The sequence below is a fragment of the Arachis ipaensis genome, chromosome B10 (assembly GCF_059453495.1).
Source record: "Arachis ipaensis isolate K30076 ecotype BB chromosome B10, ASM5945349v1, whole genome shotgun sequence".
Classification (NCBI taxonomy): domain Eukaryota; kingdom Viridiplantae; phylum Streptophyta; class Magnoliopsida; order Fabales; family Fabaceae; genus Arachis; species Arachis ipaensis.
Window position 1 is genome coordinate 127,044,587 of NC_142435.1, and position 60,948 is coordinate 127,105,534.

Genomic DNA, 60,948 nt, shown 5'->3' on the forward strand with positions numbered 1-60,948 from the left:
CCAGGATGCCGCTGCCACCATCTGAGCTCGCTACTGCTTATGATGGTAAGCCCAAACCCCTGCCGGCAAAGGGGTTTAGGCCGTCACAAGTGTCGCTGCCGGAGAAGGGAGCTGCATCTCTGTGATTCTGGCCACCAGGAGTGGTTCTGTGACTTCCGGAACCATTGCCGGAGCTTCTGGCTACTTCTGCCATCGCCGGAAAAGTTTGCCGATAAAGGTTTCATTTGAGGTTTCTGCCTTTTTGGATTTCGAGAAGGTTTTAATGTTGCGCGGTTTTTATAGTTGATCCACCGGGGCTTCTGACCGCCGCCGGAGCTGTTGCCGGGGCCAGTTCAAAATTGCAGCTGCTTCGTGTTGATATTCCGGTAAGAAATTATGTTTCGAAAGCCCTACGTTAGTGTCCCGTACGTGTATTAAAGCCTTTATGGTATTAATGTTCTTAGAGTGTAGTAACTGAGGTTGCTTGTTGTAATTTAGAGTTGTTTATGCTGCTGCGAAAATGTGTGGGGCTGTGCTTTAAAGCTGCCTTTGATTCGAGTTAAGGCGAAAAGAACTTATGAGGCGTTTGGACTATGGAATTTGCGTTTTGAGGTATGGGCGCTTTCTAAAAACTATATTTTATATATTGGAATTATTACATATGGATACTGATGTGAGAGAATGTGTATTTGGTGATTGTATTGGCCTTATGTATGGCTTGATTTGCCTTGGTTGGTTATGAATGTCTGTTGGTTGAATTGTTGTGTGGTTTTGTGAAACGAAATGCTTTTCAAGTTGATTCTTTTAAAGCCTTGAGATCGAGTTTAACCCATTGAGAATTGATTTGAGTTAATTTTATTGAGAATGTGAAAAATAGAATCCACTCTTGAATTCAGCCTGGCTTGCTTTAAATGATCTAGTTTTCGATACATGGTTGTTACTGAACCATTTCCTTGAAACTTTAGAAATGAGTATATTCGGCTGATAATGATTTGATTTTGAAACGATTTTCTTGAAATATGGTATTGAGATTAACTGTTGGATTTGGCTTGCCTTGAACTGATTTTGGATTTTAGGCTGTTGAAAAGGATTTTGGAACGGTTTAGTTGGGACCCGAACCGGGTGGCAAAGTCCAAGTTTTAGGGGAGGTACTGCCGAAATTTCTATAAAATCCGAGTCTTTATTGAAATGTTGTCTGGAAAGTGATGAGTTAAAGACTTCTACTATTTTATTTGAATTATCGAGAAAAGGATGGTTCATGCTTTTGAAATGAATTAGTAAAGAGGAAATTGTGATTTAGTCTTGCTTCTTAAGAAAGGCATTGTATCTCTTTCAGGAGAAAGTTATTTAGATGAAACTTGTGTTTTAAAGCTGTTTGAATGTGAAAAGGGTTTATGCCTTTGAATTTGACTTGGGGGTTTCAATTAAAGAAGTTTCAATGACTTTGAAAGAACCTGAATGTCTATTGACAAGTTTCATTTTGAAATGTTTTGAGAAAGGTTTTAAGTACTCTTTGAATTCTGAATTTTTGCAAGACTAAAACAATTTTGAACAGTTGAAACGCTTTAGAATTTATCATGGGGGTTGAAGCTGGTTTTGCCTAAGTAAAGGAAACGGCTTTGAAAGAAGTAAATGATTACGTGACTCGGTTTGGATTAGATCCTATTTTATTACTCAAATCGGAAAGCCAATGGTTTAACGATTTTAAATGAATTTGGCGAAATGAGTTATGCTATTCTCTCCTAAGGACTTGGGACCTTGCCGAGAAACTTTGTTATAAAATCTCATTGTTGGATGGATGATTTTGAATGTTTCAAAATGAATCTTTAACTTTCCATGGTTATGGAAGTTTTGAAAAGAGGATGCCGAGAGTGGCATGGTTTTAAAAGGGGAATTTACCTTGAGTAAAAGTGGCTTATGAGCCTGAAATGATTTGAGAAATGAGATCTTTAAAGCCAAGGCTGAAAAGAGTTGGAACTTGATTTCAAAGTGAAATGATTTGGAAAAAAGTGATTTATGGCTTAAATGCCGATTTTATGAATTGATGATGTTGAATGTGGAAGTGCTGTTTTTGTTGTGAGCCGGAATGGCTGTGTATGATTATAAATATTGGTTGGTTCTGGGTTGAACCGTGAGCCGGAATGGCTGTGTATGATATGAATATTGGCTGGTTCTGGACTGAACCGTGAGCCGGATGGCTGAGATGGATGTTGATCCATGGAAGAGATTGAATGCATGTATATGCTGAATCATTGATAAATGTGAATATTGCACTTCCACTATTGGAGATAAGAGTTTCCCTGGGAGAAAGCAGTGGCTAGCCACCACGTGCTCTAGGTTGAGACTCAAAGCTCTTTTGACCCTATGTCGTCAGGGTGGCCGGGCACTGTGAAAGCCCCGGATGAGCTCACCCCCATAAATATTTACCAGTGAGGGTGATGGATATGGATCATGATTATGATCAAGTTTATATTGAGTATAACTCGAGTTGGGGAGACACGACAGAGGGACAGTCCAATGGTTAGCTACCAGGACTTGTCGGGTTGGCTCTATAACCGACAGATGATATCATCAGCCACTAGGGAGAGGCATGCATCATATGCATCTATGTGACATTGTTTGCGTGTGCATATTGTACTTGGTTTGCCTATGTGATTACGTGAGATTAACTGCTACTTGTTCTATTTGCTGTAACTGTTTGTTTGTGCTTGAACTTCCTATCTGTGTTTACAACTGGGACTCTGTTGGATCGTGGTGATTGGTTGATGGTTGGATTGTTTGGGCCTAGGGCCGTGATTGAAATGAGATGAGCCGATGGTTGATTTCGGTTTTGTGTTTCTGGTTTGGAAAAATATGAAAGGCTATTTTGGTTCAGCATAGATAAACATTTTTGAAAGGCTTTTGAGTTTTTGAGAGTTGAACAGTTCCTCTTTCAGAAAAGATTTCTGACTTTACTTTTATTGAAAACCGTTGTTTTTGAAAAGAGGCATAAGACGGTTATTAATCACTAGTACTTCCCAAAAACCCTCTACTGAGAACCCTTTCGAGGATGATGTTCTCACCCCCCTACATTTTTTCCCCTTTCAGGATATGGGCGCTGAAGTCACGAAGAGTTTATTTAGTTGTTGTTGAGATGCTCCGGATTGTTTTAGTTATGGTTTATTGAACCCTCGCCTTTATCTTGATATATTCTGTAAGAGGGATAGGAATTGTATTGGTTAATGCTTGTAAAGTTATTTATATATATTTATGTATATATATGGATGTACTCTTTATGAGTTTTTGTAAGCTGTATGGTATTTATGGATGTACGTTATCGAACGAAAGTATTTTTGGGAGCGGTATTACGGTTTAAAGTTTTAAACAGGCTCATATTTTAGTATTAAATAGTATAAGTGTCGTCGTAATGTCCGAGCTATCAGAGTCGCGCAGCCGGAAGCGTGAGCTTTGGTAGTTAGGGTGTTACATTATGGTATCAGAGCGGTTCTTCCTGTAGAGCCTGAGGAATGGACCGACTATGCTTCAGTTGCATACTCTGAGCGTTTGTCATGTATTAGGTCTTGTCGAATGATGAGAATTAGAGCTTTATGCACATGACGGTCTATTGATTAACACTGTTAGTCTTGCATTACATAATTCTTGGTATTAAGTTTGGCCGGCTTAATACTAGTGAATTATGTATATGAAGGCACTGATGGGTTATCATAGATGTTATACGAGTTTTGAGTAAAGCGAATCGCGGGTTTTGGGAACGTTGAAAACTATTTCTTGAGGCTATTCAGTTGTGTGTCTTGAATTCTGTTCGAGTCGACCTGTTCCTTCATGTCCTAACTTGAAGTTCTTGTTTGCTAATCCTCTTGAAAAGTAGTTTGATTTTTTTCAACTCTATTCCTCTATTCATATGCCTTCTTGATTGATCTTAAGTGCATATGCTTGTTTGAAATCCTTGTTGCATCTATCTTCCTCTGTTTGAATTCTTTTTTATTCAAGTATTCTTTGATATAGCCTTGAACTTGTCTTAATGTGCTGTAACTTTTAACTCCGGGTTTCGAGTTCATTCTTAGAGAACTTGTTGATTCAGTTTTCCTCTTATTTGACAGTGATTACAGCCAATTTTGAGATTTTTATAAAAATTGCTGTTGACTAGATATACACTTATCTATATGTGGAACTTTGAAAATTTCTTATACAGTTTAACAACTATTTATTTCTAATACCTCACCTATACTTTTACTGGTTTGCGGAACTGCATTTACTTTAAATACAATTTGACTTTCTAGTAGTTTTACTATAGTTCCAATGCACATATTCATTTGATTATGCATTTGGGTATTTTTCAAATTTTGAAAAGAAAGGATTTTTCACTTTTATCCCGGTTGAGTTTCATTTGGTAAGCTTTACTCAACTTATTTTAAATTGAGTTTGATTTAGCATGCTATATGATTCATGCCATTGTTGTTCTTTTGAAATTGTTGGACTCGCAGCTTTCTTCTTATGAACGGACTCATTCTCTCTTAAGCTTTCCATCTCCATGAATGTCATGTTTGACTTTGTTTTTAACTAATCTTTTACATCTTGTGAACATTACCATTGATCTTGATTTTTCCTCTCTTGTGAATCTCACCCTTATGTGAGTCAACTTGATTTGTTTCAATTTCGTGCATCGTCTATCCTCTCATTATCTCTACAAGAGTTTTTAGTCAAAGATTTATCCTTGAGAAATTACTAATGGTTGAGTTGTCTTTTTCTATGACTTTTGTATTCTTTTGAATTAATTGAAAGCTTGTTTGATGTCTCATGCCTAGTGGATCTTGTTTGAGTTATCTTGGTTTAAGATCCTTTCTTGCATGGCTTGACGTCTTTTTAGTACATCTTAAACTTCTTGAATGTTCTTCTGAGATGGTGATTTCAAGAACACTTTTGGAGCCTTGTTCTGAACTTTTTAAAGAAGTTTTAAATTCTCTTTGAAGAAATATTAAACGGAATTTATTTTCTATTGCTCGATTGAGATTGAAACTATTGTTCAATTTTGACGAAGTTAATTTAAAGTTGGCATGCGCTATTTTAAATGAGGTTTTGAAAAGTTTCCTTATTTGGTAGAAACCTGTCCGTTGGTAACGCACTACTTAATTCTCTTACCAACTTCTAAGCAACTTTTTACCTTGGATTCCCTTTTCTAAATAGAGTTTGACTTGCTCTTTCGTCCTTGCTGTAATTTTTATACACGCTTATTTGAATATGGACTTTGAGAATTTTGAACAAGCATTTGATTTTCATTCCGAGTTCCTATGATTGCTTTTGGTGAAGTTGTGCACCTAACTATCTTTCTAAAATATTTGAGATAAAATTTTAGCTCTTAGCCAAACTGGTGTGCATCTTATTTTTAAAACTCTACATAATCTACTTCCACGTGAAATTGATTTAGAGCAAAGCCATGTTTATGCTTTTGCTACTCTCTTGAAGGATGTTTGTTGTTCAACTTCTCTTTCAGACTGTGAAGTGATTTTTTTTTGCAAGTTTTCGATTCTTTTAAGAACAATGTATTCGGAAGTATTTTTAATCGTGCTCTCGAGTTCTGTGAGCTTTGTCTTGGATTTGGAATATTCTCTTCTGTAAACCTCATGCTTCCTCGACTCAGCTTGAGTTTGTTGTAATCTGATGCGCTGGTTTTCTTCTTATTGATCCTATTGAATTTCCTTGATCCAAGGGTTATTTTTGAAGTTGTCAATTGAATTGTGTCTAGCAAACTTCATTGTTTGAACATCCTTGTTTATCTGGAATTGGATATATTCTTTCAAATCTATGAGTATTGTCCTTGAAATTTGTCTCTCCTTTCTAAGATCTTGTATTCTTCTGAGTAGACTCGAGAATTGTTTTGATATCACGTGCGATCTGTAGACATAGTAACGCGATGCGTTAGTTCTTTAAGACGTGATATGTGCATACAGAAGTTGAACGGTAGGTGTGCAACGTTACGAGTTGTGGGTGTTTTGTTCCTTGTGAATGGGTTTGCGGTTGTCAGGCTTATGATCGAATATGGGGATTATAAAGTGCTTGATGGAGTTGGAAAGTTGAAACTTTGAGGTTGATATGAGATTAATGTGTGGATATTGAACACATCGTTTTAACTCCATCCTGTCTTATAGCCTTTGATGTCTTGCTTTACTACCACATGCTTGAACCATGTCATCTTTTGCATTTGAGCCTATCTTGTAATGTTTGCTTTGCAACCATACTCCTACCTTTGTATCCTTATGCACACGATAATCCAAGTATTTGAAAACCGTAAATATGTTTATATGTTGAGGTATTTTAGCTTCTTCCTTAAATGTGTTCAAGGGTGAACTATTATGAGATTTCTTTCGTTTTGTATCAATTTTCGAGGACGAAAATTTTTGTAAGGTGGGTAGAATGTAAGACCCAGAACTTTTGAAAAAGGGCTATCATGAGCTAATTTCAAATTCAGTATTTCTATAGCTTTAATTTCAGAAATTTTTTTATTAAAGAAAATTAGAGCAAGTTTTGATTAATTGAATTTGAAATAAATTAGGATTTATTATCCGATTTTACAATTATTGGATTATTTTCTATATTTAAATTATAAAGTTGGCAGTTATGAAATAATAGAGATTTTATGTGATTTGGACTAAATAATTTATATTTTAAGATATTAATACTGCTATTTTAGAAAATAAAGGATTTAATTATATTATTTCCAATTATTAGATTTGAACATTTTATTGAAAATAATTTGTAAAATTGATGAGCAAGTAGCATTTTTCTATATACAATTAGTGTTGGATTTAATTTGGGTTTCAATTACTATATTATCCCTACCTTTATTTGAAATTACCTAAACTACCCCTAGCTCAACACTAACCCTAGGTTTCAAAAATGAAACCCTAATTCCCTTCATCCTAGTAGCCGCAGCCTCACCTCCCTCAACATGACAAACCCATTAGAAAAACAAAAGAAAGAACAGAGGGCCGCGGAGGAGAAGAGAAAGAGGATTACGCCGGCGTGCTGGGCTCACTGCCGTCACAGTCACCGTCGACCTTGCCGCGGTCAGCTTCACCGTCGCGTCCTGCCATCCCTGCCACCATGGAGCTGCTCCGATCTGGACTGAGGGAGAGAGATTGAAAGGAGCCGTGAGGAAGAGGGTTCCGCGAGAAGGAAGGGGGAGAGGCGCCGTCGCGAGCCGGCCATCGAGGGAGCCTTTGCTGCGAACTCATCGCTGTAGAGGAGAAGTCGTCGCCGCGCCTTTCCACCGCCGTCGAGCTTCTATTGTCAACGCGTGTCACTGCGGTTTAGGGTGTCACCACCACCAAACCTTGGCCGATGATGCTTCCACTGCACGCGAGAGGAAGATGAGCGATGAGGCAGAACGCGACTGAAGGAGAGGAAGGGGGGTCGTCCTCGCTGGAGTTCTTGAGCGCCGCCGTCGTTCGTGCCTCCTCCCGCCGCCAAATCTGCTCCTACTTCGGGATTATGGAATCTGACCAGGATGCTGCTGCCACCATCTGAGCTCACTGCTGCTGATGATAGTAAGCCCAAACCCCCGCCGGCAAAGGGGTTCAGGCCGTCACAAGTGTCGCTGCCGGAGAAGGGAGCTGCATCTCTGTGATTCTGGCCGCTAGGAGTGGTTCTGTGACTTCCGGAACCACCGCCGGAGCTTTTGGCTACTTCTACCATCGTTGGAAAAGTTTGCCGGTAAGGGTTTCATTTGAGGTTTCTGCCTTTTTGGATTTCGAGAAGGTTTTAATGTTGTGCGGTTTTTATAGTTGATCCATCGGGGCTTTTGGCCGCCGCCGGAGCTGTTGCCGGGGCCGGTTCGAAATCACAGCTGCTTCGTGTTGATATTCTGGTAAGAAATTATGTTTCGAAAGCCCTACGTTAGTGTCCCGTACGTGTATTAAAGCCTTTACGGTATTAATGTTCTTAGAGTGTAGTAACTGAGGTTGCTTGTTATAATTTAGAGTTGTTTATGCTGCTGCGAAAATGTGTGGGGCTGTGCTTTGATGCTGCCTTTGATTCGAGTTTAGGCGAAAAGAACTTATGAGGCGTTTGGACTATGGAATTTGCGTTTTGAGGTATGGGCGCTTTCCAAAAACTATATTTTATATATTGGAGTTATTACATATGGATACTGATGTGAGAGAATGTGTATTTGTTGATTGTATCGGCCTTATGTATGGCTTGATTTTCCTTGGTTGGTTATGAACGTCTGTTGGTTGAATTGTTGTGTGGTTTTGTGAAACGAAATGCTTTTCAAGTTGATTCTTTTAAAGCCTTGAGATCGAGTTTAACCCATTGAGAATTGATTTGAGTTAATTTTATTGAGAATGTGAAAAATAGAATCCACTCTTGAATTCAGCCTGGCTTGCTTTAAATGATCTGGTTTTTGATACATGGTTGTTACTGAACCGTTTCCTTGAAACTTTAGAAATGAGTTTATTCGGCTGATAATGATTTGATTTTGAAACGATTTTCTTGAAATATGGTATTGAGATTAACTGTTGGATTTGGCTTGCCTTGAACTGATTTTAGATTTTGGGCTGTTGAAAAGGATTTTGGAACGGTTTAATTGGGACCCGAACCGGGTGGCAAAGTCCAAGTTTTAGGGGAGGTGTTGCCGAAATTTCTATAAAATCCGAGTCTTTATTGAAATGTTGTTTGGAAAGTGATGAGTTAAAGACTTTTACTATTTTATTTGAATTATCGAGAAAAGGATGGTTCATGCTTTCGAAATGAATTAGTAAAGAGAAAATTGTGATTTAGTCTTGCTTCTTAAGAAAGGAATTGTATCTCTTTCAGGAGAAAGTTATTTAGATGAAACTTGTGTTTTAAAGCTGTTTGAATGTGAAAAGGGTTTATGACTTTGAATTTGACTTGGGGGTTTCAATTAAAGAAGTTTCAATGACTTTGAAAGAACCTGAATGTCTATTGACAAGTTTCATTTTGAAATGTTTTGAGAAAGGTTTTAAGTACTCTTTGAATTCTGAATTTTTGCAAGACTAAAACAATTTTGAACAGTTGAAACGCTTTAGAATTTATCATGGGGGTTAAAGCTGGTTTTGCCTAAGTAAAGGAAACGGCTTTGAAAGAAGTAGATGATTACGTGACTCGGTTTGGCTTAGATCCTATTTTATTACTCAAATCAGAAAGCCAATGTTTTAATGATTTTAAATGAATTTGGCGAAATGAGTTATGCTATTCTCTCCTAAGGACTTGGGACCTTGCCGAGAAACTTTGTGATAAAATCCCTTTGTTGGATGGATGATTTTGAATGTTTCAAAATGAATCTTTAACTTTCCATGGTTATGGAAGTTTTGAAAAGAGGATGCCGAGAGTGGCATGGTTTTAAAAGGGGAATTTACCTTGAGTAAAAGTGGCTTATGAGCCTGAGATGATTTGAGAAATGAGATCTTTAAAGCCAAGGCTAAAAAGAGTTGGAACTTGATTTCAAAGTGAAATGATTTGGGAAAAAATGATTTATGGCTTAAATGCCGATTTTATGAATTGATGATGTTGAATGTGGAAGTGCTGTTTTGTTGTGAGCCGGAATGGCTGTGTATGATTATAAATATTGGTTGGTTCTGGATTGAACCGTGAGCCGGATGGCTGAGATGGATGTTGATCCATGGAAGATATTGAACGCATGTATATGCTGAATCATTGATAAATGTTAATGTTGCACTTCCACTATCGGAGATAAGAGTTTCCCTGGGAGAAAGCAGTGGCTAGCCACCACGTGCTCCAGGTTGAGACTCGAAGCTCTTTTGACCCTATGTCGTCAGGGTGGCTGGGCACTGTGAAAGCCCCGGATGAGCTCACCCCCATAAATATTCACCAGTGAGGGTGATGGATATGGATCATGATTATGATCAAGTTTATATTGAGTATAACTCGAGTTGGGGAGACACGACAGAGGGACAGTCCAATGGTTAGCTACTAGGACTTATCGGGTTGGCTCTATAACCGACAGATGATATCATCATCCACTAGGGACAGGCATGCATCATATGCATCTATGTGACATTGTTTGCGTGTGCATATTGTACTTGGTTTGCCTATGTGATTACGTGAGATTAACTGCTACTTGTTCTATTTGCTGTAACTGTTTGTTTGTACTTGAACTTCCTATATGTGTTTGCAACTGGGACTCTGTTAGATCGTGGTAATTGGTTGATGGTTGGATTGTTTGGGCCTAGGGCCGTGGTTGAAATGAGATGAGCCGATGGTTGATTTTGGTTTTGTGTTTCTGGTTTGGAAAAATATGAAAGGCTATTTTGGTTCAGCATAGATAAACATTTTTGAAAGGCTTTTGAGTTTTTGAGAATTGAACAGTTCCTCTTTCAGAAAAGATTTCCGACTTTAATTTTATTGAAAACCGTTGTTTTTGAAAAGAGGCATAAGACAATTATTAATCACTAGTACGGTTTATCTTCACGTATCCTATTACAGTAATTCCCAAAAACCCTCTACTGAGAACCCTTTCGAGGATGATGTTCTCACCCCCTTACATTTTTTCCCCTTTCAAGATATGGGCGCTGAAGTCACGAAGAGTTTATTTAGTTGTTGTTAAGATGCTCCGGATTGTTTTAGTTATGGTTTATTGAACCCTCGCCTTTATCTTGATATATTCTGTAAGAGGGATAGGAATTGTATTGGTTAATGCTTGTAAAGTTATTTATATATATTTATGTATATATATGGATGTACTCTTTATGAGTTTTTGTAAGTTGTATGGTATTTATGGATGTACGTTATCGAACGAAAGTATTTTTGGGGTCGGTATTACGGTTTAATGTTTTAAACAGGCTCATATTTTAGTATTAAAAAGTATAAGTGTCGTCGTAATGTCCGAGCTATCAGAGTCGCACAGCCAGAAGCATGAGCTTTGGTAGTTAGGGTGTTACACCAAACGCCCAAAGAGGACCCCTTAGCCAGCATTCAACGCCCTAGAGACCTCCTAGCACGTGGGTCTCATCAAAGGTCAGCCCAAACACTCACCAAGTGGGCCCCATAAGTAGATTTTAGCACTAAAAAGATTGTTTTACCTTTACTAGTTATTAGTTTAGTATTTAAAGTAGAAGATCACTCTTTGTTAAGGATCTTTGCCCATCATTTACCATAATTTCATTTTTCACATTGTATTTTCTATCAGTATGAGTTTCTAAACCTCCTAGGTTGAGGGGAGGAGCCATGCTGAGTTTTATGGATTAATAAAAGATTACTGTTCCTCTTTAATCCATGTTTGATTCTCTATTCTAAAATGTATATCCGTTCTTCATCAATATGAATGCTTTAAACTGGCATAAGGTTATCACATTCTACATGGGTTCAGAGTACATCTTTCATCGGACAATGATGAACCACCGGCTTGATTATGTATCTCTTAGATGGCTAATCTATGACTTTGTTAGGGACTTCTCGAGACACTAGTTTAGCCGATTTACGGGGTGATTAGGGTCTTTGTGGTAAAGGCTAGAACCCAAAGGCGCAGCATCCTCCGGTCTGTAAGATTCGACCTTGTCTATGGCGTTTTAAGTAGGATCACCAAGGAGAATGAACTGCAGAAGCTTCACCCTCAATCAGAATGGATCTACACTAATCCTGGGGTTCAGATCTGGAGGAGTATTGGCGGCTGCTCAAACCAGCGTCAATCACATACAGTCTGCTATAGAAGAAATCATTCACAATTGAAGAAGACAGTAATACCAGAGTTAATCCAGAAGGACAAAGCAACTCCAAATCTTAACCAATTTCTTATCCCTGAGTATAATTCCATTCACAAAGTATTTTATACCCTTTTCTTTAGACTTTTTTCACTCTATCAAACAATCAAATCCAATAACTTTTCTATCCGCCTGACTAAAACTTGCAAGATAACCATAGCTTACTTCAAACCACAATCCTCGTGGGATCGACCCTGACTCACCCAGGTATTATTTGGACGACCCAGTGCACTTGCTGGTACAATTTTACGAAGTGTGGGAATTCGTGCATCAAACCTCTGTAATGAATCTTTGGCCAAAGCTGCAAGAAATCCTTGCAAAAGGTGAAACACGCCCCTCGCGTGTTGTCTGGGTGGTGACACCTGTTCCATACTTCGATGAATCTCTGACAACGCTATAGTAACACGCTCCTGCATGTTGCGTCAGGCTTCTCCTGCACCCACAATTCTGCAAAATACCCCAATTATCAATATTGGACAAATACACCACTCTTCTTTCTATATGAAAAATAATTTCCAAAAATATGTGTGTGATGATTTTTTTAATTTACCGTGTGTTAGATGTGGCTCCCATATTTGGATTTTGGAGCAAAGTTATGGCCAATTATTGATATTTTTAGGTTCATGTTGCTTCATTTTCAGTTATAAGTCAAATCCCATAACATCAATAATCTATATACGTAGTTCACTCATCTGCTTAAGTAAGTATTGGGTTCAAATTTTGCCTTATGTATGCAGTAACTCATTGGCCAATAGTAAATCCTTAAATAGAACTCAGATTTACGATGGATTAGTCATTGGCCTGTCGAGCAGAGAAATACCATGGGCAACCAAAAAGAAAAAAAAGATGCAGTAGCAAGCATGCCATTGTGGTTGAGGTTTTTGTGCAATGATATTCGAAAATCTGTTGAGACCAAATAACGAATAAGACTTCTTAAAGTATTATGTGTGAGTGTGTAAAGTAAATGACTTTGTGATGTTGTAATGTTTAGAATTAAGAACTATCTAACTCGCCTAAAAAAACAATATGCGACCAAAAAATGGTTATTCTTTTGGTTGTTTAAATGTTATGTCTTTTAATTTGATCTTTAGAAATAGTATGCATACAATAGAAAACAACTAAATAAGTGATCGCACTAAAAACAAGTAAATTTGAGGATAAAACACTAAAATAGAGTTTCAATTCACCACCATTACTAACATAAAATATTAAAGGGAAATGCTATAGTGTGGTTATATAAAACATCCATACATGTGGATATGACGTGTTTTTCTGAAGTACCTTACATGTGGAAGGAAATCGGATGTGACTATTGCTCTAAAAAGCTGACAGGTACTGTTCCTTGCAGTGTTCGTTGGTTTAGTGAATGGTAATTATTCCACTTACGTAGATTAATTAATGGAGAGAAGAGATCTAATTTTTTTGGTGAAATGGAGTAATGGGCCACGTGAATTGAATGTTAATGGGATGAGATGTAATCTTTCTTAGAGTATTGGACTAACAGCCTAGGACTATTGTTAGTGAATGGATTAAAAGTGAATTTTTTTGGCAAGTGAAAAAGAATTTGTGGATAAACATGGATTGTGTATACAAAAATTGCCTATGTATGAAGTCTGGATGTAGTCTCTAAGAACAGCATAGAGTAATGAAAAACAGGATTCGTTTATTATATTAAGGAATGAGCAGTGCCTACATTAACAATGAACCAATTGAGCAGAATTTTTTAATTATTGACCTTTGTTATAATAACGAAACGGGTTTTTTTATTATGATATTCATATTAGAAAATAATTTCAACTATACTTTTTGTGAAAATTGAAGTTAACTTTAAAAGAAGGAAAACCGACTAATAAATATATCTATATTTTCAGTTACATAAAGAAAAGAATACGAGTTTTATTAAGGTGGCATAATTGGTATTGAAGTTGCATGTAGATGCAAAAAAATTATAAAGTTAATTACTACTGACTATATGTCAAACCTAAAAAAAGAAATTATAAAATTAAAATTAAAGTAGTTAAATCCTCTCGTTGTGAAGTACCAAAAAGAAGTCTCTTAAATTAATGCAAGATATGTAGAAATAAATTTAATAATAAGTTTTATGAAATAATTGTGGAGACTTGAGACCTTTAAGTGTGTGCTTGCATTACGGTATATAAATTGGAGTTTGCATAAAATTGATTTTGCAAGTGTGATTTTGACGACAAGTTTATGTTAAGGTGATTTATGTTTGGCAATCTTTATATGAAAATAGATTATAGTAAAAAAAATATTGTTTGGATTATATGAAATCACTTTTAAATAAAAAAAATTAATAAAACAGACATCAACTTAAATAAATTTTGTATATTATCTTATCATTTTAAATTAAGATATTTGAATAGATCTTATTAATTAAATTTATAATGGAATTAATATTTATATTCCAAAATAAAAATAACACATAAAAATTGACAAAATATATTTTTAATTAAAACTAACAAAATATAAATTTCAGAGAGTACTAACAATTATAAAAAAATTAAATATCTACCTTGGTAGTGATTGGAATAAATCAAATAATTTTTGATGATGTCTTTTATATATTATATTTCTAGTACTCTTAAGTACTCTTTTTTAGTATGCTATAATTTTTTGCTATTATTATTATTTAGGATTGATTTTTTGTTCAATTTACTTTACTTAATAGAATCATTAAATTATATTATAAAAAGATAATAAAAAAATTATATGTTCGTCTTAGAGGGAGAACAAATTTAATAATTTAATGAAAGCAAATAAATAATTTTTAACCCTAAACCCTAAACCCCAAAGCCTAAAGACTAAACCCTAACCCTAAAACATAAACCGCCGAGCCTAAATCATAAATTCTAAACCCTAAACCTGGATCACAAACTATAAACTCTCAAACATGATACCTAAACCAAAAAACGTGAATACTTAAACTCTAAACCATAAAATTACTAAATCCTTCACAGTAAAACCTAAACCATATACCCTAATGAGCGAAGACATCATAGATTTTGAACCGAATTCATAATTGTTAACCACAAGTATAAAACACTAATGCGTAATTTTCACTAATGAGCGGTGGGATTGTATCTTGTATGTGGTTCTACCATTTCCACTTTATGTTTGACTTACAAATTTGTAATTACTAATTTCACTAGTCAAAATGTTTTATGAGATATTCTTTTGTTAGTATTTAAATGAATATGTTTCCACCAAAATTAGCAAACTCCGTCTATGCTCTTTATTTATCTTTGGCTATCTCATTTCTCTATCATTTTGTAGTGTTGCCACCATTTGATTTTCGTAAAAAAAAAAAAACAATTCTAATGAAATAGTAGAATTCAAGTAAATGCGTAACTATGATGCTGGGGTTGGGATTTACTGTTGTAATGAATTTATATATTGTTGTTAACTTATCCTTGGTGGGGGCATATGACAACGTTCGTAGTTTTATTTTGAATTGGTAGTAAAGATATGTGACGTGCTGTGTGTCTAGTGAATTGTTTAAAAATTATGATCCAGTGAACAAGATAATTACCTAATCTTCTAGAACTACGTTTATGAACATTTAATGTAAATGATTATTTTTTAAGATTTTGTTACTAAAAAATTTTTTTACACAAAATTTAATCAACAGTAGCAATACTGTAATTATATTTAAAAGTGAAACATAAATGAAAAGATAATTAAAGATATATTTGGCATTTTGTAAAAAGATTCGGTATTTTTTGTTAATTATTAAAAATATCAACGAAAAGATTTTACGTTATCTTTTTGTCTAAAAAATAAATATTATTGATGAACATTTTGACTAATTTTTCATATTTTTTATCTTGTTAGATGTCGTAGAAGAAAAAATTGAAAATCGTAATTGCATTGATCAAGTAAATAATATGTCTATTCAGTAACTATCAAGCATTTAAATTTACATGATTCCTTTGGTATTCTTTTTTGAATAACGTTACAGTATAACAACGGATTACAGTGATAGTTGAAAATATTTTAGGCCAGTAGATGAGGATCATTTTTCAGAACATCTGTACTATATTTGAATATAAGAGAAATACCCTTTTTTCGTGCATGAAAATGACCATAATTTGTCTCTTTATCCCCAAGAAAAATATAGCAGAAAAATATTATTTTTTGATACACTTTTAACATTATTGTTAGTTGTATAATCATTAATAAATATGAATATAATTTAAGTTTACATAGTTTGAGTACCACCACTCCCCTCCTACAATACTATAGCTTCGGGAAAAAGAGCTACATATGTCAATGAATAAATTAAATCGTTAAAAGTATAATATTTTATAACAGTTTTAAATGATACTGAAAACTAAAACTAAATAGAAAAAGAATTTCCTAACATTTTTTTCACCCTTTTTTTTTTCAAAAAGCACGTAAATGCCTTTATTTTGCAGTATATGAGTTAATGATGGATGAGAGTGAGGGCATAAGTTGTGCCAGTGTTGTTTCCTCCCCCATTTCCCCTTTCCTCTTTAGATAGATATTTTGGGTTGTACGCGTCGTTGCAGATGAGCAGTGACTGTGGTCGGTTTCCATTCTATGCGGTGTGCCGGGGTCATGTTCCCGGTGTGTATAGATCATGGCAGGAGTGTGACCAACATGTGAACGGTTACCGAAACAGTGAACATCGTGACTTTCGTGATTTGTCGGAGGCTGTTGCTTGGTTGTGCAACGCCGCAGATCCTCCAGCCCGTCAGCCAACACGCCTTATTCAACCGGTCAGAAAAAAATCATCAAGATTGTTAGAAGGGGCCTTCTATTCTATCCCTTCCTCTCAACAAGTATCTTTCGGAGTAGTGGTAGCCAACAGCCAGCACAATGGTGTGGGCAGTAATCCCGATTGACAGGGAGGTGAGCTGTTATATATAATTTTTTTATAATGCATGTACTGGGTTTTCATTGAGATATTTTTTACTTCCGGAAGGAATGTCATGTTATTGATGTGGGCCGTATAGTGATGGAGCCAGAGAGTTCATTCATACATGTTGAAGACATGGAGCTGATGTTGATGCAAGCGTGCGCATTCTTCCAGATTGGTGTTCCGATTTTTGTTCCTCAAGAAGTCAACTCAACTGATAATAATCTGCTTTTCGGCTTCACGGTGTTTCTTCCCCACAATAGCAAAGGTCTAGATCTTGTGGCTCATGGTCTGTTGTGCTACGAAGAACGTTCTACTCGTCAAGAAGTTTATTCACAATGGTAGAGAAGATTCTTTCTACTACAGGTTATGCTGTGCGTGATTACAATTATCGCGTTCTTGGACGTCTCACAGAGCAGTTTAATCAAGTCAACAAGGAGGAAGTTGACAGATTGAATGAACGAATTCGTTCGTTGGAGCTTGAAAATGAAAATCTTAGGGGACAAGTTGAAATATTTGGGAAAATGCTAGACGAATAGACTGCTATTTTTAATATTTCCTTTTGTGTTTACTAGATCTTGCAAGCGTTGGGCTGTTAGTGGTTATGTTGTTGGTGTTTTGGTTGGGGTTTAATGAAGTGCTTATCTTGGCAAACAATATTATGACTTATTTCCAGACAAATGTTTGATGCACATAAAATTTGAATGGAAAAAATACTTAACGCCTGATTAGTAATTACAATCAAGTTTTAGTTGCTATAAAAACTATAATATTTTGAGTGATGTTTGTAATTATCGATTAAAGAAATAACTTTGTTAGCAGAATAAAATTTTTAATCTGCAATCAGTTATGGCATTCCCATAATGAAAATTAGAAGGATACACCATAACATATAAATTCTGACAAGAAGTTTGACTGGTTATTTTAAAATATTATTAAAATTATAATTTAATTACTAATTATTAATTATTTTATTCGCAGATTATTTGTTAAAAAATGCTTGCCTAGTAATATTTGATATTATTTGATTGATTCCTTCGGTGTAACACTAATGGTAGTTGCGATTTTAATATAACCTTTATGTTATCCTATTTTTATATTTTTTAACATGTAGAAAGTGCGAAGAAAAAATAGTTAAGTATTAATTTTCTAGAAATTTAATACATTATATATCATAAACATATAATTTTCATTAATTTAAACGACCTGAATATACTATGTACATTGAAGAATGTTCAACAAGTGACTATGGTGAAATTTACAATTGTTTAACATTTGCATCAGTGATGCATAGTGAAAAATTCAGAACCATGACTGGAAGCATACCAGATTCAAAGAATTATAATGGCTTAACTTGACAACATTAAGTTAGCAAGGGTCGGCGTGATTAGTATGAACCAATGGTTAATTGGCCATGATTATTTATTTAATAATAGGGTGCTATTAGTGATTTGGTGATGGTCTCTTTAGATAATGTTCTTGTGAAGAATGTATTTGATTTTTTGATTGATGGGCCGCATTTGCAGTTCCTGATTGATTTTGCTTGATGGGACAATACATTTAAAAGAACGGCACTTCACACGCAACCTTGCTCTGATGGTGAGTAGGTATTTCAAAAGTGAAAGAGTGATGCCGTATGGATTATAAAAATAATAGACATATTAAATAAATAAATAATTTCTATACCATCAAACGATTAGGCATGATGATTCAGAGGAAGTATCCCTAATTGTAGGCAAGACTTCTTCATGGGCCTCATCTAATTTCATTGGGCTAAGAAGAACAAGGTCCAAGCCCATTCATTATGCTTGAGTTACTGTGATAGTACAAGAATGCATGCAGGGTTGCGGGACTAAATCACTGTTCAGACAACCTTACTCTCTTCCCACACATCAACTACACGTCATGGTCATATTCAATGATGGAGAAAACTAGTGTCCCACCTAGTGGCAAGGGGAAAGAGGTGATGAACTCTAGCGAGGATACTCCAGCATCCCAATCTAAACTTGACCGGTATAGATTATTAGCTTGTACAAGCATAGATAGATTGAGTTGTGATAGAAACTGATCCTCCGTATGACGTTTTTTTTTTTAAAATTTGCTACAGGGAAGGACACATGGATCTCAATGAGCATGGGACAACACAAGACCAGAAAGTGTTGCATCTTCTTTGGAGCATTAGGGAGGTATGAGTTCTTATGTTGTCAAGTTTTTATTCGTGAAATGCACATGTCATGGGGGTGGCACCATAGGTGATATTTTTTGTGCTGCATCATGTGCTGATTAGATACTGACCCATTGCACTTGTAGCATCTAGATAGGGATGAGGAAACAACGAAGACTATGCTGCAGTCTCATGGAGACCAGATCAAGAAGCTGGCAGAAGTGGTCGAGGGTCACAACCACATACTCGGAGCTTTGGTAAAGAACATGTCCACAAAGGAGGATTCAGTGCCAGCTAATACGAATGATGGAAAGACTGTTTCGGAAAAAGAGAGACGTCAAGTTCGGAAGACCAGCAACGCTAGCAAGAAAACAGAGACCGGATCTATATCAAGGACGACGCCGGAGTTGAAATCGAAGAAGCCGAAGATGGCAGATAGTTACCTTAAGGTTAGTGATGGTTGGTCTGATATCATGTATGAGAAATAATATGTTCTGTTTAGATACTATTATATGAATATGCCCTTGTGTATTTATATGATGTCTTTTTCATTTATGGTGCTGTTGTTTAGCGAATGTTGTACTTTGAGGAGGAGTCTGCAACTGATGAGATGACGGAGGTACACCAAGATGGCCAGGGATCTCCATTCACCTACTACACTCATTTTAATGCTTATATGGATGGTGCCAAGACGACTGCGGTATGACCAGTGTCATCGTATTGATGATTATGTAAATTTAGACATCATTTTTTTTTGTGTTGGGGGTCTTTGCTGCATAACTTGTATTCATTCTTAGTGTATGGAATTACTATTCCAACTGCCTTAGGGTATGGAGTTCATAGGGATGGAACTTGCAGTTGCGGCATATATTTTTGCGAAAGATCTGCCAAAGAGGTTAGGTTATTCACATGCACCGATTTGGTTGTTATTAATTTTTTTTTGCATTTTCGGTTGATTTTCCTGCTGTCGAAACCGTATGAAAAAAGGCTAACCTTTTCCGTGACATTTTCTGCTATTTCAATTCTAACAATCGGAATAACAGCGAGGTCTTCGTCTCAACTGAACACTGTCTTGGAGACAGGCGTGCCCTGCACACACTCTGTCCTGGAGAAAGGGTCATGGACGACGTAAGAACGACATATTTTCTTCATGCTATCTATTTTTTAAATAAAACTACTAAATCCCACTGTATGTACCTTGTCTTAATAGTTAATATGACTTTTTTGGCATCCCATTTGATAGGTGATAAGCCTGGTTGCAGTCATGTACACAGGAGGCGCTATGTCTGAGTCGGTACTCAAGAGGTGGTGGCTTCCCACCTTTTTCCAGGTGAGGAATGCACGACACTTCTTGTATGTGTTATATGGTTTTTCTAAATGAGTTTTTATAATTGCAGCAAATCGCGGTGAACCCAACAAATTACTGCCCAAATACGCTGTAGTACATCAAGCAAAAATTCGTGGGAAAGGCGGACAAACTTTTTAAGGTAATAACCTGCATTTATTATGATTTCTTGAATGTCTCCATAAATGGGAACAACTGTTCTAGATTTCATATTCTGTTCGTATGTTTACGTTCCCCTCCATACGGAGGATCGTTGGTACTTGATGATTATTGATTTCTTCAACTGGAAGTTGGTGTATCTAGATTCTTTGAAAGATTCAAGGCTTACAAAGGCCCTACGTAAAGATCAGATGCTATACGTGGTACTCGTTAGTAATATCCGTTTGTTTTCAAGGTGCTAATGATGCACTCTGTTGGCATAAGTTGATGTAGCTTGTCTTTTGGATGAAATAGGCCTTTTTCTTGGAGAACTTGTTAGCTGACAATGTTTTCTATGATGGAAGCCCCGATGAAATGCACAAGCCGTCAACGTATGAAATAGTGGAGCCGGAGATCGGACAACAAGCTGATGGATCGTAAGTATTTGTGTTTATCATTTATTTGGTTTTCTACCCACGTATTTAACATAACTAGACATCTTGTACGAGATGAGGTAAAAATTTTTCAAGTGGAAAAACTCCTTTATATTGATATAGAATGTGTTCATATGCTTCCTTTGCATGGATGAAGACCCATTAGTTACACTAAATGCATCAACAGCCCATCGAAACATTTTTTTTGAAACCATTACGAAATAAATTTCATCGGAATACAGTTTTGTTAATTTCTAAATTTACTTATATCAACATATATTTTATTTTTATTTTAAGAGTTAAAAAGTCTTGTGGTAGCGGGAACAACATTACAGTATATACATCCATTAATATCGTTGACAATGTAAATGCTGTTCAAAAGAGTACATTTTTTCCTTTAAAATTTCACACACTAGCAATCATGTTTTATTATTAGACTTATCAATCTCGGGCCTATGATGCCTAATGCTATTAATGTCAGTAACGACTGCAGGGTGTGGGTCACCCAATGGATGATCCAGTCCCACTTATGGAGTGACTATGATCTTTCGATAACAGTTTAACACGATTGATGTCCCCTGATTAAGGGTGCAAGCCACGGTTGATAATACATTTTTTGCATGGAATGTTTTCCTTTTTCTTAGGTGGTTAATGCACATACAAGAATGAGGCTAGCGGTTGATCTTGTTGTGGGGAGACACAACCCCATTTGAGCTGAAATTAGCCGAAAGGCAGTGGAAGATTGGGACAAAAGATGTAGAAGCTCATATAGAAAAACCAAGAAAAAGACTGGCCGAGTGGAAGTTATTGCAAGTCCTACCATATAGAATGTAGGCAAAAACATTGTTTTGTTTTTTGGTGCCCAGTGATGGGCTGTTTAGACAATGCAGCAAGGCTTTAGGTTGTAGAATACCCCTTTAAATCTAACCAACATGCACTCACCAATGGGCTGATTGGTTGATATAAAGAGGCTATGTCTGGTCTGTCTCTTTTGGTTTACTTCATCGCTCTTGATGGGCTTTATTATTGTATCCGGGTCCTCCTTTTGGAGGAAGTAACTTTTGTTATTTTGGGCCGCTATGATATTTTGGAAAGATGTATGCGTAACTAATATTACCGGTACAATTCCTCTCTTCAATTATATCTCCTCTCTTGCACTTTGGTTATGTTACTGGTAAAAGTCATTAAAGGTGGTTGGGCTTAGAGGGCCTTTTATAGCAAAAATTCTTATAAAGTGGAATGGAACCGATGAAAAAGTTTGAAAAATTTTGCGAGCTAAATCGTTCATACACACGTACTTACCACCACTTACTACAATGCTTTCCCGCACCTAAAAAAGCTATTAATATCCTCTCATATAGGTGTAATTTTATTTCTTTTTCACACAAGTATTCCTTCGAACACATTTCCTAGCAGCATATAAATGAGTTTGGATAAGGTTCTTCAATTAAACTTACAAAGTGATTAAGATATGTGTATGATTAAACCTGAAACAAACTTTAACCACCTGTAATGAACAATTTTTGCCACAAACTAATCCAAACTTCTGATTCTATTTGATGCAATGACAAAAGAGTCACTAAGAAAAACCGGCATAAAACTCAAACAGCTTACTCCCCATGAAAGTATGCATGGTCCTGGTAACAGTAACGTCACATAAAAGGTATATGCAACGTGACAACATCATACCCATATCTGTAGTCCATATCAACCAACATTAAAAGTAAATATTCCAAACGTACTGATCACAATATCTAACTAACTAAACAGGCTTCAGCTGACCACTGCTTATCTTTTTTTTTTTACCGAGACGAGATTCCACGATACAACCGAAATATCGAATCAAATCCTCATTCAGTAAACTATTTTGGACTTCTTGTGTAAAATTTCCAGCACCTAAAATTATGTGATTCGTCACAGAACACTCGTTAGCACAGAACACTCTTCATGCCAAACCATATTAGTCTAACATAGTAATTGGTTAGGCATACAGCTACGCACCCGTTGACATGGACCAACAACTTCCTCGGTTGTGAACGAATTCTGCCCATAATGTCTGCCAAACGCAACAGTCTTCATGGAATCTACCCGGGTCAGGTAGCGGTGACAATGGGGCGGGTAGGGGCGGATTTTTGCTCTATCCGACCCCGCCCCACTGTACAACAACCTGCATAGAACCCGCCCCACTTCTACCCGCGGGTAGTAAAATGTTGAACCCTAACTCGCCCTTGCAGGTATCCACCCCGCCCCTACCTGCTCCTATAATTATTAAAATCCAATAAATAAAATTAAATTTCAACATTTGTATAACCATCATCACATACATAACATAAATTAAAGTAAAAATTTGAATATGATACAATATTATTAATTATTTATTAATTATTTTACATATATTATACATATTATATATTAAAATTATATATATTATATATATAACAGGGCGGGTAGGGGCGGGTATTACCTAAACCCGACCCCGCCCCGCTGAAGAACTGAAGATTGACGGTTTAGAATTCAGAATAAATTTCCGTTGCAAGTATAGTTTCTAAACCAAGCAACCATCATTTCTTACAAATGTTTTGGTTGTCACAAGTAACAAACTCCTAAATAAATTGATAACCGAAGTATTTAAACCTCGGGTCGTCTTCTCAAGGAACTGCAAGGAAGTATGTTCTTATTATTGGTTATGAAGATTGTAAATTGGGATTTTGAAAGTAAGGATCAAGTAATTTAAATTGTAATTAAAATAAGTAAATGACTGTAAAATAAATTTTTGGTAAGGTATGAGAAATTAGAAGTCCTGTCCTAATTATCCTTATCAATGGTGATGAGAATTGAGTCTTAATCCCACTTAGTTAGCCTTTACTAAAGCAAGGGAAGGTCAAATGGATTGATTAGTCTGATCTTTAGGTTCTAGTTAATTCCTAAGAAAGGACTGGAATTATTGAAGTTCAATTCAATTAGCAAAGATAACAATTATCGATCACGTTGAGTTTGATAACTCCTGAGTTACTGATTTCTTAACCAAGACCAAAAGGGAAAAAATAAATCTACTCGAATAAAAATATCTTCAGATTGGAAGTAACAGTAACATAAATAAAAGAGAGCAATCATAAACTGAAATACCTCAAATAACATTAATTAAAAGAATAATCTGTAACATAGAAAAGTTCATAAATTAAATTGAGAAAATAATTAATTAAAAGGAATGTTGAACCTGATAGAAATGGGCAATCATGAAAGCGAGAAAAATCCTAAATCCTAATCCTAAGAGAGAGAGGAGAGAACCTCTCTCTAAACACTACATCTAAATCATGAAAAGTGAATAATTGGAGACTCTCCTCTGAATGGATGCATTTCCTCACTTCATAACCTCCGATCTGTGCCTTCTGGACTTGGATTTGGGCCAAAAAAGGGCTTCAGAAATCGCTGGGAGTATTTTCTGTAATTTCTGGTGCGTGGCCTCTATCACGCGTCCGCGTGGGTCACGCAGTCGCGTCATCTGCGTTTTGCTCATGGCGCGCAATCGCGTCAGTCACGCGTTCGCGTCGCTGCCAGTTTCTTCAAAAACTCCATTTTGTGCTTTCCTTCCATTTTTGTATGTTTTCTTTCCATCCTTTAAGTCATTCCTGCCTTAGAAGATCTGAAAGTACTCAACACACAAATCACGGCATCGAATAGTAATAAAAGATAATTAAAATAATTATTCTTAAAGCATAGGAAACATGTTTTTCACATATCTCACATAATAAGGAAGGAAAAGTAAAACCATGCAATTAACATGAATAAGTGAGTGAAGGATTGAATAAATCACTTAAATTAGGCATAAAATATATCATAAAATATGGGTTTATCATCCTCCCCACACTTAAACAATAGCATGTCCTCATGCTAAATCCAAGATAAAGAGTAAGGTTAAAGTTAAAGTGGTGAAATCTCATGCAATGCAATCTACTCTAAATGCAACTACCTAAATGAATCATGCAATTCTAATTGTCATTCACTTGTATATAAAACTTACATGTAGTTGAATTAATTCACATTCTCAAGGAATCATATATGCATAGCCAAACCTTAGATAATGTTAAAGCACTTTTACAATTGAGATGGGAAAGAAAAATATTGTACAAACTTGCAAGACAATTAACAATTTAAGCAGAGATATATGTTGATGAGCTATTGAACCCTCACTGGATTTTGTGTTTACTCTCTAGTCACTCAGTGTTTATTGGGTTAATCACTGATAAACCCATATTTCATGAGTTCTTTTGTGCTTAATTAGAGTGATTTATTCAACTCTTCACCTACTTATTCACATTAATTGCATAGTTTTACTTTCCCTTCCTTATTATGTCATATAATGAAAAACATGTTTTCTAGGCTTTAAAAATTAATTATTTTAATTACCTTTATTTCCATTCGATGCCATGATTAGTGTGTTGAGTAGTTTCAGATTTTCTAAAGGCAGAATGACTTAAAGGATGAAAAAGGAAACATACTAGAATGGAAGGAGGAAGCAAAACGGAGCTTTAAAGAAACTGGTGTCCACGAGATCGCATGGATGACGCGATCGCGTGCCAAGCACGAATCAGCAGCGACGCGGTCGCATGCCTGACGCGACCGCGCGCCTCAAGCAGAATACACATGACGCGGTCGCATGATTGACGCGATCGCGTGGCAAGGAAAAGCTCTGAATGACGCGACCACGTGACCCACGCGGACGCGTGACAGAGGCCACGCACCAGAAATTACAGAATACGGCCCCAGCAAATTCTGAAGCCCTTTTTGGCCCAAATCCAAGTACAGACAGCATAGACCAGAGGTTATAAAGTGTGGGAATGCTTCCATTCAGGGGAGCTCGCATATTTTCACCTTTCAATGATTTAGATTTAGTTGAGAGGGAGATCTTCTCTCTCTCTCTTTTAGGATTTAGGATTTCTTCTTGTTTTAAGAGTAACTCTGGATCCAGGTTTAATGTTCTTTTAGTTTTACTTTTATTTATTCCAACATTTGAATTGATTATTATTATAAATTGATCTAAGAATTATTCCATGTTACAGATTTCTAATTGAATTAATGATAATTTGAGGTATTTTCAGTTTATGATTGTTCTCTTTGATTTAAGTTGCCATTGCTTCCCATCTAAGGACACTTTTATTATTTCAGCAATTTATTTTTTCCCTTTTGGTTTTGGTTTAGAATTCAGTAACTCAACAGTTATTAAACTCAACATAATTGATAATCGTTACCTTGCTAATTGAGTTGAACTTAATTAATCTCAACCTTTTCTTAGGAAATAATTAGGATTCAAAGGTCAATTTAATTAGTCCCTTAACTTTCCTTTGATCTGGTAAAGGTTGACCAAGTAGAATTGAGATACAACTTTCATTATAGTTGAGAAGGATAACTAAGTTGGACTTCTAATTTCCCTTATCTTGCCAATAGTTGTTATACAGTTATTATTTATTTTTACTTGCCAATCAATTCATTCGTCATTTAAATTACTTGTTTCTCACCTTCTAAACCCCAATTACAACCTTTATAGCCAATAATAAGAACATACTTCCTCGCAGTTCCTTGAGAAGACGACCCGAGGTTTGAATACTCGGTTAACAATTTTTAAGGGGTTTTTTACTTGTGACACCCAACACGTTTGTACGAAGGGATTTTTGCCGGTTTAGAAACTATATCTACAACGCAACCGTTTCTATGACATTCTTTAGTGGCAGAAAACTCGACGTCAAAATGGCGCCGTTGCCGGGAAACTGCTAACGTGTGGCTTATTATTGGTTATTGTAAATATTTTTCTTTTGCTTGTTTATTTATTGTTGTTTTTCCTTTTTATCTTTATTTGCTACTATGAACTCTCACCCCTCTCGCTTTGAGTTTGGTTCTAATATTGTTAAAGGAAATAGACGTTACAGTAGGAATGTGCATCAAGGTCAGACCAATCAAGGATGGATGGAGCCAAGAGGATCTAATCAACGCTTTTGGCGGCAACACCCTCCGAGATATCCTGGACAGAGACCATTCTACCGTGCATACCCAGCTGAAAGACATGGTTGACAACCTTGTAACTACCAACAAGCCCAACCCCGTGCATATGAACCATCATTTCAACATAACCTCGAACCACCACACTCACAAGCTTCTCTTCACCATTCGCCATCATATGATCCTTCCTTACCCCAATACCAATCCAATCATTCCCAATCATCACCACTTTCCTTTGTATCATGTCCAAGTCTGGCAAACCGCGAAGCAAAGGATCGCCTGAAAGAAACAATGATTAAATTTCAAACAACCATTCAACAATTGGAGCAAGCACTAATTCAATGGGCCACTAGGCGCTCAAATATACAAGGATCAACCACAGCTCCATGTGGACAGCCCAATGAAGAGCGTAGCTTGAAAGAAATACTAGAGACTCCAGTGGACAAGACAGAAAATGAATTCGTACTAGAACAAGTGGAAGAAGCTGTCGTTGTTCAAAAAGAAGAATTGGTTGAAGATCTAGGCGATGCTGAACTTCCTTGGGAATACAGAATTGAGGAAAACTCCGTCTAAGACACTACAGTTGATGCTAAGGAGGATACCATACAATCTCCAAGGCAAGTCGTTTACGAAGAATCAGATGGAATAATCCAAGAAGCAAATTTCCTTGATGATGATAGTCACAAGTCTAGTGCTCCTAATGATGAACTTGCGTCCGCAAGTGAATTCTCTGAGATCGAAGAATCTTCCCCAAGTGAATATGAAAGTGATGCGGAGGTAGATTTTTCTCAACCTCCAATCTATGACTCGAGTGATGAGGAAGACATAGAAGACTTTGACCAGGATATAGATACAATCGAAGATCTTTGCAAGGAAGTGGAAGAATTCACAGAAGAGCACAAGGAAACGGAACTTGCAGAACCACCAAAAACACCTATCCCAAGGCCATTGCCACCCAATACAAGCTTCAAGTGGGTACAATCCTTAACTTATAATTTTACTTATTCACTTGAATATGGTTTGCTTGAAACAGATGGCCAGCTTAGAGCTCTCTGCGGCTTTAAGAGTAAGAGAGAAATGGCTCGTATTCAGAGCTGGTGCACCAGGTTCAATAAGGTTCCACGCTTCACCTCGAAGTACACGGATTGGTATCGTGCTCAATTGCATGGATCACGGAGAACGTTTGGTCGCCACGGTGAGATTCTACTCTTTAACCCGCCCGAATGGAAACTTACAAATCAAAACGAAGGCGGATCTAAAAACACAGCTTGGGATCATGGATTATGTTCTGACATTCGTCATCCCGGGAGGCTGGATATCTGTTTGAAGCTGCGCAGAAGCTTTACATGCCTAGTTTGGGACCCCGGAGGCTATTGGCATTCCAAGCACTGGTGGAGATTTTTGGACGAATTTAAACACAAGCCACCATAACAGGATATTCTTCCAATGTCCAACTTAAGGACTTTAACTAAAAGTGCTAGGTGGGAGACAACCCACCACGGTATGGTCGCTTCTTTTTCAATTTATTTCTTGTTAATTGCTTTCATTTTCCTTTTTCATTTTAATTTATTAAACCTGGAATCATGCATAAGCATCCATGATAGTCATTGCATTCTGCACTTTTCATGCATATAAAAAAAAAAGGTTGCACGACGCGACCGCATGCCCCATGCGATCGCGTCATATCGCGAAAAACACCACCCATGTGATCGCGTGACCCACGCGGCCGCGTGACCCACGCGGCCGCGTGATATATATATCGGCGTAAGGATCCAACGAACAGAAAGTTGGGCTGGAATCGTGCGGCCCTTGTGCGTTTCGCACAAATTGGCCCACGCGATCGCATGCCCCATGCGATCGCGTCACTTACCCAATACCAATCCCACGCGACCGCGTGAGCGACGTGATCGCGTCGCATGGATTGCACATCGCCCCAAAAGGAGACAGAGAGTTGCGCTAAAACGGCGCTGGAGTCGTGCGTTTAGCACAACTTCCAGCGACGCGATCGCGCGACCCAGGCGATCGCGTCACCATTCTTTCCTCCTCGCATGCGATCGCGCACCCCACGCGATCGCGTCACTCCCATTCTCGTCCCAACCACGCGACCGCGTGCCCCACGTGGCCGCGTGGATTCGAAAATATAACCCCCCAGCCCGCGAACCCTATCAGTCGCGCAGCCCTCATCCCCAACCCTCTTCCCCTTCTCTGCCTCCTCTCCCTCCAACCACCACCCACCACCTTCCAGCCGCCACCGCACCATCACCCAGACACCGTCGCCGACCCACCACCGCCGCCGTACCACCCCCTCCCCTACTCTCTCCTTCCTTCTTCTTCTCTCCTTCCCTTTCCACCGCTGCTCGCCGCCACCACCGCCCACCACCGCCGGCCATCCACCGCGCCCCACCCCTTCAGTCAGCAACCCCAACCACAACCTCCCACCCCTATCCTCTCCCTCCAACCACCACCTACCACCTAAACCCTTTCTCCGACACCAACCCTCTTCGCCGCCACCACCTCGTCGCCGTGCACCACCACCGCGCCGGACGCCGCCGCAGCCACCTTCTTCCCTGTTCCACCCCTTCTGCTTACCAGGTTCCGCAACACGCAACCATTTTTTTATTATGTTCGTAACTTTTCTGTATTTTTTACTCCGTTTATGTTCATAATTAGGATAGTTAGACTTGCATGTTGTAGTGGATTTTTAGGTTGTTAGGTAGCTTAGGCTGTGGTTAGTGGATCTAGGTCTGTTTATTTGCACTGTTCTTACTTCTGTGTTATCATATGTCCATCTCTGTGCTGCTATAATCACGATTCATATGCTGCTTTCTTGTATGTTGCTGCTGTTTACATTGAGTTTTTATGTTTATTTTATATTTATGTACATGCAGCTTGATTTTTTTTAATTCATATGAACTGATTAAATTGCTGTTTATTTTCCGGGACAATCCAATTTTAGCCGGAATGCTACCCAATTTTTTTTAAATTTTTTTTATTCATGTTTTAGTTTGGCATTTCTGAAATCTGTTTTACTCTGCCTTACCCAAACCATTACATGAATGCTATGGCAGACCTTCTCACCCTTTTTGATTTCCTGGTTCATAAACCTCTTGTTCAATTATGAGTACTTCTATTCTTACCTATGAATCCTTGTTATATGGTTTTTTTCTCTATGCCACTTACTTTAACCCGCACTTTACTAACTCACTGTTTCTAATTCACTAATTTCTTTTTCAAATCCTAACCATACTAACCCTTTTGGTCTCTTTTCTGATTATTTTCACTTTCCTCCAACTTTCTAACCATGGCATATTGCTTATTTCCTTTCCATTTAACATTCATTCAATTACAATTCAATTACTCATTTTCCTTATTCTATTTCTCCCTTACCGCTTTGAGTTTCCTTTGTTTAATTGCCTATTTGCTTTCCTATTTTTTTTATCCATTCCTGATTTTCTGTTTTTCAGGATGTCTGCCTCACAAAGGAAAGGCAAAGGCAGGGCTACTGGCAAGTGCAAGAGAGGAGATTCCTCCTAGTCCATCATTGCTCTAATGCACGATTCATCATGGCGGGAGAAGAACTTCACACCGTAGGAGAAAGCTAACCAGCTGCTTCCTGCAGATGATCCTATAAAATTTGCAAACCGGTACTGTGAACTGAAGTACCCGACTTTTGCAAACTACAGAAACCTATACCTGGAACGTACCTTGAAGATTCCAGAGGCCCTCCAGCAATACACTACTGAGCAAATCAAGCAAAGGGGCTGGTTCTTTCTGGAGAGACCACTGACAGAGGTCAATGCATCTTGGGTCAGGGAATTCTATTGTAACTACTACCTTACTACCCTTGATGCAGTAAACCTGAGGGGAAAGCAAATTCTGGTCACAGAGGAGGCCATAGAGACCATTCTCCAGCTCCCAGCCAAGTCCGATCAGCCAAATGGTTTTGCACAGGCTGAGGAGGACATGGGCCAGATGCAGTTTGACTGGGATGCCGTAAAGGCACAGATAGCTCTCGACCCTGCTGTTCCTTGGGAGATGGGTCAGAACACCACTATGCCTAGAGGGATCAAGAGAGTGTACTTGAACGATGAGGCTCGGCTATGGCATCAGATCTTGAGTAATTTTGTGATGCCGAGTACTCACGAGACGGAGATCCCGGCTACCATGATCACCCTCCTTTGGTGTGTGTTGGAGGGTAAGGACATATACTTACCTCGTTTTATCCGGCATTATATGGCCAGGGCCCACGTACGAGGCACCCTCCCCTTTCCTTACCTGGTTACACGGCTAGGCCGTCAGGTTGATGTGCCTTGGGAGGATGTCGATGAGAGACCCCCAGCAGCGGACTGCAGGAAGATCATCCCGCACAGTAGGAACTTCCTTGCTTTGGGCTACAGACCACCACCTGTCACTGCTACTGATGAGACAGCCCCTCCGTCTGCTGGACCCTCTTCATCCACAGCTGCCCCAGCTGCCCCTGCTGCCACCACTGCACCTCCACCCGCCTCTGAGCCGGTCTATCGCCTCGTGCACCGTCTATTCCGCCAGTTTGATCAGATGGAGCGCCGTAACAGGCGCCGGTATGAGAGATTAGAGCGCCCCAGCAGGCGACGCTATTCCCATCTGAAGCTGATGATCAGACAGGGCGCCGACATCCCCTCTGAGCCTGACACCCCTTCAGAGCCATCAGAGGATGAGCACGAGGAGGAGGATGAGCACGAGGAGAAGCCTCATTCCCAGGCAGAGACTCATCAGCAGGCAGCCACAGAGCAGGCTGCCCCGCATCAGGAGGTTATGCCCCAGATAGAGGCTGCAGATCCAGAGATCCCGCTCCAGTCCGTCCCACCTCCACAGCAGCCAGACCCTCAGCCCACCACCGCCACGGAGACCCCAGCTACCATCCCTACCATTGATGACACTCCTTCACACCAGGCTTGATTGAGCATCGAGGACGATGCTTCGTTTTAAGTGTGGGGAGGTCGCCGTCTCTGGCGTTTATTTTGGTGAACCACTACATACTTTTTCTTTTATTTTGGATATTTTTCTGTATTTTTATCTTTTTATTTTATTGTTATTTTCTGAGTACTTATACATTGCTACTTGTGTATTTTACTCTATTTTCTGCATTTTGCATTTTTTGTTCATATTTTAGTTATTTAGTTTAGTTTAGTTATTTAGTTTAGTTTGCAATTCTGATTTATTAGTGGATTAATTAGTATAGTTTACCCTTTTTAGCATAAGATAGTATAGTTTAAATAGAAAAATATAAAAAGGAAGTAAACTAGAAACTTTAACAGAATCAAAACAACCCATACCTTGTATATATAGCATTACATGTTAGTTGACAACATTTCATCAAGGAGGAACATTAAAACTTTAAAAGCTACCCTAAATAATTTTTTTCAAGAGAATAATGGGAATTTTTAACTAAACCTGCATACAATATATGAATGACATATGATGCTTGAGTTAGAGAACACACAGCCTGTGAGTCTTGAGCTTAAATTGTATGGTTGCATTCAAACCATAATTTCATTTCTGTGTGTCACATTTCTTTTTATTCTGATGTTCCTTACTTTGCTTTAATCTATATGTCCAATTATAGAATATAGAATAGATACATACCAAGAGAATGATTGAGGCCATCATTTGATTTTAGCTCACTCACCCCAAATTAGCCTACCTTTTACATTACCCTTGTTAACCCCCTTGAGCCTTTTTAAAACCCTTTTATTCTATTTAGCCAAATTACTAGCCTTAAGCAGAAAAACAAAGGAAAATCCCAAGTGAATCCTTAGTTAGCTTAAGATAGAAAATTATAAATAGAGTTAAATGTGGGAAACCTTTTGGGAACATGGTAATAGAAACAAAGGGGTAAAAAAAGTAAAAAGGAATAAAATAAAATTTGGGAAGCATGCTCATGACAAAATCTAAGTGATTTAATTATCATGTGCATTAAAAAAAAAAGAGAGTTATTTTTCAGCATCTACATAAAAGGGAATACAAAAAGGAAATTCCCTAATGAAAACAATGCACATGGAATAAAAAAAAATAATAAAATAAAAAGTGAAACATGAGCATGTAACAATAAGTGGGAAATTATGGGAAATTAGGTAAAGAAATTTTATTTTACTAGATGTGTATGTTAGGTGAGATCTTAGTCTAATTAGGGATTCGCTTATTAGCTCACTTAACCCTATACATAAATCCTTACCTTTACCTTGGCCCCATTACAACCTTAATTAAGACCTCATGACTTTTTGGTATGACTATATTCTATAATTGTTGATTGGTTAGATGAAAAACAAAGCTGTATAAATTAAGAATAAAAAGAAAAATAGAGTGAATAAACCCAATAAACATTGAGTGACTAGAGAGTAAACACAAAATCCAGTGAGGGTTCAATAACTCAGCAACATATATCTGTGCTCAAAATTTACTAATTGTTTTGCAAGTTTGTACAATGTTTTCTTTACCATCTCATTTGCTAAAGTACTTTATTATTTAAGGGTTGGCTATATATATACACACAACTCCTTGAGAATGTGAATTAACTTAGCTACATGTAAACTTTATATATGAGTGGATGAATTAGAATTGCATGACTCATTAGGTAGATGCATTTAGCATAGGTTGCATTTTATAACATTCCATCACTTTAACCTTAACTATTTACCTTGGATTTAGCATGAGGACATGCTAGTGTTTAAGTGTGGGGAGGTTGATAAACCCATATTTCATGAGTTCTTTTGTGCTTAATTAGAGTGATTTATTCAACTCTTCACCTACTTATTCACATTAATTGCATAGTTTTACTTTCCCTTCCTTATTATGTCATATAATGAAAAACATGTTTTCTAGGCTTTAAAAATTAATTATTTTAATTACCTTTATTTCCATTCGATGCCGTGATTAGTGTGTTGAGTAGTTTTAGATTTTCTAAAGGCAGAATGACTTAAAGGATGAAAAAGGAAACATACTAGAATGGAAGGAGGAAGCAAAACAGAGCTTTAAAGAAACTGGTGTCCACGCGATCGCGTGCCAAGCACGAATCAGCAGCGATGCGGTCGCATGCCTGACGCGACCGCGCGCCTCAAGCAGAATACACATGACGCGGTCGCATGACTGACACGACCGCGTGGCAAGGAAAAGCTCCGAATGACGCGACCGCGTGACCCACGCGGACGCGTGACAGAGGCCACGCACCAGAAATTACAGAATACGCCCCCAGCGAATTCTGAAGCCCTTTTTGGCCCAAATTCAAGTACAGACAGCATAGACCAGAGGTTATAAAGTGTGGGAATGCTTCCATTCAGGGGAGCTCGCATATTTTCACCTTTCAATGATTTAGATTTAGTTGAGAGGGAGATCTTCTCTCTCTCTCTTTTAGGATTTAGGATTTCTTCTTGTTTTAAGAGTAACTCTGGATCCAGGTTTAATGTTCTTTTAGTTTTACTTTTATTTATTCCAACATTTGAATTGATTATTATTATAAATTGATCTAAGAATTATTCCATGTTACAGATTTCTAATTGAATTAATGATAATTTGAGGTATTTTCAGTTTATGATTGTTCTCTTTGATTTAAGTTGCCATTGCTTCCCATCTAAGGACACTTTTATTATTTCAGCAATTTACTTTTTCCCTTTTGGTTTTGGTTTAGAATTCAGTAACTCAACAGTTATTAAACTCAACATAATTGATAATCGTTACCTTGCTAATTGAGTTGAACTTAATTAATCTCAACCTTTTCTTAGGAAATAATTAGGATTCAAAGGTCAATTTAATTAGTCCCTTAACTTTCCTTTGATCTGGTAAAGGTTGACCAAGTGGAATTGAGATACAACTTTCATTATTGTTGAGAAGGATAACTAAGTTGGACTTCTAATTTCCCTTATCTTGCCAAAAGTTGTTATACAGTTATTATTTATTTTTACTTGCCAATCAATTCATTCGTCATTTAAATTACTTGCTTCTCACCTTCTAAACCCCGATTACAACCTTTATAGCCAATAATAAGAACATACTTCCTCGCAGTTCCTTGAGAAGATGACCCGAGGTTTGAATACTCGGTTAACAATTTTTAAGGGGTTTGTTACTTGTGACACCCAACACGTTTGTACGAAGAGATTTTTGCCAGTTTAGAAACTATATCTACAACGCAACCGTTTCTATGACATTCTTTACTGGCAGAAAACTCGACGTCAATCACTCCATTCTTCTTTTTATCCTTACTTTCTATAACCCTGTTCTTCATCTAACCAATCAACAATTACAAAATACAGACATACAAAAATCATGAGGTCTTTATTTAAGGTTGTAATGGGGCCAAGGTAAAGGTAAGGGTATATGTATAAGGCTAAGTGAGCTAATAAGTGAATCCTTGATTAGTCTAAGATATCACCTAACATACATATTTTGTAACTCAAAGGTTTCTTTATCTATTTACCCAAATTTTCTCACTTTGTATTGCAAGCTCATATATTAACTTTAACTTTTGTCCCATGTGCATTGATTCCTTTTATTTTGCAATTGGGGAATTTTTTTTGTATCACCTTTATTTAAATAAAAATATATTTTTTTAATGCACATGGTAATTTAATTGTTTTGATTTACCTTTGTTTCTATAATCCATGTTCCCATAAGGTTCCCCACACTTAAACAATACACAATTTCTATCTTAAGCTAACCAAGAATTCAACTTGAGATTTTTATTTTGTTTTTCTGCTTAAGGCTAGTATTGTGGTTTATAGAACAAGAGGGGATTAAAAGCTCAAGGGGGCTATCAAGGGTGATGTAAAAGGTAGGCTAATTTTGGGATAAGTGAGCTAGAGTCAAACAATGGCCTCAATCACTTTCTTGGTATGTATCTATATTCTATAATTGGACATATAGATTAAAACAAAGTAAAGAACATCAGAATAACAAAGAAGAGCGAAACACACAGGAATAAAATATTATGGTTTGAATGTAACCATACAATTAAGCTCAAAACCCACAGGCTGTGTGTTCTCTAGCTCAAAAATCATATCTCAGTTATATATGTCATGCAAGTGAAAAATTAAGAGTTTCCATTATTCTCAATGTAAACCTTAGGGTGGCTTTAAAGTTTTAGTGTTTCTCCTTGATGAAATGTTGTTAACTAACTAACATATAATACTACATATACAAGGTCTGGATTGTTTTTATTATGTTAAAGTCTCTAGTTTACTTCCTTTTTATTTTCAATTTAAACCAAACTTATCATATGCTAAAAGGGTAAACTATACTAATTAATCCACATATTCTATAGCTAATAAGTTATAATTGCAACTAAAATAACTTGGTTAAAATATGAACTAAAGTGCAAAATACAGAAAATAGAGTAAAAATACATGAAAAGAGCAATGTATAAGTACTGAGGAATAAAAATAAAAATCAAAATACAGAAAAGTAATAAAATAAAAAGAGTTTGTAGTGGTTCACCAAGAAAAATACGCCAGAGATGGCGACCTCCCCACACTTAATATAAAGCATCGTCCTCGATGCTCACTCAAGCAGGGTGTGAAAGAGTGTCATCACTGGAATGATGTGTGGCTGGAGTCTCTGTGGTGGTGGCCTGAGGGTCTACCTGCTACAGAGGAGGTGCTGACTGAATAGGAACCTCTAGGTCTGCAGCCTGAATCTGATGCGGGGCCTCTTGCTGTGGCGCAGCCTGCTCCGGGCCTGCCTGCTCAGCCTCTCTCTGTGGATGGGTCTCTGTCTCATGATCATCTACCTCCTCCTTAGATGGCTCTGATGGTGTGTCAGGCTCGGAGGGGATGTCGCCGCCAGATCGTATCATCAGCTTTAGGTGCTCATAGCATCGCTTGCTGCGACGCTCAGATCTCTCATATCGGCGCTGGTTGCGGCGCTCCATCTGGTCTAGCTGCTGAAATAGGCGGTGCACAAGGTGATAAACTGGCTCTGAGGCAGGTAGAGGTGCAGTGGTGGTAGCTGGGGTAGCACTAGATGAAGAGGGGCCAGCTGAAGGTGTGGCTGTCTCATCAGGGGCAGTTAGGAATGGAGGTCTGTAGCCCAAAGCCAGAAAGTTCCTGCTGTGAGGGATAATCTTCTTACATTCTGCAGCAGGTGGCTTTTCATCAGCATCCTCCCAAGGCACGTCAGCTCGACAGCCGAGCTGGGTAATCAGATATGGAAAGGGGAGAGTGCCTCTGATGTGAACCCTGGCCATGTAGTACCGGATGAATTGTGGCAGGTACAGGTCCTTACCCTCCATCACACACCAGATGAGGGTGATCATAGCGGCAGGTAGCTCCGTCTCATGAGTACTCGGCATAATAAAGTTGCTCAGGATCTGGTGCCAGAGCCGAGCCTCATCATTTAAGTATATCCGCTTGATTCTCTTAGGCATGGTGGTATTCTGACTCATGACCCATGGGACATTCGGGTCAAGGGCTATCCTTGCCTTGACCACATCCCAGTCAAACCTCATAAAGCGCATGTCCTCCTCAGCCTTTTGGTAGCCATCGAGCTGATCGGATTTAGGCTGAAGCTTCAGAATATCCTCAATGGCCTCTTCAATAACCAGTATCTGCTTCCCTCTTAGGTTCAATGCATCTAGGGAAGTTTTGAAGTAATTGCAGTAAAACTCTCTTTCCCAAGAAGCATTGACCTCTGTCAGGTTTCTCTCCAAGAAGAACCAGCCTCTTTGTTTGATCTGATCGGAGGTGTATTGCTGGAGTTCTTCCGAAATTTTCAGAGTCCGCTCCAGGTACAGGTTTCTGGAGGTTGCAAACACCGAATACTTCAACTCGTAGTATCTGTTTGGAAACTTAGTGGGATCAGTGGCAGGGAGTAGCTGGTCAGCCTTCTCCTGCGGAGTAAAGTGTTTCTCCCGCCAGGAGTCATCATGCATGATGTCCAGGATGGACATAGAGGATTCTCCTCTTTTCCGTTTGCCAGTTGTTGCCTTTCCTTTTCCTTTTCTTTGAGTGTCAGACATCCTGAAAAACAGAAATCTATGATATAATAAAAACAGGAAAATAAGTAGGCAAATAACAAAATAAGCACATAGTGGCAAAGGAGCAGTAGAATAATTAAATGAGTTGAAGAATTGTGCATTTTGGATTGGTTCGGGAATAAAAAACTGAGATGATAAATTTCAATCCAAAAAGTAATAGAATTCATGTTAATTAGGAAAAACCATAAACATGCCTTGAGTTAAAAAGTAAAAGTGAAGAGTGAGTCAAAAAGCAGAGGGGGTGTTAGAAAGTTAAAAGTGGTTTTAAATTGAAAAAGAGGTTAGAAATGAAAAATCAGTGAGTTAGTAAAAAGAAAGTTAAGGTAAGCGGCATGATGATTGGTTTCTAAGTAACAAGAATTTCACAATTTGAAGCAACAGATAACTCATATTTAAGCAAGGAAATCAAGGTGTTGAAGATTCATATAGATATACCAATAACGAAAATTGGAAATCAAATCATCAATAATGTGATTTATAAACCGGGGAAACAAAAGGAATAAGAAAGCTGGCCCGTGCATTCATGAATCGGTTTGGTGAAAGCTAAAGAAAGCAAAATTGAAAATGCCAAAACCAAGACATGAATGAGAATCAAAATGATTTACAGAAAATTGGGCAGCATTCCGGCTAAAATTGGATGTTCCCGGAAAATAAACAGCAAGCAGAATAGTTCATATAAACTAAAATAAACTGCAAATAGATATAAATAATATGAACATGAAAGAGCAGTCGCAATAGCAGCATGAACAGTAAGAACATCATATGAACAATACTTAGATCACAGCAACAATAGAATTGCGAAAATTATAAAACAAGTAGCAAGAACAGCGCAATTAAACAGGCCTAGATCCACTAACCACATCCTAGGCTACCTAACCACCTAGAATCTATTACAACATACATTTCTAACTAGCCTAAATGTAAATAGAAATGGAAAAAAAATGCAATTGACTACGAATTGAAATAAGAGTGGCGTTCGGTGGAACCTGGTAGGCGTATGAACTAAGCTAAGGGACTGAGAGATGGCTGGGGGTGGTTGCGGTGGTGGGTGACGTGGCGGTGATGGCGGTTGGCGCGGCGGTGAACGGCTGTCCGGTGGCAGGGGTTGCTGTTTGGGGTAATGGGAGGGGTAGGTGGTAAGGAGGAAGGAAGGGAAGGGGTGAGGGTGTTGGTGGTGGGTGGAGCGGTGGTGATGGTGGCTTGGTGGCTGTGGCTGGGCGCAGCGGTGGCAGCGGTGGTGGAGGAAAGAAGAGAAGAGAAAGAGAAGAAAGAGAGGGAAGGAAGAAGGGGGGTGGTGGTGATGAGAGAACTTTTGTGTGGTCTTGAAATTTGCAGATAAATCCTCATTGCAAGTATAGTTTCTAAACCTTCAAAAGTCTTTTCATACAAACGTTTTGGTTGTCACAAGTAACAAACCCCTAAATAAATTGATAACCGAGTATTTAAACCTCGGGTCGTCTTCTCCAGGAATTGCAGGGAGGTATGTTCTTATTATTGGTTATGAGTTTGTAAATTGGGGGTTTTGAAGATGAGGAACAAGTAATTTAAATTGCAATTAAAATAAGTAAATGACTGTAAAATAAATAAATAACTGTAAAAACACACTTTTGGCAAGGTATGAGAAATTAGAGGTCCTATCCTAGCTATCCTTATCAATGATGATGAAAATTGAATCTTAATTCCACTTTGTTAACCTTTACTAAGGCAAAGGAAGGTCAAGGGATTAATTGGTTTGATCTTCGGATACTATTTATTTCCTAAGAAAAGATTGGGATTATTGAAGTTCAATTTAATTAACAAAGATAACAATTATCAATCATGTTTGAGATTGATAACTCCTGAGTTACTGATTTCTTAACCAAGACCAAAAAGGAGAAAAGTAAATCTACTGGAATAAAAATGTCTTCAGATGGGAATAACAATAATATAAATAAAAGAAAGCAATAATAAACTGAAATACCTCAATTAGCACTAATAAAGATATCAAATGTAACATGTAAGAGTTCATAAATTAAATTAAAAAATAAATAAAAGGAACATTGAACTTGGGATTGAGAGTCACTCCTAAAACTAAGAGAAATCCTAAATCCTAATCCTAAGAGAGAGGAGAGAACTTCTCTCTCTAAAAACTACATCTACTCCTAAAATTGTGAATGTGAAAGCTTTTTCATGTATGGATGCATTCCCCTACTTTATAGCCTCTAATCTGTGTTTTCTGGGCCGCAAACTGGGTCAGAAACAGCCCAGAATTCGCTGGTTGTGAATTCAAGCACGCTAATTTTTTGTCACTGCGACGTGGCCGCGTGGAGCACGCGTTCGCGTCGCCTAGCGTCAGAGCAACTATGGCATATTATATATTAAATCGAAGCCCCGGACGTTAGATTTTCAACGCAACTAAAACCGCATCATTTGGACCTCTGTAGCTAAAGTTATAGCCGTTTGAGTGCAAAGAGGTCAGACTGAACAGCTTAGCAATTTTTTCAGTTTACATGCTTCCTTTCCATCCTCTAAGCCATTACTACCCTGTAATCTCTGAAAACACTTAACACACATATCAAGGCATCTAATGGTGATAAGAGAGGATTAATATTAGCAATATAAAGGCCAAAGAAGCATGTTATCAATCATAGCACAAAATCAGGAAGGAAAACATAAAGCATACGATTAGTATGAATAAATGGGTAAAGAGTTGATAAAAACGACTCAATTGAGCACAAGATAAACCATAAAATAGTGGTTTATCAGGTGGCGTCGCGGTCGTGGCTGGGTGGTCGACGGTGGTGCGGCCGGTGGAGGTGGTTGGGGTGGCGAGGGGCAGAGGGGGGGTTGCAGAGAAGAGGAAGAAGAAAGGGGTTGGGGCGCGACAGGGTAGGGTTTCGCATCACTGGGGGGTTAATGAATTTGAATCCACGTAATAGCGTGGGGCACGCGGTCGCGTGGCTGGGATGGAATGGGGGTTGACGCGATCGCGTGGGTGGCGCGATCGCATGGAATGGGTAAAAGGATGAATGACGCGATCGCGTGAGGCACGCAATCGCGTCGCTGGAAATTGTGTGAAACGCACAATTCCAGCATTGTTTCAGCGTAACTCTCTGTCTCCACTGGGGTGTCATGATATCCGTGCGACGCGAATGCGTCGCTCACGCTATCGCGTGGCATGGGTGTTGTGCAAGTGACGCGATCGCGTCAGGGACGCGACCGCGTGGGTCGTTTTGTGCGAAATGCACAACAGCCGCACAATTCCTGTCCAACTTTCTGGACGTTGGATCTTTACGCCGATCTCTAGATCACGCGGCCGCGTGAATGACACGGACGCGTGGGAGGTGGTTTTTCACAACTGACGCGATCGCATGAGCAATGCGGTCGCGTCACACGCCTTTTTTTTATGCAATTATGCAGTATGCAATGCTAATGAATAATATTCAGGTTCAATTGAAAAAGAATAAAAATAAATAACACGAAATAAAACTGAAAAAGAAACGACCATACCATTGTGGGTTGTCTCCCACCTAGCACTTTTATTTAAAGTCCTTAAGTTGGACATATGGTGAGCTTCCTGTTATGGTAGCTTGTGCTTCAATTCATCCAGAAATCTCCACCAATTCTTGGAATGTCAACAGCCTCCGGGGTCCCAAACTAGGCATGCAAAGCTTCGGAACAGCTTCAAACAGATTCTCAGGCTCCCGGTGTGGCGAATGTCAGAATAGATTCCAGGATCCCAAACTTTGCTTTTAAATCCGCCTTTGTCTTGACCTATATTTTTCCATCCGGGCGGTTTAAAAATTAGATTTTCACCATGGTGACCAAATATTTTCCGAGATCCATTCGATTGAACATGAGACCAATCCGTGCACTTCGAGTTGAAGCATGGAACCTTATTAAACCTTGTGCACCAGCTCTGAGTGCGAGCCATTTCCCTCTTACTCTTAAAACCGCAGAGAGCTCTAAGCTAGCCATCTGTTTTAAGCAAACCATATTCAAGTGGAAAAGTAAAGTTAAAGGTTAAGGATTGTACCCACTTGAAGCTTGTATTGGGTGGTAATGGCCTTGGGATAGGTATTTCCAGTGGTTCTGTAAGTTCTACTCCCTTGTGCTCTCTTGTGAATTTCTCCACTTCCTTGCAGAATTCTTCAAATGCAACATCGTCCTGATCAAAGTCTTCTATGTCTTCCTCATCACTCAAGTCATAAGCTGGAGGTTGAGAGAAATCTACCTCCGCATCTTCTTCGTATTCACTTGGATAAGGTTCTTCAATCTCAGAGAATTCACTGGCGGATGCAAGTTCATTACTAGGAGAACTTGACTTGTGATTATCATCATCAAGGAAACTTGCTTCTTGGATTATTCCGTCTAGTTCTTCATAAAAGACTTGCCTTGGGGGTTGTGCACTATCCTCCTTAGCATCAATTGTAACGTCCTTGATAGAATTCTCCACAACTCTGGATTCCCATGGAGGTTCAGCATCTGCTAAGTCTTCAACCAACTCTTCTTCTTCTATAATGACATCTTTCTCTGCTTGTTCCAGTATGAAGTCATGCTCTGTTCTGTCCACTGGAGTTTCTAGTATCTCCTTTATACTACGCTCTTCATTAGATTGTCCACATGGGATTGTGGGAGGTCCTTGAATGTCCGAACGTCTAGAAGATAATTGACTTATTGCTTGCTCTAGTTGATGAAGGGTTGTTTGAAGTTGATCTACTATTTTCTTGAGGCGAGCCTGTGATTCTGGAGGTGATGGATTTGGACATGGTATATAGGGAAGTGATGGTGTTTGGGAGTAATCGGATTGGGATTGGGGTAAATAAGGATCATATCGTGGTGAATGGTGAAAAGGCGCTTGTGAGTATGGTGGTTCAAAGCTACGTTGAGAGGGTGGTCTATAGGCACAGGGTGGGGCTTGTTGGTAGTTACAAGGTTGTCCACCATATCTATCAGCTTGGTATGCATTGTAGAATGGCATTTGTCCATGATATCTTGGAGGGTGTTGTTGCCTAAAGGGTTGATCAAATTCTCTTGGCTCCATCCATCTTTGATCTCTCTGACCTTGATGCATATTCCTGTTATAGCTTTCACTCCTTTCAATAATATTAAAACCAAACTCAAAGCGAGAGGGGTGAGAATTCATAGTAGCTAACAAAAATTAAAAAGCAAAAATAAAAATAAATAAACAGCCAAAATAAAATATTTACAATAACCAATAATAAGGCACACATTTGCAGTTCTCCGGCAACAGCGCCATTTTGAAGAACTGAAGATTGACGATTTAGAATTCAGAATAAATTTCCGTTGCAAGTATAGTTTCTAAACCAAGCAACCATCCTTTCTTACAAACATTTTGGTTGTCACAAGTAACAAACCCTTAAATAAATTGATAACTAAAGTATTTAAACCTCGGGTCGTCTTCTCAAGGAACTGTAGGGAAGTATGTTCTTATTATTGGTTATGAAGATTGTAAATTGGGGTTTTGAAAGTAAGGAGCAAGTAATTTAAATTGTAATTAAAATAAGTAAATGGCTGTAAAATAAACTTTTGGTAAGGTATGAGAAATTAGAAGTCCTGTCCTAATTATCCTTATCAATGGTGATGAGAATTGAGTCTTAATCCCACTTAGTTAGCCTTTACTAAAGCAAGGGAAGGTCAAGTGGATTGATTGGTCTAATCTTCAGGTTCTAGTCAATTCCTAAGAAAGGACTGGAACTATTGAAGTTTAATTCAATTAGCAAAGATAACAATTATCGATCACGTTGAGTTCGATAACTCCTGAGTTACTGATTTCTTAACCAAGACCAAAAGAGGAAAAATAAATCTACTCGAATAAAAATATCTTCAGATTGGAAGTAACAGTAACATAAATAAAAGAGAGCAATCATAAACTGAAATACCTCAAATAACATTAATTAAAAGAATAATCTATAACATAGAAAAGTTCATAAATTAAATTGAGAAAATAATTAATTAAAAGGAATGTTGAACCTGATAGAAAGGGGCAATCATGAAAGCGAGAAAAATCCTAAATCCTAATCCTAAGAGAGAGAGAGAGGAGAGAACCTCTCTCTAAAAACTACATCTAAAAGTGAATAATTGGAGACTCTCCTCTGAATGGATGCATTCCCCCACTTCATAACCTCTGATCTGTGCCTTCTGGACTTGAATTTGGGCCAAAAAAGGGCTTCAAAAATCGCTGGGAGCGTTTTCTGTAATTTCTGGTGCGTGGCCTCTGTCACGCGTCCGGGTGGGTCACGCGGTCGCGTCATCTGGAGTTTTTCTTATCACACATTCGCTTCGGTCATGCGTCCGCATCATCTGCGTTTTGCTCGTGGCGCGCGATCGCGTCAGTCATGCGTTCGCGTCGCTATCTTTTCGTGCCAGGCATGCGGCCGCGTCGCCCACGCGTTCGCGTCGCTGCCAGTTTCTTCAAAAACTCCATTTTATGCTTTCCTTCCATTTTTGTATGTTTCCTTTCCATCCTTTAAGTCATTCCTGCCTTAGAAGATCTGAAACTACTCAATACACAAATCACGGCATCGAATGGTAATAAAGGATAATTAAAATAATTATTCTTAAAGCATAGGAAACATGTTTTTCACATATCTCACATAATAAGGAAGGGAAAGTAAAACCATGCAATTAACATGAATAAGTGAGTAAAGGATTGAATAAATCACTTAAATTAGGCACAAAATATATCATAAAATATGGGTTTATCACCCGCCCCTCCCAAGAACTCGCCCTACTAAAAACCCGCCCCGAGCGGGTAGGGGTGGGGTGGGTATCCGCAGGTTCGGGTAGTGTTGCCATCCTTAGGGTCATGCCAATAGACCTACCTCCGAACCCTTCTTTCCCAATCTTTTGGTCATTGGATCCAATGACGTCCAGATCAGCACACTACAAAATAAAGGCGTATTACCAACTCCGAAAGAATGAAAACAATATTCAAAAAATAAAAATTGAAGAATAAGCCGTTATTACCAGTTCTCGAAGCTAATTAATAGCCATCACAATTTAACAGGAAAGCACGTTATACAGATAACAAAATTACCTCATCATGTTGTCCTTCGTTAGCTTGATCCAAATCCAACTCATCTTGTCGAGGCCTTTTTCTCTTTCGAGGTCTTCCCTCTGTGTAAGTCCTTTTAGTATGCCCCGGCTTGTTGCACTTGGCACACTTTCTCTTAGACGCCTTCCTCTTTTGACGCTTTGGTTCTCCTTTTGTTCTCACAACTATAGGATCTTGAATTTTTCCGCATACCTTTGAATTCGTTGCATGGACACCTTTGGCGAATTTTGATTCCAAGGTTGCACAAAGGCTACAAATCCCGTCCAAAGCAATAGTGGATAAACTAATCTGCTGAGCACCTAAAAAGAACAACTAACGTGACGCTGAATAAAGTGCTCCATGGCGAAGCAAGAAGCCTCTATCACAATCATAATCAGTTTTCTCAACGTATGCCTCCAATGCTTTTACTTCTTTTGTCCAACGCTTCAACACTATGCTACTAGGTATTGCCAAAAAGTGTTCATGCTTCATCACAAAAAATATATGTTTGCATGGAAACCCCTGAATTCTCCAAAAATTACAATGACATTCCAATTTTCCCATATTCTTATCACATAAAACCATAATATGACGGCCAGGATGACCATACTCCTCAACTGTGTAAACCTTCGTGGTCAACGACCTCCTCACACCGACAAAATTAACTGAAGATACACTCTCAATCTCCTTTTTCACATTTCCAAATATCGTTCATGTGTAAAGAGAAGCCGCATGACGCTCAAGGGACTTGATGCGGGCAGAAATTGGCCGATTAAGGAATTATTAATAGAACAGCGTTGTAAGTATAGTTTTTAACCAGCTAAAATCCGCTTATCAATTTAGAAAGGATGTCACAAAATTAGAATAAAAATACTGGGAGTATGAATCCCAAGTCGTCTCCCAACGAGTTGACAAAAGGGTGCTATCTTACTAATCAAGAGTTTTATGAGAAATTTTGAGAGTTGAAAGACAGAAAAATAAATAATTGTAAATCAGCACAATAAAAATTAAAAGAGATTTATATTATTCAACCTAAAAAGCCTTGACTGGGGGAATGATTAATTGGAAGTTCTATCCTTGTTGGAATTCTCTCAAGTGTAGTATAAAGAGGTTGTTGTTTTCGCTTAGTTAACCCTTACTAAATAAAGAAAAGTCAAGTGATTGAGCTAACACTTATTCGCAAATCCTAGTCTTCTCCCTTCGGAAGGACTAGCATTAGTAAATAGAGAATTAGCCAACAACTTCCAATTTAACTAATCACTTGAGCATTCCAACTCAAGTGTCTCCTTTTAATCAACCCCATGTCGAGTTGGGAATCTACTCCATTGACATGAAAATTACTTGCACATAATTAAAAAAGGAATAGAAGGAAGACATGATAGACAATAACTATAAATTAATTAAAAGTAAAAGTAATCCTTTGCATTAATAAATTCTAAAAACAATCCAATTGTAACTCTGAACAAAGATTAAGGATATGGAAGAGTAAGGGAATAAGAAAACAAACTAGAATAATAACTTCAACGAAGGCAATGACTCTTCTCAATATCCAAAGCAAAAGCATAAAACTAATAAACTATGAATGTGTAGAAAACCTAGAGGAAAAGTAATTTCTCTCTTAGATCTAAAACCTAAAAACTAAAACTACGCTCATGAAAATGTGTGTCGAGTCTCTGATGTTCTCTGGCTCTAGTCTGTGTTTCTGGGCCAGAAACTGGGTCCAAACTCGGCCCAAAATTGCCTCCAGCATTTTCTGTGAATTCTGCAGTTCGCGCATGTCACGCGTACGCGTCAGTCATGCGTGCGCGTCGCTGGTCATTTTCGCGTGTCACGCGTACGCGTCAAGCATGCGCACGCGTCGTCTGGCAGAACTTCAATCCACGCGTACGCGTCAGGTACGCGCACACGTCACTGTGAAAATATACAGATCACGCGCATGCGTGAGCTATGCGTGCGCGTCGATGCTCGCTGTTTGTCTCCTTTATTTCTTATGCTCCTTCCATTTCTGCAAGCTTCCTCTCCATCCTCTAAGCCATTCCTGCCTTACAAAGCCTGAAACACTGAACACACAGATCATGGCATCAAATGGTATAAAGGGGAATTAAAATATACAAATTAAAGGCTTAGGAATCAAGCTTTCAATCATAGAACAGAACTAGGAAGGAATTGTAAAATCATGCAAATCATATGAATAAGTGGGCAAGGACTCAATAAAAATCACTCAATTGAGCACAAGATAAACCAATAAATAGTGGTTTATCAGGACTCCAACGAGGTTATCATAACCGGCACACTATAAATGGACCTGAACTGTGCCAGCAATTCATTGTTCCTATACTCACGCACAAGAAGTTCCAGATTCTGAACAAGCTCCAACATACTATGTTTCGATTCAAGGAAATTCTTGCACAAAAAATTTATCCCTTTGCACTGTGATGTTGTCCGATACACAGCACAAAACTTCTTGCACAGGAAAGCATTTGCCCACATCTCCTTCTTTCCATACACTTGGTTCCACCACATTGCATCCTTCAAGCCATAATCAGCTGCGGCCTTGGCCCACTCCGCTTCAAAGTCTTCAACCGTCATATCAGCATAAATTCACCGGTTAAATAGCTGACACAAATTGTCATCCTTCACGTTTGATGTCACATTCTTCTCAAAGTGCCAAGCACATAACCTATGCATTGCGTTTGAAAAAACTACTCGTACAACTTCTCAAATTAAGTCATCGCCATCCGTAAGAACAACAAACGGCTGTCTGTTACACATGACCTCCAAGAAATTCTCGAAAAGCCATTTATATGAAGCAATACTCTCATCTAAGACCAAACCAAACCCAAAAATACACGTTTGCTTGTGGTTATTGCACCCTGAGAAAATCACCAGTGGCCTCTTGTATTTGTTTTTCCTGTAAGTTGAGTCGAATGCCAGTACGTCTCCAAAATATTGGTAATCTATCCTGTTGCCACCATCCGCCCAAAATAAATTGGCTAGCATTTCGTTCTTCGTCACATTATACCTTGCCATCGAAGTCGGGTCTGCATCAACTTTACCCTCCAAGTACACTATGGCTGCGTTCGCGTCTCCATCAGTTATCCTTGCACGATGTCTCTTATCGACGTAGTTGTAAGCATCCTTCTTCAGAAACCCTACAAGTGAATACTCTCTAGATATGCCAGCCATATACCGCATTGTCTTCGATGTTAAGATGCCACATCCTTGAAATCCCTCTATTTGGGCTTTTGCAGCATCCGTCATGTAATGAAAACTTGGAATTAGATGAACCATTCTGTGATGCGTCATCTCATGGTTGTGGTTCAAAATGACTTTCTTGACCCTCCACAACGACCTTTCCTTATCTAGATACACACACACCCTCGCTTCACAATTCGTCCTTGTCTCCGGCTTGTGAGGCCTCTTCCTATCGACCCTGTTATAATGTTTCTTATCTCTCTGTCCCTCTCTATTGCAAAAAAATCTTCTCCGAACCAAATTACCCTCCTCATCCTTGAACATGTCTCCCTTTCTAATACCAAATCCGTAAAATTTTCCTAATTTCTTATAAAACTTGTATGCATCATTTTCGCTGCGAAAAACCTTCCTCAAAATATCATCCTCCGTTAGTTCCACAACATCCCCATAATCAAATGCGGCCGTATCACCAACTCCATCTTCACACATTATATTAACGACATCATCACCTGGGGGACATCCATATCAGTGTTCACAATGGAGTGACGAATTCAAAAATTAGAGCTGCAAATTAATCTCACAATGATATCATACTCCAACTTTAAAACCTAAAAACTAACTGCACAAACAACGTCTCCACCACAAGAAAATATTATGCTACTTGCACTACAAACCGACCACAATATCCCCTTTTGTTATTTTAAAAGCATGCAAGGATCCCCTAAAAAACATCATGCCTCTCGTCTGCCCCATCATGCTTCTCGTATTTCATCGTTTATTAAATGGCTTCGATTATAAACATGAATGATCTTGACGACTAATTTTTGAGTATTTCTTTTCAAATACTACATTTGTTTCCTTTTTTTTCTTACTGACACAACGAACCAGAAACTATGTTGTATGAATTCAACCGAAACAAACCGAGCATCAATTAATCAGCAAAGAAGACTCAATTCTATTAACTCAGAACAAACATCGATCCCTGTTAGCTCAAAACAAAATCAAATCCTTGCTAACTAGGAAAATTAACAACAACAAACGCCATTAACTCAGCATACTTAACAGCAACAAAAAATTAACTCAGACAATTAAAGATGAAAAACATCACAATTAACTCAGAAGTCAGCGATTGATAAAACATTTAACTAATAAAAATGATTCACATAAATAGCGAAACAGTTGCAGAGAGAGTGACTTTACCAACGAAGAGATGCCAAGGAGAGAACCAACCACTACAACGCCGACAAGAAGAGCACTGCATCGACGACAATAAGTCAGCGATTGATAAAACATTTAACTAATAAAAATGATTCACATAAATAGCGAAACAGTTGCAGAGAGAGTGACTTTACCAACGAAGAGATGCCAATGAGAGAACCAACCACTACAACGCCGACAAAAAGAGCACTGCATCGACGACAACAAGACGACTACGAAGGACAAACGATTACTGCTGGGGATGACACGAACCTCACCTCCGTTCTTTGTGTGGCAACACCGAGCTTAAAGGTGAAAGTCTCCGTAGGGCCGATTCCAGCAGCTACGACACTTTCTAGGTGACAGCAATAACTCGCCGATGGAGAAGGGAGGGGATGGGCGGCGCTAGGGTTCAGGTTAAGTCTCCATTATGTGGTGTAGGATATGAATGAAACAGGTGAGAGGTGAGAGAGAGTTTCTTTTTCCCGTATACGAGGTAAGAGAGACTATGTTTCTTTGATTTTGGTTTTTTTTTGTCAAGTGGATTGGACAGCCCCCAATCCTAGGCATTACACCCATGTTTCACACACACACACAACACACTCACACACACTACCATGGATATCATGGGTTCTTAAACCAACAACCAGCCTCAGCTGAGATTAGAACCCGGATGCAGCATTGTATGAGGCAGATAGGTATGCCATCTGTGCTAGGCCTCTGCTGCTTTTTTGTTCTTTCAAAGCATTTCTTATGGATAATTTGGATTAGGAATAGATGTTTTTGGTAAACTACTATAAAACTTATATGAAAAACAAAAACAAAATAATCCACCCAAACCTGTTAACCCCATTACAAACAAAACCACTTTATAAGCCCAAAAGCCCAAAAAAAAGGTAACCATGATAACAAAATGACATACTATTTCATTATCACCCTAATTAGGGGTGTTCAAAACCGATCCGGATCGAACTAAACCGAAGAATCGAACCAAAAAAACCGAAAACCGAATTAACCGAAAACCAAAAAAACCAAAAAAGTGATGTGTTGCTGTTTTTTTGTGGTTCGGTTCGGTTTTCAGTTCTCACCACCAAAACCCTAACCGAACCGAACCGAACCGGTTCTTTCCAAAACCCTAAAAAATTAAACCTACCCCCACCCCCCAGACCTAGACCTAGACCCAGATGTGACTCGTGAGAGTGTGAGACGGCCACACCCCCACTTCTCCTTCCCTACATGCGCGACAGCTTCCCTCTCCAAATCCCAGATCGAAGCCTTCCTCAGTTCCTCCAAATCCCACCGCCGAACAGAGGAGAACCCCCACCGCCGGTGCACGACCCAGCCTCCACCCAGCAGCGTTTCTGGAGCCACCTCTGACCATGCCACCTGCGACCTCGCCGCCTCCAACCCACCCAGCAGCGTTTCTGGAGCCACGTCCGACCTCGCCACGTCCGACCTCGCCGCCTCCAGTCCACCCAGCAGCGTTTCTGGAGCCCACCCACCCAGCCACCGATTGTCCGATTCAAGTGCATATGGAGCCCGAGCCATCTATTCAGGTAAACTTTGCTGATTTGTTGTTCAGTTTAGGCCTAGGGTTATAACTTATCAGTTTATTGATTTATTGTTTATTGCTGATTTATTGTTTATTGCTTATTTATTGTTTATTGTTCAGTTTATCAGTATATTGATTTATCAGTTTAGCAGTCTATTGATTTATCAGTTTATCAGTTATTCAGTGCTGGTTATGTGCTTAATGATTTAAACTTCAGCTGCTTGTTTATTGCTGGTTCTGTGCTTGTTTATTGCTGGTAAAAGTGCTTGTTTTTTTGCTGGTTTTGTACTTGTTTATTGGTGGTAAAAGTGCTTGTTTATTGCTGGTTCTGTGCTTGTTTATTGCTGCTTAATGATCTAAACTTCAGCTGCTTGTTTCTGTGATTGATTTATTGTTAAGATTATTTGGTTTTGTTCAATTTATTGCTTGTGTTATTGCTGGTTCTCTGCTTGATTTATTGCTGGTAAAAGTGCTTGTTTATTGCTGGTTTTGTGCTTGTTTAATGCTGGTAAAAGTGCTTGTTTTTTGCTGGTTCTGTGCTTGTTTTATTGTTATGATTATTTGGTTTTGTTCAATTTATTGCTTGTTGTTCTTATTATGTAACTGGTTTTTTAATTTCAGGTTCGTTTGCATTGTGAAGTTTAGCTATTTGTTGGAGAAGACACCATAACCTTGCATATCAGTTTAATGACAATTTATTTTTATTTTCAGTTGTGTTGACTGGTGAACTATTGAACTTCTTTTTCTTTAATTGTCGTATTTGAATTCTGTTGTCGTTATATTTCATTAGATCAAGACTTTGTTAGCTATTGTGTATTTCGGTTTGTCGATTTCAATGTTATGACTTTGCATAATAGTATGGTAGAAAATTTTTTTTATTTGATCGAAAAAACCGAACAAACCGAACCAAACCAAACCGATTTTAATTGGTTTGGTTTGGTTCGGATGACCTTGAAAAAAAACCGAACCAAACCGAATCGCAGCTTAATTAAACGATCGGATCGGATGGCTTTTTCTTCAAAAACCGAATCAAACCGCACCGCGAACACCCCTAACCCTAACCACACATAATTCAACGACAACTTCTGCAGCCTCTCTTTGGCTGTCAGCAGAGATGATGCAATAGCATCTTGTCACACCTAAGTCCCCACACTGTTTCAATATCATTTATTCCACATAGGATTTACACATGTGGATACTATATACATCCACACCATAAACTCTCCCAATATTAAAATGCATATCTATCACATTTCATACACGCAGTCTTTGTATCAACGGGTGTAAGCAATCACGAAAATCACGACCTTTCTCGCTATCCGAAATAATAGCTAATATGAAGATCTTGCCAGAAAGGATATCAAAACAACCTTTATGCAATAAAGTGGACACTACTGCAAGTAAATAATTCTTGAATTAATGCTCACTTTAGTCTATATAAGTATATACATGAATCATTTTAGTCTCGATAAATTTTAATGAGTCAAAATAGTATATATAAGTAATATATACAAGAATGCGAGGCATTAGTTAAAATGATCGTGCATCAATTTGATACTCAAAAGATAAGACGCTTTAAATTGACAAAAAGACCTCTAAAAGATAACAATAATAAAATAGTCTTCGAAAGATTTATGAATTAATAAAATGATTCAAACGTTCGTCAACCAATAATATTTTTATGAAATTACTAATTTAACACTCACTATCTCTATTTTCACCCAAAAAGATTAAACTAGACATTTTATAAAATAAATTAAACTATTCGTCAAATAGAGATTATAATATATCTTTCGAGAGTCATTTTCTGTTGCTATCTTTTAGAAGTTATATCTTTTTTTTTTTTTCAAAATTTATACCTTGAGAGTCAACATAGCTATTTACTAACCAACTAAATGGCAGCGCTATATAGGTTCATGAATTAATTAGCAGTTTCTGGTTGTTGCAAATGAATGCTTACAAGGTTCAGCAACCTGTTAAGGTATTGTGAAAACTTATATTATGATAAGTTCTTAGTCATGTAGCATCACCATTAAGTAAATTATTTATCCAAATCAGTTTTAATTGTGTTAAAATTTCTTGAGTCCTTCTAGAGTTGTAAGAATTTTTCTTGTAGCTTCCGCCAAAAAATAGAAAAGTATAGTAACTTTTGAAAGATGGGAAAGTAACACATTCCGTAGAAATATATGAATATGATAGATATCGCTTTAAGAGCAAGAAGAAAAGGTGAAGAATGGGGCAAATATGCTACCATTGCTCTTGTGAAAACAATAACCTCAGCTTGTTTCCTAGAATGATTGGCAATCAGTTTATGTGCAGCCGCTATAGAAGTACCAAAAATAGAAAAAGGGCATAATTCCTCCTATGACAACAAATTGCATAATTCCTCTTTGTTATGCTTGTTCTTGACCTGTAACGTCCCCTTCTTCCTAACCCACCTTAAATAAAACACGATACACGAAAGTTCGCAATCAAGAAAGAGGAAAATAACTAGGTGCCGTTCGTAAACTATTTACGTCAATTTGACTTTAGATTTTCAGAGTGCAATCTTCAAATTATCAAAGTCGCTTTCCGCAACCGCTAGGACGTTAACCGAACTTCTTAAAAGAATTGAAATCCTGCAGATATCAAATAAAAGAAGAAGGAAAACAGTGTGCAATAATTTTATATATTACATAGAAAATATCAGAAGATCACAAATTGGAAGAATGCGGGAAGAAAACAATACTGAAACTTATAAAGTCAGCTAACAAATGTACAAGTTTTCTTGATGAAACCATCGATCCCCAGAGAATCCCAATATATTTTATATCTAAAACCTAAGTTCAAGAGATGAAATGAGCAAAATCCTAATAACTGCTTCCGCCACCCTTTAGCCCTTCCCTGGGGCGACTTCATTTTATAATGTCAAAACAAACATGGCATTCCTTTTCTTTATTGTCTTGGCCCTTGCAATAAGAACCCTGGATATCATTAACATTTTCAAAGAGTTAACAACCTCTTTTCCATCCAGGTAATGATGTCCTGAGCAACCTCTTCGCGCTCAGGCTCGAACAGAAGGTCGTGCAAGAAGCCATCATACAGCTTTATGTCCTTGAACTCAGAAGCCGCCATGTTGTATAGATCCTGTGAGGCCAGGGGATCAGTAACCTTATCGGCAGTTCCGTGGAGTACAAAGAATGGCACCGTCACAGACTTGAAGTTCCGCATAAGGTAAGAGGAAATTCTCAGTATTTCATGGCCTGTTCGGACCCTTATAGGTCCAGTGTAGACCAATGGATCAGAGTACTTGGCCAACAAAGCCGCCGGATCCCTTGAAACCGGAATACCCCTTTTGTTTGCTCCTTTAAACTGGTACTTTGGAGCTAACAGAGACAACATTGGAGCAATAGCCTGTATCAACACCAGACAGATCCTTTTTAACATGAATGGACAAGAATAGAAAGGTCCACAATCACAAACATATTACAACGCAAAATTATAATTTAGTAATTTTATAAATTAATACTTTTTTGAGGTTAAAAAAAAAAAAGACTAGTCCTGCTTGCAGAGTCTTGGGAGTTTTGATCCCTTTATACAAACCATGATGAATGATTGAATGCATAAATCTAAAGGAAGCTATGGTGAAGAAATAGTGATAAATAATTCACCTAGCGTTTACGATTAAATGGAAATCTTAATATCCAATTCCAATTTACAAAAATCATATGACAAAATTCCCTTGCAAATGCTGTGCTATAGTTAATTACAGCTCATATGATCCTGGCTCAAGTTTGATCGCTCAGTTAAAAATAACAATCTAACTGGTATTTATGACTATGTTAGATCATATTTATTATTATCTATAGCAATTTTTCCCCTTGCTGAGGAGAGGGAATACTACTTTCATGATAACTGCATATCCAGTATGTAGCAAAGTAGAAACACATTAAATTTCAAGAGTAATGCTGATGAACAACCTTCAAAATGCAAAACTTACATTAACAATTGGATGAGCTGGCTTCACACGCAACGCTGGTGAAGTTAATATGATTCCTTCCACCATTGCTTTAATATGATAGTGGGAGGCCGCCTACACAAAAATGTAGCCATTAAATTTAATGCTTCGACGAGGGATAAATTAATTCATGAAGCCGTGCAGGAGATTTCAGCCCTTACCTTCAAAACCACAGCCCCGCCAGTGGAGTGTCCAAAGAGAAAGCATGGTACACCGGGATTGTCTGATCTTATCTTTTCTAAGAAAGCACCCTGTTTTGTATCATGGCTAATTCACCATCAAAGTGCAAAGTGGAAATCATAGAGTAACATTTTCACAAACAATAGATCTCATACGAGAACAAGAAAAGGACAGCATAATGATTATTATAAGATTTTGAAGTGCCAATGAAAGTGATTGGGGTGGGGGGAATTAACCAGATCATCAATGTGCAACTAGAGTGAATAAAGCAAAGAAAAGAATTGTTGGCTCCACATAGATGCTTAAATGTTTTACATTAGAAGAACCACTACCACCAAATGAGGCTATATTTATTACAAACTGGGGAATAGAGCATTATGTTATACTTACTACGTCTGCAACCACATGATCAAGAGATGGTACATACCCATGCAATCCATCACTCCCTCCATGACCTGTAACAAGTGAACAAATAACTCCAGACTCGTCAGAAAAAAGGTGTAAGGGCAGACAATCCAAAGAAAGGGGCTGAATATACATATAAATATATAATCATATACTACAAAAGAAAACTATATAATCATGTTGATGCCCATGCATATAAATCAGGATCTCAAGGGACCTAATGAAAAAATGAGCCTTAAAAGTTACCTATCCAGTCCATTGCATAGACACCAAAGCTACATGATGTTAATTGCCTTGCAAAGTCAGCATATCTTCCACTGAAAATTGAACTCTAAGTTAGAGGTAGGGGAAAAACTATAATTCTTATCATCTTACAAATGCCTTAACAAATAACAATCACTTGAAAATGGACATATCAGAAAAAACAGAAAGCATAGTAGACTACCTGTGTTCGTTAAGCCCATGAATGATGACCAGAATGCCCCTGAAAGGAAAAGAGTAGAAAATAATTAATTCAAATGTGAAACAAAGCAACACAACTGCAGGTTGCAGAATACCCCTCTGTTTCAATGATTAAAATTTTCTTTCATATATCTTTGTCTATTACTATAATCCGCAGAAGGAAAAGACTCAATTCAAGACATGCATGCTCAATTTAGCCGAGTTCATCTTCCAAGTGTTTGGCCAATTTTACAGAAAAGGAGCATTAACAACAGCAAAGGAGCATTAACAACTTCAATCAAGCTGCTACTGGTTTTTTAAGCTCATTCACAATAGAATTACATATACATAGTCACCGTCTCAGTTACCTAACGCTGAAACCCCATGCAATTAAGCTTGATCTCCATACGTTTAACATAAAACAACATAAAAATTCTCGTAACAACAAAACTAGCAACACGCATTTTGACCGAAATTGCAGAGAGAGAGAGAGAGAGAACCCTTACTTAAGATCACCGGCAACCGGGAACCACTGGCGACAAAAAAGAGCGTTGTTCCTAACGCCGTAGAAGATTGAAGTACTCCACCGGCATAGCCAGTCATCGGTTCCCATCCCAACGTCCTGAGCGAGGGCTCTCCTCCGGCACGTGTCCTCCTCCTCCCTAACAAGCCATCTCTTCTTGAAGTGCTTCCTCGGCGACGAAGGCGGCGCACCGGCTAGGGTGCCACGGCGAGAACGGCGAGGGAGAACGAAGAGAATGAACGAGAGGAAGAACGTGTAGACGAAGATCAATGAAGCTCTCAGAGCCTTCATGATCGGAATTATACGGTTGCTCGCACCTGACGTCAGCGGCTCCATCCTCCCCGCCTCCGCTGAAGACATCGTTTCTCCTCTTCTTCCTTCTGTCTGCGGAGACGGCGGAGAAACCGAAAACGGAAAACCGAAAACAAACAAACGGAATGAAAATGAACGCTTCCGGGAACACACACAGGAGGAAATGAACGCGCACAGAGACACCGAAATACGGAATTAAAAAGTTGCAAGAAACGCTGTTTATGTCTTTTGGGGATTCATTTATATTTGTTCATGGGGATTTCAAGCCGTTGGATTGGTTTTGGAGTTGTAGAGATCGCACGGATGAGGATGTGTTGGTGATTATGCTGTCTTATTTGGACGAATAAAGAAAAAGAAAAAAATAACTCAGCTTAAAAGAGGAAAAAGTAAAAACTAGAAAGTAAGAGATTTAGGATTTGTTAGAAGTAGAATCGGACGGTGATCTCTAAAAGTACAGCCAATACTAGTTCAGGAAATGAGGTGAGTTGGCATGATTGTTTTCGTGGCAGTATCTAATTGGTCATAGATCGCGGAGAGAACCGCGTAGTCGTTAGTCTGTAGCTCCATTTCTGGCGGGGTCGTTGGTAGGCGGTAGCTGCTGCACAAAATGGGGTTTGACTTGTTAATGTGTACTAGTATGTTAAGAATATTCTTATTTATAGATATACAATACGATAATAATAATTATAAAATTAATAAAAAATAAACAAGATCATAATTATTAATTTTACGTGGCTTGATTTGTGATTTTTATTTATAATTTTAATTGTATTTTGTTACTACTTTATAAGATAGTCTTACTCTTTTTATTGTTTCTTCGTAAAAAAAACACGTTAAACATTGCCAATTATATAATCCAAAATTGGCGGTTTAAATGACAGAAGGATTATTGACTGCCGTCAATAACTTATGTCATGTGTTAGACAAAGCCCCAAAGGCAAATGGAGGAAAGGCATTTTTTTAAATTAAAAAAAAAATGAAATCTTCTTAAATATATTCTTAATTATTAAATGAAGACGACAAAATGCTTTGGGTGACTCCATGTTGTTAGGAATCAATTTTAAAGTGGAGTTGTATATTATCCTTTATTGGGATTTTAAGCTCTTATTTGGGGAAAAATGTTCTAAGTTTGAGTCTAGTAATTGAAAAAAATATATTAAAAAGATTTTATTTTTTCCTACATATTAGAATAAATCAATTTTTTATAATAAACTTTAAATACTAGTAGTTTAATCAGTACAAAATAAAAAATATATTTGTAAATTTGCTTCAAAGTTCACACTTTTTTTCAATTACATAATTTATAGCAAAAGGAAAGGCGGAGATTTCAATCGAAAGTCCGGAGAAATTGGACCTTACAAAAAAGTATTAAAAACTAAATAACGAAGTTAGACCTTGGAAAATGCAGGACCAAGGACGTGTTCCCTTGTGTATCATGAGAGATTATTCCGAATAGGTGACATGAACAAGAAAGAATACTTCTTCCCAGTTTCGTTTGTGGCTTGATTTTCTCTTCAAGTTCCTCTCACTGGCCTCGAGTTTCACTTCGGCGTTTTAATAGTTCATTTTCGTACGCTTAAGCTCTCTTACTATTTATTTTTACTCCACTTAAATTCTTACAGGAAAATAACGGATGTTTCTTATAAAAAAAAATAGAAATACCGAGTGGTCAAGCTCAATGTTTTGAAAATCGAACTCATGATTCAGCAGCTCTAACTGTTGATTTACTAATTTATTAGTTTAATTGTATGTAATTCAATTAAAATAATTATTTTATAATAAAATATAAATAAATATATTAAAATATATAATTATAGTTTAATATAAATTTTAAAATATTATTTAAATTAAAAATATTACATCAGTCACATTATTATAATTTTACTCAAAAATTAAATAATAAAAGAAACAATTAAACATAAAATAGTAATATTAAAATTTGTAAACATTTACTATAGATTTATTTTATTATTGAGATCACTTTTATTTTTATTTTCACCACTTAGATAAGAAGAATCAAGTGATGCAACGTAAAGTATATTACTATACTACCACTACTATTACCACTACTTTAATAAAGATCAGCATCAATATTATCCAACGAAATATATAACATGTTATCAATAAGATAAAAATTAAAATCATTCTAATAAATTATCAAAAAATAAAGTATAACATTCACCTAGTAAGTCTTTAATATTATTAGAAAGATTAGACTATTTCTTGACAATCTCTTCCATTACCTAAAAATCAATCAAATTGATATTTTCATAATCAATTGAATTATATTGTACCTTTTCTTTTTTTTTTTCTTAAAAAAATAAACACAATACATGAAAAATAACATAACATATTAAGTATTATTTGGATTGACTTTTTTAATAAAAAAATATTTTTTTAAAATGAATTACTTTTATTCAAACTTATTTGGATACGTCTTTTAAAAAAAATACTTTTATTAAAAAAATAAATTATTTGCTTTTTTTTTTAAAACTAGCAATACATTGCTTTTAAAAAAATAAACACAAAAGACGATTTTAATACTTAAAAACTCTTTTTAAAAAGTCTATTTAAATATGAAATAATTTTTGCCTGTTAAAAAAAGATTTTTTTTAAAAGATGAAAAAAAAAGTACTTTTTTAAAAAGTCAATCCAAACTGACCCTAAATACACAAAATCCATGATATGAAATGAAAGTATGAAACATATATTATCTGAATTTAAGACGCAAATTATATGTTACATACACAATATCATTTAATCTATTAATCTATTGTAAATATATATGAAGCAGAACCACGAACAACCTCCACTATTCATCTACAAAGTTACAAATCCATAACCATATTATTAACAAGTTTTTTTATAGCTCGAATAACTTTTAGCCTATCAAAGCTTTCTTTTCGATCTTTATATAAGTGTATTTCCTTCATTGCCTCAACTGATTCTAAATTGTTAACCTTGCAATGTAACGTAACAAGATCAAGGAAACCTCGCATGACATCAGGTGCTTCTTTGTAGTTTTCATCAAAAAACAAAGTAGGAGTTAGGAATAAGCCATTGTATGAAGATAGGAGTATTCATGGATTGGATTAGATCAAATCAAATATGTCCAAAATCTCGATTCGATCCGAATTAAAATCATCAAATTGGATCAGATCTAATATCCGTATTTTAGGCTCATACTCAATCCATCTGATCCGCACATTTGCGGATAGGATCAGATATGATATCGGATATATCCACAAAATAGAAAAATAACAAAAATTCACCAAAAAATAACAACAAATTAATGTTATTAATAAAATTAACAGAAAAATACTAAAATAATTAGTTGTGAGGCAGAAAGTGAAGCAAATTAAAACACAAAGAACAGAAATGTGAAGAATAGAAACTCAGAAAATCAGAAAGCAAATTAAAACATGAAGAGCGGAAACTCATAAACTAGAAAGCGAAGTAGAATGCGATTTGGTGAGGTGATGTAGAGAGGCAGAGATTTGGCAATGAACAGAGGTAGCGAGAACGAAGGATAGTGATGAAATAAAAGACTACGAGAATAGAGGATGGCGAGAACGAATCACAACGAGGTGGCACGAATGGCAATAGAACCACGATAACTGAACCACGCACAAAACTACAATGACTGAACCATATACAAAACCAGCAAAGAGAGGACGAACGCGACGAAGATAGAACGAACGCGGGAATGAGCGGCGAGTGATCTCTGGCAAGAAGTGTCTAGTGGTGTTCAGAGAGAGGGAGTGACCGAGTGGGGTGACTTGGTGTTTGGGCGTGGGTGAAAGAAGGAAGCATCGAAAATGAGAGTAGGGTTCATATACACACGCACACACACGCGCACATACACAGTTGTTAGTATCAAACCGATGATCAAATCGGTCAAGTTATCGGTTTACTGGTTCAACTAGTGGGTCACTAGTTAAACCGTTGGACTCGATCTCCACGTGAATAAAAAATATAACATAGTAAAAAATTTAAAATACATATCTTCACTAATATTTTAAGAACAATCAAGTCTCAACAAATTATAATCAACAAGTTATAATCCAATTATTATTTAATAATTATATAAAATTATAGTATTTTACATAATAATGATTTTTTAATTTTGTTTTTATATTAAAGTAACTATTTTTAATAGCTGACTAATTAGTTTATATTTATTATATTATTATATACTATATGTATTTTTGAAAAAATAATATTAATAAATATCATATAATCATAAAAGAATAATTATATTATAATTAATAATTATGTATAATAAAAAATATAATTAATTTAAACATAAGTGAGTATAAAATTAAAATAATATCTAACAAAATTGTTATACGTTTTTACTATATAATTAATAATTATCATATGAAATAACAAGGAATAGTATAGCTTAGTGGCAAA

At 37.5% G+C, this 60,948-nt stretch overlaps 2 protein-coding genes across 2 annotated transcripts; both read right to left on the minus strand.

Annotated features, from left to right (window-relative positions):
- Positions 1-47,448: 47,448 nt before the first annotated feature.
- Positions 47,449-48,414, minus strand: LOC107620865 (protein FAR1-RELATED SEQUENCE 5-like). The gene has a single exon (XM_016322967.1). It carries the CDS (start codon positions 48,412-48,414, stop codon positions 47,449-47,451), a length of 966 nt encoding a protein of 321 aa, XP_016178453.1.
- A 4,911-nt stretch (positions 48,415-53,325) lies between these two features.
- LOC107623154 (alpha/beta-Hydrolases superfamily protein) lies at positions 53,326-56,831 on the minus strand. Its single transcript, XM_016325317.3, has 7 exons — positions 56,204-56,831; positions 55,702-55,740; positions 55,503-55,573; positions 55,242-55,306; positions 54,833-54,922; positions 54,654-54,746; positions 53,326-54,067 (listed from the first exon to the last, which is right to left on the minus strand). Exons 1-7 carry the CDS (start codon positions 56,578-56,580, stop codon positions 53,657-53,659), a joined length of 1,146 nt encoding a protein of 381 aa, XP_016180803.1. The 5' UTR covers positions 56,581-56,831; the 3' UTR covers positions 53,326-53,656.
- Positions 56,832-60,948: the final 4,117 nt, after the last annotated feature.

Bases quoted from the DNA above. Each gene is read 5' to 3' on its own strand.
- LOC107620865 (XM_016322967.1), bottom strand. From the start codon at position 48,414: ATGTGTGAAGATGGAGTTGGTGATACGGCCGCATTTGATTATGGGGAT.
- LOC107623154 (XM_016325317.3), bottom strand. From the start codon at position 56,580: ATGTCTTCAGCGGAGGCGGGGAGGATGGAGCCGCTGACGTCAGGTGCG. The intron at 54,747-54,832 runs GTAAGGGCTGAA...ATTTTTGTGTAG, and splicing joins GCGGGGCTGTGGTTTTGAAG to GCGGCCTCCCACTATCATAT. The intron at 54,068-54,653 runs GTAAGTTTTGCA...GTGTTGATACAG, and splicing joins CAGCTCATCCAATTGTTAAT to GCTATTGCTCCAATGTTGTC.